The sequence below is a fragment of the Musca autumnalis genome, unplaced genomic scaffold, assembly GCF_047663935.1.
Source record: "Musca autumnalis isolate F117 unplaced genomic scaffold, ASM4766393v1 scaffold_2, whole genome shotgun sequence".
NCBI lineage: Eukaryota > Metazoa > Arthropoda > Insecta > Diptera > Muscidae > Musca > Musca autumnalis.
This window is the reverse complement of record NW_027411755.1, coordinates 246482589-246554677: the sequence shown is the minus strand read 5'-3', so window position 1 is coordinate 246554677 and position 72089 is coordinate 246482589. Positions and strand designations below refer to the sequence as shown.

Below are 72089 nucleotides of genomic sequence, written 5' to 3'. Positions count from 1 at the left end.
TCTTTAAAAAATCCACGTTTGGAGGTCTGATCGTGGGTCAAAAAATATTCTTTAAAAAATCCACGTTTGGAGGTCTGATGGTGGGTCAAAAAAATATTCTTTAAAAAATCCACGTTTGAAGGTCTGATGGTGCTTGAAAAAATATTCTTAAAAAATCCACGTTTGGAGGTCTGATGGTGGGTCAAAAAAATATTCTTTAAAAAATCCACGTTTGGAGGTCTGATGGTGGGTCAAAAAAATATTCTTTAAAAAATCCACGTTTGGAGGTCTGATGGTGGGTCAAAAAAATATTCTTTAAAAAATCCACGTTTGGAGGTCTGATGGTGGGTCAAAAAATATTCTTTAAAAAATCCACGTTTGGAGGTCTGACGGTGGGTCAAAAATCTTTAAAAAATTCACGTTCCTCGGTCATCTAGCCTTTGAAAAAAATCAAAATTAGTTTCAATTTCTTTGCAACAAAGAAAACAACATATTTACATGCCCATAAACATTCAATTTCATAAAGAACTTCCACTTTTCTTTATCTTTTTTCTCTCGAAAAATTAATGACAAAAAAGTGAACACCCAAAAAACCGGATTCTAACACTTGTTCAGGTCACCACAGAGCGCTGGCTGAATCATAGCTAGAATTACAAACAAAACAAATAAAAATTGAATCCTAAAAAAAGTAACGTACACTACACCACAACAACAACTACAACAGAGAACGCTCCGCCACTACTGATAGGAGAAAAGAACAGCCAGAACAACACGTAGAACAAACCCCCAGAACAAGTTGCACTCTCGCATGAAAACAAATACAAGTTTATTGAACTAGAAATGTCAAAATAAACGCGGGGCGGGGGCTTACATGTTTTTTTTCTGTTTACTTTCGGAGGAAGATAAAGCAAATGACAAATAAACTGAAACAAACAAATCTCAAAAAAATGATAAATTCAAACAAAAAGTAGGGAAAATAGGTCCAGTTTCACTTTTTGAATATTTTGTCAGTTATGTAAATTTTGTAGGCCACCCTCACCGCTGTATGATGTAGAATTTGGTTTCTACGAGCCTCCCTTCTTTTCATTTCTTTTGAAAACTTGTGTAGAAAGAGATTCCATATCCAGTCATGAACACAAGCCCCCATACCTGCACTTTGCCAAATATCCACACCGAATATCGAAAATGAAAACACAGTCCAAATTTATAACGAATGACTAATAAGCGTTGAGAAAAATATGTAACGGATTTTTAACTGCCAATAAAAAAACACAATCGTTGCTGTGTCTGCCGTTTGAGGTCCGGCAGATAAATCTCAAATTTGATTACTCATTTCTGTGGAATGCCAGGCAAGTTGTTGTTGCAATTGGCCAGACAAACGGCTCTTTGGGGGTATCCATAACAACGGCAGGTACAAACAACGGACAACAACAACACCACACACACGGCAAGGTGTTAATGAGTTGCAAAAATTATCAAATCTAGGCTCTGTCATCCCTGCCCACCTCACCTTCACTGAGGTATTGAATTCACTTTACTTCGACTAGCCATTTCAAGTTGTATGGCCATTAAAAATTATTTTTCTCACGCAATTTGCAAAGTTGTTACAAAAAACAACAACAAAAATAATTGAAAGATATATTAGCAACAGCTGTTGCAGTGGTGGCACAAAGTTCATCGTCAAAGATCATAAAGACAATCAGAGCAGGCAGTCAGGCGATACTAGCAATCTTCCTTGAACCACACACAAAAATTGCAATCCCCCTCTTTAGAGTGATCCGAAAACCAACAATCTGCTCTGCTCGTGTCTAGCCATCAATCAAAAGTCAAACACGCTAGGAGTTTTTTCACAGCTCAACATCTTTGATATTGGATTTTTTTCGTGCCTCTTGCAGTGTTTGCTTTGAAATCCGCACCAGCATTTGCTGGAAAAACAGTTAAATTCTATTGAGAGCTTGTTGAAAAGAAAGCGTTAGATGCTGTCAATTAGTTGGCATTCACAATGGCACAGGGTAAACGCTTGGGAAGTGCAGGAAATTTTATATTTTAAGATCAACTAAAATGGCTGGCGAACACGAAGGGAGTTTTTTGAAGAATATTTTTTCAACCACCATCAGACCTAAAAACTTGGATTTTTTAAAGAATATTTTTCACGCACCATCAGACCTCTAAACGTGAATTTTTTAAAGAATATTTTTTGACCCACCATCAGACCTCCAAACGTGGATTTCTTAAAGAATATTTTTTGACCCACCCTCAGACCTGTAAACGTGGATTTTTTAAAGAATATTTTTGACCCACCATCAGACCTCTAAACGCGGATTTTTCAAAAAATATTTTTGACCCACCATCAGACCTCTAAACGTGGATTTTTTAAAGAATATTTTTGACCCACCATCAGACCTCTAAACGTGGATTTTTTAAAGAATATTTTTGACCCACCATCAGACCTCTAAACGTGGATTTTTTAAAGAATATTTTTGACCCACCATCAGACCTCTAAACGTGGATTTTTTAAAGAATATTTTTGACCCACCATCAGACCTCTAAACGTGGATTTTTTAAAGAATATTTTTGACCCACCATCAGACCTCTAAACGTGGATTTTTTAAAGAATATTTTTGACTCACCATCAGACCTCTAAACGTGGATTTTTTAAAGAATATTTTTGACCCACCATCAGACCTCTAAACGTGGATTTTTTAAAGAATATTTTTGACCCACCATCAGACCTCTAAACGTGGATTCTTTAAAGAATATTTTTGACCCACCATCAGACCTCTAAACGTGGATTCTTTAAAGAATATTTTTGACCCACCATCAGACCTCTAAACGTGGATTCTTTAAAGAATATTTTTGACCCACCATCAGACCTCTAAACGTGGATTTTTTAAAGAATATTTTTGACCCACCATCAGACCTCTAAACGTGGATTTTTTAAAGAATATTTTTGACCCACCATCAGACCTCTAAACGTGGATTTTTTAAAGAATATTTTTGACCCACCATCAGACCTCTAAACGTGGATTTTTTAAAGAATATTTTGACCCACCATCAGACCTCTAAACGTGGATTTTTTAAAGAATATTTTTGACTCACCATCAGACCTCTAAACGTGGATTTTGCTTGAAAAAATATTCTTTCCACTTTTGAAGGTCTGAGGATGCTTGAAAAAATATTCTTTAAAAATTCACGTTTGAAGGTCTGAGGATGCTTGAAAAAATATTCTTTAAAAATCCGCGTTTGAAGGTCTGAGGATGCTTGAAAAAATATTCTTTAAAAATCCACGTTTGAAGGTCTGAGGATGCTTGAAAAAATATTCTTTAAATATCCACGTTTGAAGGTCTGAGGATGCTTGAAAAAATATTCTTTAAAAATCCACGTTTGAAGGTCTGAGGATGCTTGAAAAAATATTCTTTAAAAATCCACGTTTGAAGGTCTGAGGATGCTTGAAAAAATATTCTTTAAAAATCCACGTTTGAAGGTCTGAGGATGCTTGAAAAAATATTCTTTAAAAATCCACGTTTGAAGGTCTGAGGATGCTTGAAAAAATATTCTTTAAAAATCCACGTTTGAAGGTCTGAGGATGCTTGAAAAAATATTCTTTAAAAATCCACGTTTGAAGGTCTGAGGATGCTTGAAAAAATATTCTTTAAAAATCCACGTTTGAAGGTCTGAGGATGCTTGAAAAAATATTCTTTAAAAATCCACGTTTGAAGGTCTGAGGATGCTTGAAAAAATATTCTTTAAAAATCCACGTTTGAAGGTCTGAGGATGCCTTAAAAAATATTCTTTAAAAATCCACGTTTGAAGGTCTGAGGATGCTTGAAGAAATATTCTTTAAAAATCCAAGTTTAGAGGTCTGATGGTGATTGAAAAAATATTATTTAAAAATCCACGTTTTGAGATCAGATGGTGGGTCAAAAAATAATATTTAACAAATCCCCATTTGAAGGTCTAAAGTGGGTCGAAAAACATTATCAATGGTTCCATGATACATCTATGGTCATATTATTGCAAAAATTAATAGAAATTTTATTTTGTAGTTCGAAGCATGTAATAATGCTGCTTCCTTTCCCTGCGATATGTTTCCAACAACAATATATATGGTTATAATAAATATATATATATAGTTGCATGAACCATATACATGGTTATAAGAACCATATATATGTATGTGGTTCTATTAACCATCAATAGTTCTATAAACCATATGGTTCTATGAACCATCTATATGTTTTTGTAAACCATATATATTGTTCCATTAAATATCTATATGTTTCTGTGAACCATATATGTGGTTCTACGAACCTTCTAAGGTCCTATGAGTGCAAAATTTTTAGAAAATTCGTCGAAACATGCAATAATACTGCCGGCATCCCGTAATATTTTATATCTGTCCTTCCACTTCGGGTCACCCTACTAACTAATGGCATTGGAAAATTGCAAAATTGTTAAGTCTATGGTGGGAAAATATCAATTTTTCAATGTCTGCCACAAAACGCGGAATAAACAATACAATTTTCCTTTGAAATGTAGTTTTGTTTTTTTTTTTCGTTTGCTTTCATTCGTGGTATGATCGGCACACTGCTTTAAGCGTACTTACCCTGTAGAGTAACCAGTGGAATTCCAGCTCAAATATGGTTATAACAAGAAATGTTAGAGAGAAATGCCAATAAATTAAATAAAATTATTTCACAGATTAACAAAATTAAATCGGGATTATCTAGGCGAAGCAATTTGTGCCGAGGCCGTATAGGTCTTTCGTAGACCTCCAAAAGATCTACCATTGAGCGAAAACCTCCTAAAGCTCGTGTTTAGCTGAAAGACCATTTAAAGGTATTTTTTGGTTACCATTAATGGATAACACGCCTACTGAAGATATATTATGGAGCTATGGTGGGAATATAAAATACCTCCTAATGGTCTGGTGGATGCAACCGTGGTGCCGTGGTATGCACACCCCCCTTGCACTGAGAAGGTCTGCGGTTCGATTCCCAGGTCAGGCAACATCAAAATTTTCAACGGTGGCAAAATACTCCTCAGTAATGTTGGCGGCATTTCCTGAGTATTTCAGCCATGTAAGACTTCTCTACAAGTGGTGTCGTAAGATACGCCATTCGAACTCGGCGATAAACAGCAGGTCCCATATTATTGAGCTAATATGAATCGGGGTGCACTCATTGTCCCTTATGGGATGTAGAAGACCTCCTTACGGTCATCCATATAGATAATAGGCTTCCTAACATCAACGAATAACGAATATGCACATTAAAGATGTCTTAATTGTCTTCCAGTGATATAGAGGTCCTCCTAACGATCTTCTATGGAGAAAGAAACCCTTCACACGGTCGCTTAAAGATATAGAAGACTTCCTATAGGTCTTCTATAGACATAAAAGACCTCCTCTCGGTCTTCTATAGATATAAAAGACCTCCTAGCGGTATTTTTATATAAAGAAGACCTCATATCGGTCTTCTATATATATACAAGACTTCCTATTGGTCTTCTATAGAAGTAGAAGACCTTATCGGTCTACTGTTAAGACAGCGGACTTTCTATCGGTTTTTTTAGATAGAAGACCTTCTATCGGCCTTCTATGGAGATAGAACCCTCTTAACAGTCTTTTGTGGAGATAGAAGACCTCCTATCGGTCTTCTATCCACTCCTAAGGGTTTTCTATGGAGATATATGACTTCCTAATTGCATTAAAGCTGTAGACATTAAAAGACTCGAGGCATTTGAGATATGGGTTTACAGAAGAATACTAAACATACCCTGGACAGCTCACATATCGAACGAAGAGTTTCTCAGAAGAATGAACCGCACCCGAGAACTAACAACGGATATCAAAAAGTAAAAGACCGCATACCTAGGACACATTATGAGGAATCCCAAATATAATCAACTTCAATTAAGATACCAAGGAACGGTCCTGACCGATTTATCTTGGTGCCTCTCTCATCTCAAGTGGACACTGACCTCCCCTTGGTGTCACTTGGGGAGCTGCCTTTAACACCCGTTAAAGGTAGTCAGCTAACATGTGCCGCGCGTTCACCCATAAGAACGTTAAAAACTTGGGTTTGGGCGCCGGGTTAGTAACTCTCCCATAGAAAAAGCAGCCTACTATGAAAAAACAAAAGAAAAGAAAAACGAATCCCTCTAAAGTTGACGACCCCCGTAAACGTTTTAAGGACCATGATCTACGAATCTGCACATGGAATGTTCCCACACTTCATAGAGAAGGTGCAGTTTACGCATTGGCAGATGTACTTGAAAAGTACACGGCCGACATTACTGCCATACAGTAAATACGATTGAACGGGAAAGGCGTCACAAGAACACCTGAAGGTGATGCACTGTATTATAGCTGCCATGACACAAAGCATGAGTTTGGTTGCGAATTTGTAGTTGGTCGGAGGCTAAAACACCTGGTCTCCAGCTTCAAAGCCGTGAATGAACGACTTGCTACAATTCGAATAAAAGCTAAATTCTTCAACATCAGCTTTATTTGGGCTCATGCTTCCACTGAAGACAAGCGCACGAGAAAGATATCGGGAGAAAAAGAGAGAGGAGAAACGTCTTTTCCGCAGGGAAAAGAGGGAGATGGAAAAGCGGGAGTGTGAAAAAAAATCGAGATGTAGAGTAACCAGAATGAAGTCCGAAAATTCTACCAAAGAGTCAAGCATCAAACTGATGGCTTTGGTACAGGCACATCCTCCTGTAGAGACCAGCAAGGTAATTTGGTAACTGATACAGATATTGTGCTCAGGATATGGAAAGAACATTTTTCAAAGCTCTTGGTATCCAATAGCAGCGAAGACGACGAAGATACCACCGACCCAATCCCAGAAGATGGTATTGAATGTATACCGCCCAGCCAAGATGAGGTAGACAGCAATAAACCGGCTGAAGAATAATAAGGCAGCAGGTGCCGATGGCTTACCAGCCGAGCTGTTCAAATCCGGAGGCGACACGCTGATAAGGTGTATTAATCAGCTAGTTAGCACCATCTGGCAGGAAGAACGAGTACCCGACGATTGGAACCTGAGTATCCTGTGCCCCGTCCACAAGAAGGGAGATAAGACTGTATGCTCTAACTATAGGGGCATAAGTCTTCTCCCTATCGCCTACAAGATAGTGTCAGGGATATTGTGCGAACGACTAAAGCCCATGGTCAACGAAATAATTGGACCATACCAATGCGGCTTTAGACCTGGCAAGTCCACCATTGACCAGATATTTACCCTGCGGCAAATCCTGGAGAAGACCCAAGAGATGCAGATCGACACCTACCACATTTTTGTCGATTATAAAGCAGCCTTCGGCAGCCCACTACGTTCAAAGGTATTCCAAGCAATGTCTGAATTTGGTATCCCCCCAAAGCTGATTCGGCTTTGTAAAATGACTTTAACTGACACGAGATCCTCAGTTAAAATAGGAAAGAACCAAAAGAGGTTTCAGGCAAGGAGACAGCCTCTCGTGTGATCTCTTCAACATCCTGCTGGAAAAGGTTATACGAGAGGCAAACGTCAAAAGAAATGGCACAATCTACACCAATAGCCACATGTTACTTGCTTATGCTGATGATATAGACATCATGGGCCGATCAGTAAAAGAAGTAACTGATACCTTTATGAAGGTCGAAGGAGAATCTGCTAAAGTGGGTCTGGCGGTAATCGGTGAGAAGACCAAGTTGATAGTGTCGACGCGCAATGCGTCCGTAGAGATCGGACCAACTGTTGACGTTGGTTCCTATAATTTTGAGGTAGTAAAAGACTTCGTCTACCTCGGCACAGCCGTAAACACAACTAATGACATCAGTTTTGAAATAAAAAGAAGAATTGTATTGGCCAACAGATGCTACTTTGGCTTAAGTAAGCAGTTTAAAAACAAAGCCACATCTCGTCAAACGAAAATAACGCTTTACAAACATACTACCCGTGCTGATGTATGGTTCCGAAGCCTGGGTACTTGCGCAAGCAGATAAGGCAGTGCTTGGTGTGTTTGAGAGAAAAATTCTTCGAAAGATCTACGGGCCGATTTGCGTTGACGGTGAATATCGACGTCGTATGAACCACGAACTATATCAGCTATACAAAGACATGAATATAGTTAAACGCATGGAGATGCAACGATTGCGTTGGCTAGGCCATATCATGAGAATGAGCGATGATGAACCCGCTAAAAAGGCGTATGAATACATGCCACAAGGCGGTGCACGCAGAATCGGCAGGCCTAAGCTTCGATGGATCATACAAGTGGACGAAGAAATGAAATGGCGCGGTATTCCAAAAAGTCAAGCGAAAAAGAGAGAGGAATGGAGACCTTTTCTTAGTTCGGTCTATGGCACAAATATTCTGTAATGGGCCAACTAAGTAAGTAAGTATCTAAAGGAGACTTATAGTTAAGCTCCTGCCAATTTTCTTTATCACCCGATGATTTCATCGTTTTGATAATCCTTCTAAATGGGGAATCTGTACTTCCTGGAGATAACTGGTTTTCCGCCCTTGACTGGGAGCAGCTTCCCAATGGGATTTTATCAACTCCAATGTTTATTCTCTGTGTTTCTTGTATTTCTGCCACGTTTGTGTTTCTTGGTCCCAACTCAAAGCCGCTATCTCCGTTCGTAAAGGTGTAGTCACGTTAAAGATCCCATGGGTATCTATTTCAAGGTTGATGCGAGGGTTGACAAGAGATCCTTATGGGAGCTCCCGTTCAGAGCCAGATCCGTGTTAATCGGGAATGTGCATCCGAACCTACACTGCCAACTTAATGGGAAACATTGAACGTACTTTGAGACTTATCATGTTTTAACGGGACGGAGGCAGCTGTGGCATTAGCCTGGCAGCCATTTCTGCAAGGTTTCGCCCCAACATACTCAGGTTCCCGAATACCACAGCCGTCAGCCCAGGGTTTATCAATTCCAAATCGTAGTCCAGTAATGCCGTAATCAAGATCGTGCTGGCTTGATCTTGATTCCTTTCGGCAGGGATTTGTTTTCTTCTTAGTGTAGGTTTTGACTAGGGAAAAACAATGGAGTCGTCACCTCCTTTCCAAACCTCCCTTGAGGTGTGCCCCTATGGTGGAATACTTAATTTTGGGCGGTATTCATTCGCCCCGACACAGGGTTTCACAGAGCACCTGCACCATTTTGGTACGCTCTCCACACCTGCCAAAACTAGGGTCCGCGGGGTCATTACTCCCGTTATCCTTTTCAGAGAATACCCTTGCGGGACGGTCTTCTATAGATATAGAAGACCTCCTATCGGACTTCTATAGATATCGAAGACCTCCTAGCGGTCTTCTTTATATAAAGAAGACCTCCTATCGGTCTTCTATAGATATAGAAGACTTCCTATTGGAAAAAGAAATCCGCTTACAGCCTTCTTCCGACAGATTTTCATGCACGTAGAAGACCTCCTTATGGCATTCTTGAACATAGCAGACCTTCTACGGTCATCGGTAGGAAGATGTTGTAATGGTCATTATAGAGATAGAAAATGTCGTAACGGTTTTCAATGGAAAGAGAAAACCTGCTAACCGCCTTCTATAGAGATATGAGACCTCATTATGCTCATCGAGAAACATAAAAGACCTCCTATTGGTATTCAGTAGCTATAATAGACCTTCTGAAGATCTTCTAAAGGGATAGGAGTCCTTTAAACGGTATTATATACCGATAACAGGCCTTCTACGGATAGAAGACCACCTAAAGATTTTCTAGACTTCAATGGATAGAAGACTTACGTAAGCTATACTAAAAATAGACGATGAAATACCACCTAGAAGCGTTTCATACAGTAAAGACCTCAGAGAGTACTTCTAAAGACATAAGATCTCCTAAAGATCTTCTTAATATAGAAAACATCCTTAAAGTCTCTATAGAAAACTCTTAAATATATGATCTCCTAAAGTTATTCTCTAGATAGAATACCGCTTAAAGGTTTTTTGTAGGCAGAAAACCTCCTAAAGATCTTTTGGAGAACGAGGCCTCCTAAGGGTCTTCTGGAGATAGAAGTCCAACTAAAGCTTGTCTTTAGATCTTTAAATCAAATGACCTCTTTCCTCCCTTCCTCCATTCCTTATTCTTGAAGTTTATAAAAATTGATTGTGTAGCAGAAAAACCATTTCCTGTTCTTGTTGTTGGCGGCAGTGGCAGGAAATCCCAAATGTTTCGATTTGATCGCCGCTCATGTAAATCTCATGAAATTATTCCACTTTTCATTGAAGATTTACAACAGAATTTTCTCTTAGCAAAAAAAAAGCAAAAGATCTAATCAAAAAACAAAGCAAACCGGCTATGCAGTAAAACACAAGCTTGTTTTGTAGTAACAAGAAGCTTGTTGTGGTTGTTCCGTCCGTCCGTCCAATCAACCATTCATTCGTCTGAGTTTGAATAGCAGTAGCAGGGGCAGCAGCAGCAAAGAATGAAAGTGAAAAAGACCCACACCACCACCACCAACAACCACAATCGAAATCAACTCAACTCCCCAATATCGTAGCGGCGGCGGCAAACCAGCTGAAGCGGATAGTGCCTCAAAATTGAGGTCGCCAAAGTCCACAGAACAAGATGTATGTATGGTTGGACGGACGGACGAACGACGGACGGACACATAGAGATATCGACCATGTTCTCTGTTGGATTTATGAATATCTGAAATGTCTTTTGATTACTTCGGCTCATGTTGTTCTTGTTTCTGCTGCTGTTGTTGTAATGCCAGCTCAGATATCGACAAGTTATTTGCAAACTACACTCTGTCTATGCTAATATGCTTATAATCGCCTATTAAGAGACAGTGCTACGAATTGGAATGGAAAACAAAAAAACTATTGAAAACTAATGAAGGCCCGGGTTTTTCCTTTAAAAGATTTTTTTGGAGAGTTCAAAATGATACAAAGGACCAATACGGAAAAATTCTAGAATCTGTCACATCTATGTGTATATTGTCATTACTGTTTTGACTGTCTGTTGTCTGTTTTGATTTCCAACCACTGTGCCATTAAAAGAACAAATATAATCTCATTTTGCGGTAACGGATGCATAAAAACTGAACTTTGATTGAGTTATAACTTCAGCACGAGCATTATTCTTATCGAACGTTTTTCCAACGTTTTCTGTAATCTACAGCGAGATGTTCGCTTTTTCCTGCAACGTTGATGAAAATACGCAGTAAAAATTAACGAAACAAAGGAAATTTAAATCATTTTTCCTTTTTTACTTTGAAATATCTTATCACAAATTTCTTTGGTAATTAACGATTCATTATGAAATCTGGTCTTTCCCTTTGACTCATTGACATGCGGCTAGCAGATGACAAAGAATCTCTTCTCACGAACAACAGGCAATTTTGTTGAATAGCGTTTGGCGTGATTTCATAATTCTGCCAAAAAATAGATACAAGTGAAAGTTTTTTGGAAATTCTTTTATCTCCCTTCTTTTATAAAACTGAGGGTATTATGTTTCGTTTTTTTTTCTATTCATTGACAAATTTGTAAAAAAAAAACCAACCATTTGTTTTAATAAATCCCATCCCATATGTGAAATGAGCTGAATCAATCAATTCATGCCAGCAAATTGAAATATTGGATTTAGATTTAAATTTAACTCTTATTTACCAAATCAATGACAATGATGGTTTCGAATATTTATTGATTTCCAAATTGTTAAGATGCGTTTGAAAATTTGATCCACCTTCCAAGCTGCAATAGATGGATCGATTTTTTTTATATACAGAAGAGATCTTGGAGATCATCTGTATCTTTAAGATAATTTCTATTTATTAAAACGGCTTTTCCGAGGCTATCAGGAGGACCTTTATATTTAGGAATTATTATATTTATAGAAGACCTTTACTAGGCCCTGCGAGGCCTTCTATATAGAAGAGTGTTAGGATATTTACTTTATCTACAAAATACCTCTAGGAGTTTCAATGGTCATATAGCAAACAGTTCGAAGGCGTTTTATGCATATACGATAGTTAGAAGCCATCTATTTCTGTAGAAGTCCCTTTATGTACATACAGATGACCGTTTGAGATTATAAAGGTCTTCATTCTCCAAAGAAGAACGTAAGGAGGTTTTCTACCACTATGGAAAGCGTTAGTAGGTCTTCTTTTTCTTTTTCCTGAAAGAGGTCTTCTATCTCTACAGAAAATCATCTTTGTCTATAGAAGACCGTAGGAAGGTCTTCTACATCCATATAAGACCTCCATTGAAGATCGTTAAGATGTCTTCTACATCCATAGAAGATCAAGAAGATTAAAACAACTTCTATCGTCATAGAAGAAGATTAAAAGGCCTTCTACCGCCATAGTAGAGATTTAGAGGTCTGCAATCCCCAACGTGTCACCGTGGTGCATTGGTATGCACACCCGCCTTGCACACAGAAGGTCGTGGGTTCGATTCCCCGGCCAGGCAACATCAAACACTTTTCAACGGTGGCAAAATACCCCTCAGTAATGTTGGCGACATTTCCTGAGTATTTCAGGCATGTAACACTTCTCTACAAAAGTGGCGTCTTAGACACCCCGTTCGGACTCGGCGATAAACTGTAGGTCCCATATCATTGAGCTAATATGAATCGGGGTGAAGTAATTGATATGAAAGAAGACTCCCTTGTCCCTTATGGGATGTTTGTGGAACAATTATTAATCTCCATATCAGACCCTTAGGAGGTCTTCTATCTGCAGAGTTTAAGAGGTTTTCTATCCCCATAGAAGACCGTTAGAAAGTCTTCTGTCTCCATTGAAGACCGTTAAAAGGTTTTATATTGCCAAAGAAGGCCATTAGGAAGTTTCTATCGCCATAGAAGAAGGTTAAGAGGTCTTCTATCGCCATATTAGAACGTTTGTTTTGTTTTAGTTGAAGATTCAATCATATGATTGCTAAGTCTGGAGTTTCCCCCATTGGCTTAACTTCATCACTTTCCTCTTTGCAGAGAAAAATGTTTACAAAACGCACTGACAGCTTGCAAAATTTACTGATCGCTACCAATATCATGATTTCATCCCGGCGAAGGGAATTATCAATTGGCTTTTCAGTTTTTGAAATGATGATTTTTTTAGTGAAAACCTGAACTCTTTAAGCATCGAGTATTCTCATGTTAATGAGAATGATGCTCACTTTTCGGCTTTCCCAAAAAAACACCAGAACAAAATATTTGCAAGCTGACAGCACGATTCAACTAAGAAATCATCGATTTCTGTTAAGTTGAAATAACATCAACACAGTTACCTGTGAGTATGTCGTTGGAATTTTATTTACAAAATTCCGTTTTGCGCGTGCCTTCGCTGTTTTTTGTTTGTTTTGTTTTAGTTGAAGATTCAATCATATGATTGCTAAGTCTGCAGTTTCCCCCATTGGCTTAACTTCATCACTTTCCTCTTTGCAGAGAAAAATGTTTACAAAACGCACTGACAGCTTGCAAAATTTACTGATCGCTACCAATATCATGATTTCATCCCGGCGAAGGGAATTATCAATTGGCTTTTCAGTTTTTGAAATGATGATTTTTTTAGTGAAAACCTGAACTCTTTAAGCATTGAGTATTCTCATGTTAATGAGAATGATGCTCACTTTTCGGCTTTCCCAAAAAAACACCAGAACAAAATATTTGTATATAAAAAAAAATCATCATTTCAAAAACTGAAAAGCCAATTGATAATTCCCTTCGCCGGGATGAAATCATGATATTGGTAGCGATCAGTAAATTTTGCAAGCTGTCAGTGCGTTTTGTAAACATTTTTCTCTGCAAAGAGGAAAGTGATGAAGTTAAGCCAATGGGGGAAACTGCAGACTTAGCAATCATATGATTGAATCTTCAACTAAAACAAAACAAACAAAAAACAGCGAAGGCACGCGCAAAACGGAATTTTGTAAATAAAATTCCAACGACATACTCACAGGTAACTGTGTTGATGTTATTTCAACTTAACAGAAATCGATGATTTCTTAGTTGAATCGTGCTGTCAGCTTGCAAATATTTTGTTCTGGTGTTTTTTTGGGAAAGCCGAAAAGTGAGCATCATTCTCATTAACATGAGAATACTCGATGCTTAAAGAGTTCAGGTTTTCACTAAAAAAATCATCATTTCAAAAACTGAAAAGCCAATTGATAATTCCCTTCGCCGGGATGAAATCATGATATTGGTAGCGATCAGCAAATTTTGCAAGCTGTCAGTGCGTTTTGTAAACATTTTTCTCTGCAAAGAGGAAAGTGATGAAGTTAAGCCAATGGGGGAAACTCCAGACTTAGCAGCCATATTAGAACGTTAAGAGGTCATCTACTTCCATATAAGACCGTTATGAGGTCTCCTATCCGCATAGAAGATAGTTAAGACGTCCTCTTGTGAGGTCTTCTATCCCCATAGAAGGCCGTTAATAGATCTTCTAATCCCATAGAAGGCCATTCGCCATATTAGAAATTTAAGAGGTCATCTACTTCCATATAAGACCATTATGAGGTCTCCTATCCGCATAGAAGATAGTTAAGACGTCCTCTTGTGAGGTCTTCTATCCCCATAGAAGACCGTTAATAGATCTTCTAAACCCATAGAAGGCCATTAAGAGGTCTTCTATCTCCATTAAAGTCCGTTAAGAGGTCTTCTATCGCATTTAAGGTAGATAAGAGGTCATCTACTTCCATATAAGACCGTTATGATGTCTTCCATCCGCATATAAGATAGTTAAGAGGTCCTCTTATGTTGAATTCTATCCCCATTTTTTTTTTATGTTTTTATATTGCCATAGAAGGCCATTAGGAAGTCTTCTATCGCCATAGAAGAAGATTAAGAGGTTTCTATCGCCATATAAGAACGATAACAGGTCATCTACTTCCATATAAGACCGTTGTGAGGTCTTCTGTCTGCAGAGTTTAAGAGGTGTTTTGTCCCCATAGAAGACCGTTAGAAAGTCTTCTATCTTCATAGACGACCGTTAATATGTCTTCTATAGCCATATCTTCTACCCCATGGAAGACCGTTAAGAAGTCTTCTATCCGCATAGAAGATATTTTCTATCCGCATAGAAAATAGTTAAGAGGTCCTCTTCCACATAGAATACCATTAGGAGGATTTCTATTCTCATAGAATACCGTTAAGTGGTATTTTGTCTTCATAGAAGACAGTCCCCGTAGAAAACCGTTTAGAGGTCTTCTTTCCCCATAGTGGATCATTGAGGGGTCTTATATCTCCATAGAAGACCATTTTATCATCATAGAAGACCATTGGAAGGTCTTCTATCACCATATCGGAACTCCCAGACCGTTAGGAGGTCTTCTAACATCATTGATTACACTGGTCAACAGGACTTTTGTTTCAGCCGAAGTTGCAGTTGTTTCTAGATGAAATCGGCGAGTTATTTTCAAATCCGGTCCCGGTTTTTCTCCATCAGCTCTTGTTTCTGAGATATAGCTCAAAATCAGTTTTTACGAGTTTAACCCAGACTTTCGTTATTTTCGGATACAAACATATATTTTTTTGTGGGTTTTTCGACATTAATATATTCAGGAGATGTTGTACGCTCGATACAAATCGGTTTTGAAATAGTTATGGGGAGTATATATCAAAAAAATATAGAAAATATACTACGGACCTTGTAAAAATTGCATATTTTGAGTACTTTAAGCTGTAATTACGTCACCGGGGGAAGTCATAGGATCTTCATATGGTACTCCGGATATGCTTCGGGTGTCTACTATATAATCCAGTATTCAAATGTATAATATAAAGTTCATAGCCCCCATGATTCGGCCATAACCTAAAAATCGTCATGAAGACTGCTAAAGGGAAATAATTTACCAGTGATATCATTACCACATAAGCCATTTACTTTTCAATGGCAGTCTTCATGATGATTTTTAGGTTATGGCCGAATCATGGGGGCTATGAACTTTATATTATACATTTGAATACTGGATTATATAGTAGACACCCGAAGCATATCCGGAGTACCATATGAAGATCCTATGACTTCCCCCGATGACGTAATTACAGCTTAAAGTACTCAAAATATGCAATTTTTACAAGGTCCGTCGTATATTTTCTATATTTTTTTGATATATACTCACCATAACTATTTCAAAACCGATTTGTATCGAGCGTACAACATCTCCTTAATATATTAATGTCGAAAAACCCACAAAAAAATATTTGTTTGTATCCGAAAATAACGAAAGTCTGGGATAATCTCATAAAAACCGATTTTGAGCTATATCTCAGAAACAAGAGCTGATGGAGAAAAACCGGGACCAGATTTGAAAATAACTCGCCGATTTCATCTAGAAACAACTGCAACTTCATCTGAAACATTAAACTTTTTCAATTTTGTTGAGCAGTGTTATCGTTGGGAAGTCTTCCATCACCATAAGATAACTTTAAGAGCTCTTTTATCTCCATAGAAGACCGTTGGGAGGCCATCTACCATCATAGAACAGCGTTTGGAGATCTTGTATCACCATAGAATATTGTTCCATCACCATAAGAGACCTTTAAGAGATCTTTCATCTCCATAGAAGACCGTTTGGAGGCCATCTACCATCATAGAAGACCGTTTGGAGATCTTGTATCACCATAGAATATTTTTGCGAGGTCTTCCGTTAAGGCGTATTTTATATCCATAGAAAACCGTTAAGAAGTCTTCTATACCCATAGAAGACCGTTAAGAGGTCTTCTATACCCATAGAAAACCATTAAGAGGTCTTCTATACCCAAAAAAGACAGTAAAGAGGTCTTCCGTCCCCATAGAAAACCGTTTAGAGGTCTTCTTTCCCCATAGTGGATCGTTGAGAGGTTTTATATCTCCATAGAAGACCTTTTGGGAGGCCTTTTATCAACTTAGAAGACCACTGGGAGGTCTTCTATCACCATATCGGAACTCCCAGGCCGCTAGGAGGTTTTTTAACACCATTGATTATCGTTGGAAAGTCTTCCATCACCATAAGAGACCTTTATCTCAATAAAAGACCGTTGGGAGGTCATCTACCATCATAGAAAACCGTAAAGAGGTCTTCTATACCCATAAAAGACGGTTAAGATGTCTTTTATACCGATAGAAATCCATTAAAAGGTCTACTTTACCCATAGAAGACCATTAAGAGGACTTCTATACGCATAGAAGACCATTAGGAGGTCTTCTATAGCCATAGAAGACCATTAAGAGACCATAAAGAGGTCTTCTTTACTCATAGTAGACCATTAGGAGGTCTTCTATATCTATAGAAAACCATTAAGAGTTCTTCTATATCAATAGGAGACCGTTAGGATGTCTGCTTTCTCCGTTGAAGACTGTTAAGAGATCTTCTTCTATAACCATATAAGAAGGTTAAGAGGTCTTCTATCGCCATAGAAGGGCGTTAAGGGATCTTCTACCGCCATTGAAGACCGTTAAGAGGTTTTCTGTCGCCATAGAAGAAGGTCCTCTATTCACATATGAGACCGATAAGAGGTCTTCTATCCCCATAGAAAGCCGTTAAGAGGCTTTCTATCTCCATAAAAGGCCACTAGGAGGCTTTCTATCTCCATAAAAGGCCACTAGGAGGTCTACTATCTCCATTGAAGAACGTTAAGAGGCCTTTTTATCAACATAGAAGAACGTTATGAAATCTTCTAATCGCATAGATGACCGTTAATATGACTAGTACCCCCACAGAAGACCGTTGGGAGGTCTTCTATTCCCATAGAAAACAATTAGAAGGTATTCTCTCCAGAGTACGTAAAAATACTTTAAATAACATTTCCAATCGTTTCGTTTCGTACTTTTCATAGGAACAATACAAAACGAAACATAACCCACGTTGGCGGAGCTCGCTGTTTAGTTTCGTTTTGTTTACATTCGTGAGTACGAACAAAACGAAAAGTCCTCAACTCCACAAGAGCAGATAGAAAACGAAATAGTACTAAACACATGTGAATAAATCAAAAACGTTTGGTGGTTTATAAAATTCACTGTGGTGTGCTGATACTAACTTATAGGGGTGTTAAGCAATCATATGTGTGTGTGTGTGTGTGCCTGAGTGTGTCACTGACCATAACGCACAGCAAACGTTTGCCAACAATTTTTTTTGTTTGGGTGGTGAATGAAGCAACTCTGCAAAGCATAGTCGAAGTACATTTCAGCAATCGTACGATTTTCATCTTTTTACATTGAAAAATTTGTGGTTTTGTTTTGGTTGTGAGAATGAAACGATTCAGAGAAGCTGAAAAGTTTGTGGCTTTGTGTGATTGGTAAGGGAATCGTTTTGTTTGTTTACGTTCATTGCTTCTCTCCGTTGGGAGATCGTGTATCTCTATAAAAGGCAGTTATGAGGTCTTGTAACTTTATAGAAGACAGTTGGGAGGTTTCTCCCTTCATAGGGAGGTCTTGTATCCGTTGGGAGGTCTTCTATCACCAAAGAATCCCATTAGGAGGTCTTGTATCTGCATAGAAGACCGTTAGAAGATGTTCTGTCTGCATAGAAGACAATTCATATTCCATAATAATAGAAACACGATTGGAGGTCTTATATTTCCATAGAAGATCCTTAAGAGCACTTTTATTCCCATAGAAGAACGTAAATAGGTCTTCTATCCACATAGAAAACCGTTGGGAATTCTTGTATCCCCATAGAAGCACGTTGGGAGGTCTTCTATCATCATAGAGGACCGCTTGGAGATCTTCCATACCCATAGAAGACCATTAGGAGATCTTCTATCTGCACGGAAGACTGTTAAGAAGTTTTCTGTCGCCATTGAAGACGGTTGAGAGGTCTTTTATCTCCATGTATGACCTTAAGTATGTCTTCTTTCTCCATCTTCTTCTTAGTTGGCAAAACCGTTATCCGGATATAAGCGATCATACAAAAATTTATAAATATGTTGAAGTAGCACCCTCGTTTAGCCGTAGACTTAGGGCCGTGTATTTTGTACTTTGTTCATATTGTATGATTTTCAGGGAAAATTTGCTTAAGTGGTTTACCGAAGCCTTCTGAAGGGTTTATAGTTTCAGCCGCTCCTCCTGGAGTTCAGTTCAGAGTTGCTGCCGCTTTAATTAAAGGCAGACGCAGCTAGTTAGCTGCGTCTGCCTTTAATCGTCCTCGAGACGTATTTAATTTCCGTCTTATCACCCATATCTGGGAAGCATTCCCCTATCTGCCACCTGGGGACTAACTGGGTTACAAGTTCCCCGAGGCCTTAGAAAACTGCAATGAGGTAATTTATCCCTCTAGACGACCTTTAGAAGGTATTCTATTTCTATAGAAAAACATTTACTGGATTTTTTATGAGCATAGAAGGATGATAGGAGGTATTCTATCTATATAGAATACTTTAAGGAGGCATTTTATATCCCTAGTAGACCTTTTGGAGGTCTTCGTTCTCTGTAGGAACTTGTTATGAGGACTTGAATGTCTGTAGAAAAACTTTAGAAGGCTTTCAATATTTATAGAATTGTGAGGAGGTCATATTTGTCTAAAGAAGACTTATATTGCCATTGAAGCTCTTAGAAGGAAAAGCATTTGGGGCCAAATACATACTAGGGATAGGTAAGTCGACTTTCGGTTAATCGATTAATCGTCCTTTTGCAGTCAAAAATCTAAAAATCGTAGTCGACTTTTGTCTGGAGGGAAAATAGCATACTCGATTATCTCGTGATCGATTGTGGAGTTTGCCCATAGATTGTGGACATGGCGGTTTTACAGTTTCAAATGAAAACTCGAAAATCGACGATTAGTCCATTATAATCGATTTTCTGCGGTTATGAAAAAGTTCGAAAGTCGAGTTTTAAGACAACTGAAACAATCGCAAGACCGAAAAATCGCATTTTTAGTTTTAGACTAAAATCGAAAAGTCGAAAAATCGATTATTGCTTTTCATTACCTAAAGCTGGGTACACATTGTCAGTTTTGAATCACAGCTTTGTTGATGCTTGCTAGTATGACCGTTCATTTTTGTCATTCATCATGCAACCACAAAATGTTTCGTGGTTGCTGGACGGTTTGACAGTTATCGATAATTGCGAAATATCGACATTCAAAACTGACAATGTGTACCCAGCTTAATTCTAATTCATACGGTCTGTTGTGAGTCGGGTCACGTGTTGAAATCAACAACCACATAAAGAATGTGTAAGTGATGCCAAGTTTGTTATTGAAGTTTGAAGTGGTTAAGAAGTCTTCTATCTCCATAGAAATGCTGCATATCCCTCTATAGGACAGTTTAAACTTCTTTTGTAAACATAGAGGGGCATCAGGAGAACTTCTATCTATTGATTGGATGTCTATTGATTGCATTAGAATATCTTAAATTAATACAACACCGTTAGAGGTCTTCTATGTATAGAAGCCTTTAGGAAGTACTTCATCTACAGAAGGCCTTTGCCAACATATAAAAATCGCTTTTGGGAATCGTTTGGAGGAATGCTGATGGGACGTCTGTCTACAGAAGAATGTTTTCTATGTCTTTAGATGTTTTTCAGATGGTCTTCTGCTTTGAAAAGACCAATCAAGATTTGCATTCCATTAGGGTCCCTTGGAATGTCTAATCTCCAGAGAAGATTTAAGGTCATAAATTATGCACCTTTCACACTCTAAATTAAGTTGTCCATTAAATTCAATAGTACTCCTTGCCATTATTTGTATTGGGCTTCTAACAGAGTTTGCGATAATTTCCGCAACAAATCATACCGTTTAGCAAAATTCTATGTGTGTGGTTGTCATCGCTGGGACAACAGGATGTCGTTGTAAACAAAAGGACATTCTTGCTCAGCATGCTATGCCACCTAAACGTTATTTTACCTGAAAGAAAAACTATATGACACCTTTCTTCGGTTTCCTGCTGCCAATCTATGATTGATTTTGTTTTTATGAAAAATTATCTATGGTAAGTTACACGATTGTGGTTGAGCATAACGGTGAGGAAACTGTTATCTATGTTAAACTGGTCAAATTACAAAACAACAACAACAAAATGAAGCAACGGCGAAATGTTCTTACAAAATATTCTGCCGTTTTAATTTTGTTGTTGAGGTATTCAATTGAAAAGAAAGACAATTATCAATCATTTCTTTTTTGGCTGGGGTTTCGGTTACAGCTTGTGTGTTTTTAAAGAAATGCCGCCAATAATGATGCTAACCCAGACCGATTTGGGCCCTTTTCCATGTAACTATAAAGCATATGTATTTGTGGAGCTGACAAGTATTATCTTTTTGAGTTAACCCTTTGATAAACTGTGGGAGCTTGGGTATTTTTTGTAGCCCACGTCTATGTATAGAAGACGACTGTATGTTATCTACCTACGTATCTATCTAAACCTTCCATTAGAAGTTCAGGGCACAACTTATATTCGATCGGCATGAACTCTGACTAGCCTTTCAAACTAATTCTTATGGTAAGGTTAGGTTTTAGGATGCGTAGCTGCTGTGATGGCAGCCACTCCACTCGGAGACCTTGGGTTCGATTGTGATCATCCTGAATGTTGAAACGGATTATAGATGTGGTTGTGATATGTGATGGTAGTTGTGGATTGATGAAGATTGTGAGTGATGTGGTTGTAGATGCGTAGAATCCAATGGTTCAGGTGTGGTGGTGATGTGAAGGTGATGACGGGTGAGATGTAATGATGTATAGGTGATGTCTGTAGATTGGATGTAATTTTCAGATGCAACTGTAAGAGTAGAACAGCAATCGGCACACAACAAAAACAATTGCTGCAAACACTGTTGTCAGTGCATGGTTTTTCAATTAGTGAGTGGAGAGAGAAGCTCTCTTTGCTTGCTCGCGAGTAAAGGGCTGCGGAATTCTGGAGTAGAAAGTGGTTGTAGATGAGAGTGTAGATGTGGTAGTTATACAGATATAGATGTAGTGAAGATTGAGTTGTGAAGATTGAAGATAGTTGTAGCTGGGATGTGGTTGACAATGCTATTGTGTAGAGATGGTGCTTGTCCTGTTCTCAGCACGTTGGATCCATTTCAGGCCTTTTGCCATGTGTAGTAGATCCGACGGCTCTGTTTTGCAAAATGCTGTTAAAAATTGGATGGTGTGCACACCATGGTGCATTGTCTTCTAGAAAGGTGCATAGGACAACGACATAATAGGTGCTCGATCGTCTCTATTTCTTCCTCATCCTTGCACAGCCTGCAGTCAGCCGTGTGGACTTCTTCCCATTTGCTCGTCATGGATCCTATTCTGCAGTGACCCGTAATGATCCCAACTGCTAGTTTAAGGTCTGATTTCCTCATTGAGAGCAGTGGGCTGTTCTTGACTTGGACGGGATTGGCCAGATTGCCCTTGATGTGCTGCAGTTTGGCGTGTTTTGCCAATGTTGGCAGAATTTTCCCCGACAGTTTTGCTTTATTGTTTTCCTGAAGTGGCACAGTGGTGGCTTGATGGAGTAGTCGATTTTAATGGATTGTGACTCCGATCCGCAGCGTGCCAGTTCGTCGGCTGCTCGTTTCCTTCGATGTTGCAATGCCCTGGGACCCAACGCAAGGTGACGATTGATTTTAGTGGCTCCAAAGCGTGTTTGCAGTCTAGAACAGTCGCGGACTTGATATAGTGGGACTTGAGTGATTTTAGGGCCGCTTGACTGTCGACGTAGATAGTCACCGATCCAACTATTCCCCCTCTCATGTTGTTTATCAGTTCCGCGGCCTTTCTGATCGCAAAAACTTCGGCTTGGAAGACCCTACAATATGCGTTCAGCTTGTATGATTGTCGTAGACCAAGGGATTTGCTATAGACGCCTGCTCCTGTGCCTGTTTCCATCTTAGAGCCATCAGTATAGATCTATATACCGTCTAGAGGTTGGCTGATGTGTATCCATTCATCCCTGTGGGGTATGTGCACCTTCGTTGCCTCGAAGCACATTTGTTGTGATATATAATCACTAATGTTCCCCGAGGCCGAAAAAATGCTTATTATACCCTACCAATTAGAACGCTATTTTTAAATTTTAAATAAAACACAGATATTAAAATCGTAAATCGTAAAACTTTATTATATCGTAAAGTAAATGAGGTTATGTATGGAACAAGATATCGTGCAGATGGCCGCCGCGGCTTTGCTGGAAGACACGCGATCTTTTAATGAAATTTTCAATGGCCGTTTTGCATAAATGCTGTGGTATTTCATTAATGTAGCCATCAACATCATCAACTTCAAAAAACCCCAAAGAAAAAAATCTAAAGGTGTTAAATCGCACAATCTAGGCGGCCAATTCTGGTCTCCAAAATACGAAATAACACGAACGGGAAATGACTGATGCAGCAATTGAATTGTTTCTCTGGCTGTATGACATGTGGCGCCGTCTTGTTGAAACCACATGCCCTCCACATTCATTTCTTCAATTCTAGGCAAGAAAAAACGGGTTATCATTTCACGATACCGAACACCATTGACTGTTTGCGCTTAACCTGCCTCATTTTCAAAGAAAAAAAGGTCCAACGCCCAGCCCAAAAACCACACAACACAGTCACACGTTTAGGGATGCATTTGCTTCTCGTGAATCACTCGAGTATTTTCCTTACCCCAAATGCGACAATTCTGCCTGTTGACGAAGTCATCAAGATGGAAATTGGTCTCGTCACTGTAGATGATTTGATCGGCAAAATCGGCATTTTCATGTTGTCTCTCCAATACCCAATTAAAGAACTCCCTTCGCTGTCCATGGTCCATGCTGGCTTCAGTTCCTGACTCAATTGAACTTTGTATGCATGAAGATGCAAATCTTTCATCAAAATTCGCTGCATAGTGGATTTGGAGACAGCAATTTGCTGAGCTCGGTGTAGAATTGAGGTGGATGGCGTTTGAGCGACATCATCACGTACAGCTGCGATATTTTCCGTCGATAGAACTGGTCAAAGGCGCGTTGTTGTCTTTACATCACCAGCAGACCCAGTTTCGGCAAATTTATCCATTAATCTCTTTACAGTTGACAACATTATTGTGACCCCAAATTGATCGCAATTGCGAACTGTAGCCGCAAAACTTTCACCATTTTGGTAAAACAATTTCACAATGAGAATACGTTGTTCATTCGTGTAGCGCTCCATTTTTACTAACCTCGTACCTTCTACTAGCAAACAATAACAATTGTTCAAATGTCAAACAATGACAATCCGAATGGCGTCAAATTTGAAAATAAAATACTCTGTTAATTAACAATCCCAAGCATAAAGACTAGCAGCCGAAGAACTTGAGATTTAAGAACGCGAATTTGATGGTCAGTTAAAGGATATATCGTCCTCCAAAAAGTTTCTGGGCCCGGTCCTTATATTTAGTGTGAAAAACAAGCGGAGAATGGCGTCCATTTGCGATTATAGGCAATAAGTGCTGCAACAATGTTGTGCAGTAAGAAAATATTCAGCAAAAGAGATCTCGTCATATTCCTATCGAAGAATCCGATATTGAAAAAATTGCGATTATAACACCAATAGGTTTGTTTGAGTTTCCCAGAATGAGCTCGGTTTATGAACAGCGCTTTTATTTAGCGCTCTTCAACGAGGTTGCTGTTAATGCTATTTTAAACGCATCGCATGAGGAAGAACACACTATGAACACTTAAAACAGTTATTTCAACGTTTCGCAAAAGCTCCTAAAAGGAATGTCAGAAGGCCTTCTTATGAAAGGCCACAAAGTATTCTTATGTAGGGCCGGAAGGTCTTCTTATGGAAGGCTATAAAATCAGAAGGGCTTCATACAGAAGAGCATAAGGCCAAAATGTTTTTTTAGTTCACAAAATCTCTTCTTAAAGATGGCCAGAAGATTTTATAGGCAGCCAGAAGGTATTCTTATGGAAGGCCCGAAGGTCATCTTATGGAAAAGAAAGAGTTTTAAAAAGGTTTTTTGTGGATGATTTTATGGAAGGTCTTCCTAAAGAAGGCCAGAAAGTCCTCTTAGACAATGTCAATAGGCCTTCTCATAGCAGGCTTCAAGGTCTTAGAATAGCAGGTTTCCAGGTCTTCTTTAGGAATGCCAGAAAGTCTTCTCATTGAAGGTGAGAAGGTCTTCTTATGGAATACCAGAAAATCTTCTTATGGAAAGCCAGAAGGTATTCATTCGGAATGTCTGAAAGCTTTTTTATAGAAGGCCATAAGGTCTTCTTATGGAAGATCAAATTTTAGAAGAAGATCTAATAAAAGGTCAGAAGGTCTTCTTAGAGCTGGCCAGGGGGTCTAACTATGTATGGCCTGAAGGCTAAAGTTCTTCTAATAGAAGGTCAGATGGTATTCGCATGGAACGCAAGAAGGTCTTATAGAATACCGGACCAGTAGGTCTTCTTATAGAAGGTCAGAAGGACTTTTAATAGAAGGCCTGAAGGTCTTTCTATGCAAGGTCATAAAGTCTTCTTGTAGAAGGCAAAAAGGTCTGCTTATAGAAGTTCAGAAAGTCTTCTTCTTGTAGGAGACTAGAAGCTATTCTTGTCGAAGACCAGAAGGTCTTCCCATATAAGGTCAGAAGACCATTTTTGTAGAAGACCGGAAGGTCTTTCTATATGAGGCCAGAAGTTCTTCTTATGGTAAGTCAGAAGGGTTTCTTATAGAGGACCCAAGACCGTTTTATAGATGGTCAGAAGGTCTTCTTATAGAAGTCCAGAAGGTTTTCTTTTTGAAGGCCAGAAGTTTTTCTTATAGAAGGCCGGAAAGCCTTCTAATAGAAGGCTAGAAGGTCTTCTTGTAGAAGGCCAGAAGGTCTTAATATCGAAGTTCAGAAGGTTTTTTATTAAAGGCCAGAAGATTTTTTTTATATAAGGCAAGAAGTTTTTCTCATAAATGGTTAAAAAGTCTTCTTATAATAGGTTAGAAGGTCTTATTATAGAACCAGAAAGTCATCTTATAGAAGATAAGATGACCAGATGGTCCTCTTATAGAAGGCTAGACGGTCTTCTGATGGAAGGCCTTCCTATAGAAGGTAAGAAAGTTGCTCAACAAGAGACCCGAAGGTCTTCTTATAGATCGTCGGAAAGTCTTCTTATAGTAGGCCAGAAGGTCTTCTTATAGAAGGCCTGAAAGTTTTCTTATAAAATGCCCGAAGGTTTCTTAGAAGGTCCGAAGATCTTCTTATAGAACTCCAGAAAGTTTACTTACAGACCAGGTCTTCCTGTAAAAGACCAGAGACCTACATGTAGACGGCCGGAAGGTCTTATTATAGTAGTCCTCTTGAGGGTCTTCTATAGATAGAAGACTCCTAAAGGACTTCTATAGATAGAGAACTTCATAGAAGACTTCTTAAAGGCCTGTTTTTGATGGAGAACGTCATAAAAGGCTTCTGTAAATAGAAGACATCCTATAGATAGAAGACTTCATAAAACCCTTCTATAGATAGAAGACCTCCTAAAGGTATTCTAAAGACAAAAGATCTCTTAAAGGTCTTTTATAGGTAGAAAACCTCCCAAAGATCTTCTATAGGTAGAAGACCTCCTAAAGGCCTTCTATAGACAGAAGTCTTCCTAAGATCTTCAAAAAACAGAATGCCTTCTATAGGCCCTCAATATATAGTCGACCTTCTAAAGGTCATCCGTAACAAGAAGACTTCCTAAAGGTCCTCTGTAGAATGAAGACTTCTTATAGGTCTTCTGAATATATATAGCAGACCTTCTAAAAATCTGCTGTAGATAGAAGACCTGATTAAAGTCTTCAATAGATAGAATACTTCTTAACAGTCATCTGCAGATAGAAGACCTCCTAAAAGTCTTCTTAAAGGTCCCCTTAAAGGTCTGCTACAGATAAAAGACTTCATAAGAATTTTCTTAGGTAGAAGGCATCTTCTGTAGATTAAATACCTCGTAAGAATCTCATACAGATAGAATACCTACTTCAAAATTCTTCGCAGTTGTTTACCTACAGATATGATATCCTTGGAAAAAATCTTTCTACGGTTATGACAGAAAAGTTCTAAAAACCCCGCTCAAGTGGTTTTCTTGTAATATATTGTTACTGGGTTTAGGTTTAACTAATCTTCGTGTAGAAGTTGTTTTATTCCCCGATGCGGTGTGTACCAAATAAAACAGGGTTCGTTTTAGATTACGTTTCTACAATGCTTTATTGACTATATTACACTTATCCACAATTGACTCTATTTACTAAGCACACAGCTTAATTTCAGTAGTTCGCAAGTAGATTTACATCTGACTTTAATTACTAAGCACACAGCTTACCTTTTCTATTACACAGTTTTCCCTTTGTCCTTCTTTAACCGACTGTTTAGTTTGATGTCTCAAACACAACTCACTCACAGCACCTCAATTCCTCTGTATTTATGGCCAATCGCTTCTCATTGCCGATTCTTCCAGACGGAAGATCTGGTAACGTCTGGAAACGAACTGTGCAACAAACGCACAGCACATACATACACGGGCGAGATTGACAAATACAAGAGAATCGAGAAAACAGCAATGACGTCACATGATGATGATATTAAGCATAATGGATTTTAGACTGTGGTGATTGGATCTTTCAGGGGAATAATAGCTTCAGGTAACTTCCACGGAGTGTTTATAATTGATCTTTATAACAGTTCCAGCTAAGCAAAACTTAAAATGACGTTATTTAATTTGTAAAGCTGTAACTTTTCCACATTTTTTAGAGAAAACCTTGAATTTCCTGAAGACCTGTGGAAGACAACTAAAACCTACCAGCGTCCCATAACCATATACCACGCCATTACCAACATGACCCATCTGAGGGTTAACAAAAGAGTAAAACAATTTCTTCTCGTCTCGTATGTTTTGTGAATGGGCCTACTTCAGATTCTTTTTCACTTCATCAATTTCCACTGCATAACTTCTTCAGTTGTTGTTGCTGTTGTTTGTTGTTGGTCAAGTATAATCATTAATTTAATAATATTTCATTAAATGGTTGTTTGTTGTTGTCGTTGCTTCTTTACCAAACGCTCAAAGAATGCCGCTATGTAGTCGGGTTGGCTTGGGAGACATGTCCGCTAAGTGATGAATTATTGTATATCAATAGCCAGAGACATGGCACGCAGAACGAGTTTGTTTTTTGTTCAAATTTATGTGAAATTAATAGTTTAAACATTTTCCATAGAAGTTAATAATAATAACAAACAAATGGAAACATTTGTTATTAATTAAAATATGCATGGAAATTCCAAAATACGAGTGGCGTTTAGTTGGTTAAATTAAGTTAGGCGGTACGTCTCAGAGAGAAGTGGATTTTCTATCATCAGCATAGACTTTTAATGAAATAGGGGTGGTGGACCTAAATGAACAAAAAATAACATTTTCATGTGGGTTAAGCATGCAAACAGTAGGCCCTATTATGCCCCTGCAAGATCCAATCACCACAGTCTAAAATCTATCATATCATCATGTGACGTCATTGCTGTTTTGCTCGATTCTCTTGTAATTGCCAATCTAGCCAGTCTGTGCATGTGTTGTTCGCCTAGTACGAGTGTGCGTCTGTGTATTTCTTGTTCAGTTGGTTTCCAGACGTTACCAGATCTTCCGTCTGGAAGAATCGGCAATGTAAAGCGATTGAACATAAATACAGGGGGATTGAGGTACTGTGAGTGAGTTGTATTTGAGACGTCAAACTGAACAGTGGGTTAAAGAAGAAAAAATGGAAAGCTGTGTGATTAATAGAAACGGAAAGCTGTGTGCTTAGTAATTAAAGTCACATGTAAATCTACTCGCGAACTAAAAACCGCAGCTAGTAAAGAAGTAAAAGAAAGCTGTGTTCTACTAGAATTAAGCTGTGTGCCTAGTAATTAAAGTCAGATGTAAATCTACTCGCGAACTAAAAACGTCAGCTAGTAAAAAAGTAAAGGAAAGCTGTGTTCTACTAGAAATAAGCTGTGTGCTTAGTAAATAGCTAAAGTATTGTAGAAACGTAATCTTAAACCAACCCTGTTTTATTTGGTACAAATCATATTGGGGAATATAGCAACGTCTACACGGAGTTTAGTTAAACCTAAATCCAGTAACAATATATTACAAAAATACCACTTGAGCGGGGTTTGTTAGAACTTTTCTGTCATAACTGTAGAAAGATTTTTTCCAAGGATATCATATATGTAGGTAAATAACTGCGAAGAATTTTGAGCAGGAGATCTTGTTTGTATAAAAGACCTTTAGAAGGTCTTCTATCTGTAGGAGATTTTTATGAGGTCTTCTATCTACAGAAGAAGCCTTCTACCTAAGAAAACCCTTATGAAGTCTTCTATCTATAGCAGACCTTTAAAATGACCTTTAAGAAGACCTTTCTTCTATCTACAGATGACTGTTAAGAAGTCCTCTATCTATTGAAGACCTTTATCAGGTCTTCTGTCTATAGCAGATTTTTATAAGGTCTGCTATATATCTACAGAAGACCTATATGAAGTCTTCATTCTACAGACCTACAGACCTTTAGGAGGTTTTCTTGTTACCGATGACCTTTAGAAGGTCGACTATATATTGAAGTCCTATAGGAGGCATTCTGTTTTTTTGAAGATCTTAGGAGGTATTCTGTCTATAGAAGGCACTTAGGGGGTTTCCACCTATAGAAGATCTTTGTGAGGTATTCTGCCTATAGAAGACCTTTAAGAAAACTTCTGTCTTTAGAATACCTTTAGGAGGTATTCTAAAGACAAGATGTCTTCTATTTACAGAAGCCTTTTATGACGTCTTTTATAAAAAACAGGCCTTTATGCCTTCTATGAAGTTCTCTATCTATAGAAGTCCTTTAGTAGTCTTCTATCTATAGAATACCCTCAAGAGGACTTCTAAAATAAGAACTTACGGCCGTCTACAGGTAGAACTCTGGTCTTCTACAGGAAGGCCTGGTCTGTAAGAAAACTGTCTGGAGTTCTTTAAGAAGATCTTCTGAACTTCAGAGAAAACCTTCGGGCCTTCTATAAGAATACCTTCTGGCCTACTATAAGAAGACTTTCCGACCATCTATAAGAAGACTTTCTATAAGAAGACCTTCGGGTCTCTTGTTAGACACCTTTCTTACCTTATATAGGAAGGCCTTCCATAAGAAATCTGTCTATCCCTCTATAAGAGGACCATCTGGTCTTCTTATCTTCTATAAGATGACTTTCTGGTTTCTGGAGTTCTTTAAAAAGATCTTCTGACCTTCTAAGAAATCTTCGGGCCCTCTATAAGAAAACTTTCAGGTCTTCTATAAGAAGACCTTCTGGCCTACTATAAGAAGACTTTCCGACCATCTATAAGAAGACGACTTTCTGGTTCTATAATAAGACCTTCTGGCCTACTATAAGAAGACTTTCTAACCATTTATAAGAAGATCTTCTTGCCTTATATAAGAAGATGCTCAGGCCTTTAATAAGAAACCCTTCTAAACTTCGATAATAAGACCTTCTGGCCTTTTACACGAAGACCTTCTGGCCTTCTATTAGAAGACTTTGCGGCCTTCTATAAGAAAACCTTTTGGTTTTTAAAAAGAAAACCTTCTGGATTTCTATAAGAAGACCTTCTATAAAACGGTCTTGGGTCCTCTATAAGAAACGCTTCTGACTTACCATAAGAAAAACTTCTGGCCTCCTATAGAAAGACCTTCCGGTCTTCTACAAAAATGACCTTCTGACCTCATATGGGAAGACCTTTCTGGTCTTCGACAACAATTCCTTTTGGTCTTCTACAAGAATAAGACTTTCTGACCTTCTATAAGAAGACCTTCTGGCCTTCTACAAGAATACTTTATGACCTTGCATAGGAAGACCTTCAGGCCTTCTATAAAAAAGTCTTTTGACCTTCTATAAGAAGACCTACTGGTCTGACATTCTATAAGACTTTTTTGCGTTCCATGCGAGGACCTTCTGACCTGCTATTAGAAGACCTTCCGTCCGCAAAAAGAACCTCTGACTTTCCATAAATAACCCTCTTTCCTTCTATAAGAAGGCTATCTCGCTTTCTATTAAAATACCATTTGACCTTCCATAAGAAGAACTTTAGCTTTCATACATAGTTAGACCCTCTGGGCTTCTATAAGAAACCTTCTGGCCATATATTAGAACTCCTTCTGGCCTTCTAAAATCCTTCTGACCTTCTGTACGAAGACCTACTGGTCTGACATTCTATACGACTTTCATGCGTCCCATGCGAATACCTTCTGATATTCTATAAGAAGACCATCAAACTTTCCATAAGAAGACCTTCCGTCCGCCAAAAGACAACCATCTGGCCTTCCACCTTCTGCTCTTCCACAAGAAGAACCTCTGACCTTCCATAAATAACCCTCTTTCCTTCTATAAGAAGACCTTCTCGCTTTCTATAAAAATACCATCTGACCTTCCATAAGAAGGACATTAGCCTTCAGGCCATACATAGTTAGAACCTGTGGAACTCTATAAGAATACTTTCTGGCCTTTTATTAGATCTTCTTTCACAATCTGATTTTCCATAAGAAGACCTTAAGGCCTCGACACATAAGAAGCATGGCATTCTTGCTTAAGTCATATCTGGTGAATGACTAAAGACCAAATTCAACCTAATTCAAATTCGACTCTGCAATCTTTTTATTAGGTCGAACTTGGTCTTTAGTCTTTTATCAGATATGACTTCAGCAAGAAAACATTTCTCCACTGAGCCGGATTCCCATTGATATGTGCGTTTGCGAAAGTCATCCCGGCTTTCCGATTCTTTTCAGATATAAACGTTTTTTTATGACTTCCTGGCATGCAGACTAGCTGCCACAGCTCGCCTACGCACAGATATTGATTGAGCTTATATCCAATGATAGCTCTCTCACTAATTCAGTTGAACTCTTCAATGGGTGTTTTTTTATTTCTCTCACAATTTGTTGATCAGTACGGACTGAATTTTTTTGCGGCCTTCCTCCGTGATGGACTGTCAATACTGATCCAGTTACATAAAAACGACTTATAATATGAGAAATCACAGATTTATTTATGGAATATTTCTCCGAAATCATTTTCTGTGATAAATTATTTTCATAGTCACTGATAATTTGTACTGTATTTGTTTCTGGCCATATGTATACTTTTTTGGTAGTACATACTTAAAAATCTAAAACTGACACGTGCTTTTGTAATAAAAACTTCTTAAAAATGATTTATGACAAGCAAAATGGGTGTATAAAACAAAACGCGATAATTATAACGGTAAAAACAACTAAAATTGCAGTGAATATCTATCTGTCCGTACAGAAGAGTTTCTTCAGTTTTGTCCAAGCCGAAATTGGGTCAATTGCATTTACCATAGATTATTTTTTATTATTTTGCATTTATGTTTTTTGCTTTTTAAAAGCGAATGATGAGTCTAATATAAAAAGGGAAAAAAAGTTCACGTTATCTTTATTTATAAAAAGTCACAGCCCATTTATTCACTTTAAAATTTCATTTGCTTTAGTTTTGTCCACCAGTGTATATCCTGAAACTTTATTTTCAGCATAGCATTTCATCTTACGAAGAAATATAAGTTCCTTCTTTTAAAATACTCTTCTAAATCTTCTTCTGAATCCATGATCCGTTCAGGTATACTCTTTATCAGCTTTTCGTACATATTAGAATATGGATGATGTCACATACTTGAGGAAAAATGTTAGCACCGATATGTCTATCAATTCTTGTTCACAGGCAGTGATTTTCTACATCATTCCATCCTATTTTGTAAATTTAGAATAAAATTGAAGAAATACCTTAATCTAATCTACATATAACCCCCCCATGTAAACCACTTTAACTAGACCACCCTCCTTATGAATACCCAAACTATTCATTAAGCCTTTATAGGTGGTGGGGGCGCCTAATCATTAATCTTGTCCAAGCATTCTAACGTTACGACGACGACGATATCAACAAATTCTTCAGAAGCCTTTGTGGATTTGTTCGTTCGTCTTACACGACTTGCTACAAATTGTGTGGCAACTTGCATTGAACTCAATCGAATTGCTTAAGGTGGCCAAGATAAGATTTATGCTGGTGGTTATTGATTCTTCATAACTCTTCTTTCACACAGTTCTTAGGAAAATAATTTTCCAACAGGGCGGACGGGTGATACTCTCGTATTTGTGTGTGGTTTAAAGAAAGCAAAGGTGAGATTATTCTGGTTTTGATTAGTAAGTAAAACAATCTGGAACAAAGAATGCATTTTGTTCTAATTAGGGCCAAAGGGAATGGAGGGGGACGCAGGTCTAATTTGTGAATCATGCATTTTAACACGTTCATAAATGAAGCAACAACGGATGGGTCATTGACAATGTAATGAAGTGTGGTTTATCAAATCGATTTTTTTTCTTTCTTTTTGATTTGTGTTACATTTTAAAAAATTTGTAAATACATGCATATGTACATATTTGTTGTATTCATTTAAGACGTTAAGTCGAAACAAGTTTGAGAACCTTTACCATATCGAAAAGTTTGAATTAAATTGGGGATCTGTTAAAAATTTTGCCAAAAAAGGGTAATTGACGAACTTTTTCTGCAATATTAGTATAACAATTGTTCCACAAACATCCCAGATGGGACTTGGGATGGAGACTTCTCTCATTCACTGAGTGCACCCCAATTCATATTAGCTCACTGATATGGGACCTTCTGTTTTTTTGCCGAGTCCGAACGGCGTGACACTACTTGTAGAGAGGTTTTACAAGGCTGAGATACTCAGGAAATGTCGCCACACATAAGCCAGCCAAAACCAAGGACTTGTAGGAAAGATAGAGGAATCTCCTGAAAAATTACGGCTAAACCGACCTTAATTTTTTTGAAATTGGTTACCGAGTCCTTAATGACTTTCAGAAGATACATAATATGCACTTACATTCCAAAAAAATCATAAGGTTAAAACTTCTCGTAGCCTTGTAACACATCACAAACCATCGGCTAATTAACGCAACCAATAATCTAGTTCAAGTTTCGCCTTGATGTACCATCAAAACTTGATGGTAATCAGAAACTTGGTAAAATGGAGTTAGTTTTGAATGCCTAATCCCGAAAATCTTTATTTATGCCGTTTTTATAATGAAATATAACCTTACTTACTTACTTACGTACTTACTTACGTACTTACTTACTTACTTCCATACTTACTTCCTTACTTACATACTTACTTACTTACTTACTTACATACTTACTTACTTACCTACTTACTTACTTGCATACATATTTACTTACTTACTTATTTACTTACCTACTTACTTACTTACATACATACTTACGTACTTACTTACTTACTTACTTACTTCCATACATACTTCCTTACGTACCTACTTACTTACATACTTACTTACTTACCTACTTACTTACTTGCTTACTTGCATACTTGCATACATACTTACTTACTTATTTACTTACTAACTAACTTATCTACTTACTTACTTAGCTGCCCCATTACAGAACATTTGTTCCATAGACCGAACTAAGAAAAGATCTCCAATTCTCTCTGTTTAGTGCTTCGCTTTCTAAAATACCGCGCCTTGTCATCTCTTCATCCACTTGTTTGCGCACCTCCAAGCGGTCCGTATTTATACGCCTTTTTAGCGGGTTCATCATCGCTCATTCTTATTATATGGCCTAGCCAACGTAATCGCTGCATCTCGATACGTTTATCTATACTAATGTCGTTGTATAGCAGATACAGCTCGTGGTTCATGCGACGTCGATATTCACCGTCAACGCAGATTGCTCCGTAGATTTTTCGAAGATTTTTTTCTCAAACACACCAAGCACTGCCTTATCTGCTTGCGCAAGTACCCAGGCTTCTGAACCATACATCAGCGGGAGTGTCTTGTAAAGCGTTATGTTTGTTTGACCAGTTGTGGCTTTTTTTAATGTGCTTACTTAAACCAAAGTAGCATCTGTTGGCCAATATAATTCTTCTTTTTTCTTTCACAACTGATGTCGTTTGTTCTGTTTACGGAGGTGCGAGGTATACGAAGTCTTTTACTACCTCAAAATTATAGGAACTAACTTCAACAGTTGGTCCGATCTCAATGGACGCATTGCGCGTCGACACCAACTTGGTCTTCTCGCCGTTTACCGCCAGACCCACTAAGCAGATTCTCCTTCGACCTTCATAAAGGTATCGGTTACTTCTTTTACTGATCGTCCTCTATATCATCAGCATAAGCAAGTAACATGTGGATATTGGTGTAGATTGTGCCACTTCTATTGACGTTTGCCTCTCGAACAACCTTTTCCAGCAGGATGTTGAAGAGATCACATGAGAGGCTGTCTCCTTGTCTGAAACCTCTGTTGGTACAAAACTCCTCGGAGAGGTTCTTTTCTATTTTAACTGAAGATCTTGTGTCAGTTAAAGTCATTTTACAAAGCCGAATGAGCTTTGCGGGTATACCAAATTCAGACATAGCTTGGAGTACCTTTGAACGTAGCAGGCTTTCGAAGGCTGCTTTATAATCGACAAAAAGGTGTCGATCTCTTGGGTCTTCTCCAGGATTTGCCGCAGGGTAAATATCTGATCAATGGTGGACGTGCCAGGTCTAAAGTCGCATTGGTATGGTCCAATTATGTCGTTGACCATAGGCTTTAGTCGTTTGCACAATGTCCCTGACGCTATCTTGTAGGCAATAGGGAGTAGGCTTATGCCCCCATAGTTAGAGCATACATTCTAATCTCCTTTCTTATGGACGGGACACAGAATGCTCAGGTTCCAATCGTCGGGTACTCGTTCTTCCTGCCAGATGGTGCTAACTAGCTGATGCCGACACCTTATCAGCGTATCGCCTCCGGTTTTGAACAGCTCGGCTGGTAAGCCATCGGCTCCTGCTGCCTTATTATTCTTCAGCCGATTTATTGCTGTCTTTACCTCATCTTAGCTGGGCGGTATACATTCAATACCATATTCTGGGATTGGGTCTATGGTATCTTCGTCGGCTTCGCTGCTGTTGGATACCAACAATTTTGAAACACTTTCTTTTCATATCCTGAGCACACTATCTGTATCAGTTACCAAATTACGTTGCTGGTCTCTACAGGAGAATGTGCCTGTTCCAAAGCCATAAGTATGATGCTTGACTCTTTGGTAGAATTTTTGGACTTCATTCTGGTTCCTGTACATCTCGTTTTATTCACACTTCCGCTTTTCCATCTCTCTCTTTTTCCTGCGGAAAAGACGTTTCTCCTCTCTCCTTTTCTCTCGATATCTCTCTCTTGTGCGCTACGCGTTGCTACGTATTGTAAAGTAGCTCTATATGCCGCATTTTTCTCTTCGGTAGCAGCACGACACTCCTGATCATACCATGGATCCCTTGGTGGAGGTCTCTGGTATCCAAGTATGGATTTTGCGGCTGCTTGCATGGAGTGGGCAATACTTTGCCATTGCGCTGATATTTTATCGGGATGAGGAGTGCTTTGATTAAGCAATTGGGCTAGTTGAGTGGAATATGCTGTGGCTATCTGCTGTGATTGCAGCTTACCGATGTCTAGCTTTCGTGTTGTGTCTGTTCGCACTTTGTTTGCTACGTTTAACCGGGTGCGTACCTTTGCTGCAACAAGGTAGTGGTCCGAGTCTATGTTTGCTCCTCGGAACGAACGCACGTCCAACACGCTCGATGAGTGTCTTCCATCTATCACAACGTGACCAATTTGATTCCTTGCTTTCTGATCTGGAGACAGCCAGGTGCCCTTCAGGATGTCGAGATGTTGAATCTGGTGCTACTAACTACCATGGTTTTTGCCGCTGCGAACTCTATCAGTCTCATACCATTGTCAGATGTTTCACTGTGGGGACTGAATTTTCCGACTGTTGGGCCAAAGATTTTTTCCTTTCCAATTTTGGCATTAAAATCGCCTAGAATAATTTTAATGTCATGGGCAGGACAACGGTCATATGTTTCTTCTAAGCGCTCATAAAATATAACTTTGGTCAGTTCGTCCTTGTCTTCAGTGGGAGCATGAGTGCAAATAAAGCTGATGTTGAAGAATTTTGCTTTTATTCGAATTGTAGCAAGTCTTTCATTCACTGGGGTGAAGCTACAGACCAGGGGCCTAATTACAACATTCAATTCGATCGAGTATTTGCTCGCGAATGAAAAAACTACAAATCCGCAACCAAACTCCTGCTTTGTGTCATGGTACAGTGCGTCACCTTTAGGTGTTGTTGTGACGCCTTTCCCATTCCATCGTATTTCCTGTATGGCAGCAACGTCGGCCTTGTACTTTTCAAGTACATCTGCCAATGCGTAAACTGCACCTTCTCTTATAGAGTGCGAACATTCCAGGTGCAGATTCGCAGATCATGGCCCTTAAAAGGTTTGCGGGGGTCGTCAACTTTTCAGGGATTTGTTTTTCTTTTCTTTTGTTTTTTCATAGTAGGCTGCTTTTTCTAGGGGAGGGTTACTAAACCGATGCCCAAAACCAAGCTTTTAACGTTCTTATGGGTGAACGCGCGGCACGTTTTAGCTCACTACCTTTAACAGGTGTTAAAAGCAGCTAAAGGCCAAGATAAATCCTGGACTTTGCATTGTAAAGACGGACAGGACCGTTCCTTGGTATCTTTCATCCCCTACGTCACCCATTTATCGGAATTGTAAGCAAATAAAAATTTCCAGTTATCGATAATTGTCGGTAATTCTGTCGTTAACTAGTTACAGAATCGGACTACATGTCTACAAAAAATACTTCCCGGGACATTCTGTGTTAGCAACGAATTGGGGTAACGTAAGGTGACTTCCCATGTCAACCACGGGATAATTGGCAATTCTCTAAGCCGTGTCTTTTTCGTAGAAGAGGGCGCAAATAAACCTTCTTTTGAAAACATGGTGCATTTCAAATATTTGGCGTTTTTCTTAAGTAAAACGACCGGTCGACACAGTTTGAATAGCCAGTCTTGTTTTAGTGGAGCACTTTTAGAATGAGGAGAGAATGAAACATGAAACGGCCGAGAGATGTGGAGGAACAAACACACAAGTATGCATGGACAATCAGAAGTGGCAATAAACACGTTAAAATGATTGTCAACTGTTGTTGTTGCGCTGTTGGCCAGCTCTTGAATTTGCTTTCGCTGGTAACGACCAAACTAACGAAACAACTTTTTCTTAACAAAGCCATAATGTTTGTTGTTGTTGTATTGTCTTTTTGAACACTAAGAGAGTTTGTTTCAACCACGCGTCGTGCCTTTTGGCCAAAACAAAACACACACAACATTAAACAAAATGGCATGGTATTGATAAGCTGGGTTTTGTGGCGATGATGTTGACGCTGTATGCAGTCAACCTTCACAAGGCCGTTTTAAGCCGGATTTTTTGTGTTATGTTTGATGGCTGGATGAAGCCAAAAAGGCAGATGCTTTTTTTCCGTACAGCAGCATAGGTACATATAACCAAAAAAAACTACGACAAAATTTAAAACAAGACATGGTAGAGAAAAAAATATCAACTTGATGGCAACTGCTATGGTGGTGGATACCGGATGCCAAAGAAGATGTAGGATGTAATAAAATTTATTTTACTTTTCATTTTTGCAAAATTAAAAACACAAAAAGTAGGTTGTTTGGAATGTGGTTTTGCCTAGCCACTCACTTAACTCACTGCAAGTCAAATTGCTGCTGTATAAGCCACCATTTGGGTAGATGGATTTCTGACAAGCCAACATTGAAATGACCACAGACAAATTGTCAGCCATATGTTCTGCATATCTCATTAAAATCCAATTTCCAAAAAAAAAAAATCGACAACAAAGTGAAATGTGTTGTCCAAAACATGACATTTAATGATCCTCGTAGCAGGATCACAAAAAAGGATCATTATTTGGCTTTGTACAAATATAGAAATTTTCTTATCATGTTAACACAAAAAACATGATAATTAAAAATGGCTAGTCATCATTATAAGAACACACATGAATGCATATGCGTTCGCCTTTATATGGATAAGATGGCTTTGTTTGTAGGTTATTTGGCTTAAATGCCAAATAACAGCTGTTATTTCTTTCCAAAATTTAATTTAGGCCACCATTTTTATCGAATTAATTTATGGAACGAACATAAAAGCGAAATAAAGTCGCTCTTCCATAGTTGTTTATTCCCTCTCTCCCTCTCACACTGTGAAACATCTGTGAAGCAGTGATGTCAATGTTTTACAAGTAAAAGAACTTACGCGTTTTTATCACTTAGCAATAAGTGACATTAATTTCACTTTGTGGAGGATATATAATGAATCATATAAAATAAGTCTACTATAGAAAGTATTTAGAAGAAAAAAACTTACCACAATCATTTTATTGCAGCAACGCACAGAGGGGAAATATGTGTTAAAAGTTGATCAAAAGCCCTAGAAAGCTCATTTATAGTCGGATTGATATAACATTTTGCACAAAGCATATCATCTGTACAAGGATTAATCCTATAGAAAATAATGAAAATCGGTCCAGATTTGGATGCAGCTTCCATATATATTCGCATCTGATATGAGATAAAAATGCACCAAAATCACTGAAATTTGACACATGCAACCTGAACTAGCCTAAAAAACATTGAGCCAATTTTCAAACAAATCGGTACAGATGTATACATATATAGTCCCATATACATATATTTCATTCCAAATTTTATTTTCTGAAATTTACTTAAATTAAATTTTTCTTAATTCACATGGGAAAAGCCGCGAATGTTTCTGAATAATGCAAACATATTTGATAGATAGTGGTTTAGTCAGATAAATAAGAGCCCCGGTTATAAGGCGGAACAAAATTTAGTGTGAGTAAACCTTGCAATTCCATAAAAAAATATTTCCTATTTTAGTTAAGAAAAATTAGATTTTTTCGGAATGGCGCAAATATGCGCAATTTTTTATTTTTTATTTGAGACTCAAGCGCATAAAACATTAGAAGAAACTATGGTCGGGAAACGACGGGGAAATAGACTTTTTCACTATTGAAATTGTAGTAATCTTAAAAATTATCATAAAAAAATTTCATAAAGAGGATATGTATCACCATTATTAAAGAGCAAAGATGTAAAATCAATCTGAAAATTTTAAATGCTAATCTTGTTCGGAGACTGTACAAAAACAATAAATCTTGAAAAATTTTAATTTTCGCGAAAATAATGTCATTTTAATGTTCACCTAATTTCTTAGTTTTCGAAAATTTACTTTTTGTTTTCAGTATGGCTGAGTTCAATCGACTGCTGCATTGGATTCGTTAATCTTACAAAGTCGAGGATGGTTATAGCAAATGTAGAAAAGAGTCTGGTTGCCGTTTATCAACATTTTTTTTTCATAAAAAAACGATTTTCATATTTTGAGTTTTGAGCAACTTTAGGCCTATGTTTCCCCTCTGTGCAACGCCTGAAAAAGTAAAATTGAAAAATATTAACCAAAAATTTAAAGGGGATTACAAATAAAAAATATTCACGTATATAATGTAAGATGATCTAAAAAGTTTGTTTCTAACATCGCAGTAATGCTGGTAGACCCACCTTTATATGTATATACAAAATACTTTTTTGAGGTAAAATATTTTGTGTTGTTATAGATTTTTGTCAATATCTAGAAGACCATTAAGTCTTTCGCAGCGTTTCTTACAGATATTGGATACTAAACTATCCACAAACATACTACACATAAATATTCGATTTTTTAACCACTAATTTGATGGTTTCAAACGAATTCATTGAAATTTTTTCCATTTTCTAAAGAGGAAAAATACTTAATTGACTCACTGTATGTACCAAGCTGAATTAATCTGGCAATGTATCTTCGTCATTGCAAATCTTGTAATCAAGATTCAGGTCGCAATTTTGATCGGTGCATCACGATAATATTCATAGAACGGAATAGAAACAACTTTTTTTTAGATTTCTTTCTTAATTTTTTTGGCATTGGGCGATTTTGCCGGCTTAACCTTCTTTATGAGGATTTATTTGACATATAATACACAATGGAATTGTCTCCGAAACATGGACCCTATTTATATGCTCAGACATAGTATCTCCAGTTTGATAGTATCTCACTAATTTTGTCTTTGAAGAGTTTAGCAATAAATAATTTCACAAATTCTGGATATTTCCTACTTTTTATCTTTTTGTTGAAAATGCAGGGTAAAACATAAGCTGCCGCTGATTTTCTTATTAGCAACATCTTTATTATTATATTCCTTTAAATCTCATTGGAGCATAGAGCGTTAACAATAACCGTTTTTCATCTCACTCGGTTTGGAGCTATATACCTAAGTTGATCCCAGGTCAATCAGATAGATAGCATTTCGGTTTCTGTGGATCGTGTGTAGGTTTTCTTTCGTCTTCCAACCCTTCTTCCTTCTTGACTGAACGCGTAGAGCATGTATTGCGATATTGTTGTCTTCACGGCATAGAACATGTTCAATCCAATGGCATTTAGGCAGATATGAATTGCAGCATGGAAGATTTGATATTGGATTCCAATATTCGGAGCTTTGTTACTACTGTTGTTCGTTGTTGGTCTTCATAATCATGTATTTGGTTTTTGCGGAATTTGCCTGTGCCTCTCAGGTTATCTGGAATTTGTGACAGATTGTGATAGGTCTCTGGTTCCGTCTGACCGTAGGCAAGTGTAATCCGCCTAGTCCAAATAATTTAAAAATTTGCGCGATAGTAGCTTTATTTTATAAGGTTTATAAGCTTCGGCGGAATGCATACGGTTATGCTGTCGAAAAGTAGACGTAGAACTGAATTAAGGTCATGTTTATATTATAGCCTTTTGCAGGGTTAACCTTCTTAATGAGGATTTATTTGACGTACACGCAAAGGAATTGACATCTGAAACCCAGTGGGTTTGTTAAATCCGGTTATATAAACGTACTTTAAATTCAACACTCTATTGAACTGAGTGTTAAATTTATATGGTCCGCACATGGCCAGCCACTTCGGAAACCGGCTTAAGCGGAGTTTATGGAATCCTCCAGGTGATCTTTGATACGATTGACGATAATTTTGGCAATTATTTTCGCTATTGTCAGCAGCACACAAATACCACGCCAATTTCCACAAGTCTCCCTTTTGAGCAGTTTTTAATATTATGTATATTACGGTTTTGGTGGTCCTGTACGGGAGTCGCCAATGCTCTTGCGTTTGTCTCTTCTGACTGAGCGCTGCACTACTTTATGGAGGGATCGAATGTTGCGGGCTTCATGTTTGTTCCATGTTTCGTCCGTCATCCATATGTGTCGGCCTTTTGTCTGGGGACCCAAAGTATATTTTGTGCATTTCATATGTCTCTGGTTATTTTCCAATTTTCTGCAGAGGTCGATTTATGTTGAACATTATTTCTCCATGTTACTTTCATTCCTGTCTGACACCATTCGATATGCTGATTTCGTCGGTGAGTTTGCCGTTACCCTGCGTTTACACATGACAGAACAGTTGAGTACATGTATTGATTGTCAAAAACCCAAAACTTGCCTCTGTGACGTAGGCGTACAGACAACTGCAAAAACAGTTGTAGAATTATGAATGAAAATCTTCGATTTCTTTTTATTTTCCTTTCACATATTTTGTTTTTGTTCGTGTTCTTTTGTTTTCAATACATTTCAATTTCTATCTCACTTATTTTTGCAAAAAATGTCAACATTTTGTTAACCCGGCTGTCTGTGAAAAACTGATGGACAGCTGGGAGACAACCGACAAATATATGTATGTGTTAGTAAATCAGAGTTGTATTTGCAGACAGTCTGTCTTGTGTAAACGCCTAGTTAACATCAATACATCTGGTCTGGTTCCAATACAAATTTTTTATACAGTGAGTTTCTTTCCCATCTGTGAGATTGATACAAGTACATCAATAAGTTTATGACGCTCGACAGTATCAAAAGCTTTGGCATAATCTATGAAACATATAAAAACACATCACCCATACCTTCTTTGAAACCAAATTGTGACTTGCCCATATGGAGTTCACATTTTGCATAAATTCTTCTATGAATAATTCTTAGGAAAATTTTTAAGACGTGGTTCATTAGACTTATAAGTCTGTATTCATCGCATGTCTTTGCATTTTTCTTCTTCGGCATGGTTATAAAAATTGATTTTAGCCAGCCTTGTGGGTATTGACCGGTGTTATATTCATATATAACATGGCACAATCATACAGGTACCCGCATCAGCCCAGCTGATGTACTGGGAGCTGTCAAAAAAGTTGTTGTAATTGAAAACACAAAAATAAAAAACAAAAATTTAAAAGAAAAATTGTGAATTTTTGACGGATTTTTGTAATAATGTGTTTATTAATAACTGTCTAACAAAATTTTGTTGAAAAAATTGTGTGAATCGCTTTATTTTTGAAAAACATTTTTGACATTTCACAGTACTGAACTCGTTTTTGTTGTAGTTGTCGGCTGATGCATCTACCTGGTAATTGTTAGAGTTGCGTCGTTCATGAACGAACCGGTTCAAAGGAACGATTCCGTGAAAAGAACGAACGGATCCGTATCCAGCTCATTATTTTATATCGTTCCTTAGATCCCAAGATCCCCGATGGACGAGTCATTGCTGCTTACAAAATTAGCAGCAATGGTTTTGCAGCCAAACTCTAAAAAAACGCTGCGTTAGCGCAAGCAGCACAAATATCCACACAAAACAAACAATGATTAAAGAGCTACTCTCTCTCAGTAACTCACCTTATTCAGTAGCACATCTCGGTCATATCTTTCATTCATCTGGTTCTTTCATATCAAAACCACCACCACTACGTTCAGAAACAAAACCACCCCCCTTAGCACACAATGTGTCATTCGTGAACGAACATTTTCAAAACAACGATTCGGTGAAAAGAACGACGGAGTCATATGTAGCAGAGAACGAACGACTTCAAAAGAAAATAATACAGTCAAATGTATTGTTGAACGAAAAAGAGCCAACGAACGAACTAAACGACCCGGATCTTTTTGGTGAACGGAATGAAAAAGATCGATCCGCTCAATGAACGAGATTGCCCAACACTAGTAATTGTGCCATGTATATAATTAAAAAGAGTAACTAATATTTCTCCATTTTGTCCATCTGTTAATTTAAGAATTTCGAAAGGAATTTCATCACAACCAACAGCTTTTCTGTCCGTAAGAGAAGCAATTGCGTATTCGATTTCACATTTGTTTATTTGTGTTCCTTACAAGGCCCCAATAAGCAACATTGACAACACTTGTGAGTCGCAACACTCTCTCTTCATTACCAAAACAAAAAGCAGATTCATTCTCCAAAATTGTTGTTGTTGTGGAAAAAACCAAAACAAAGATTTTCCGTCTCTTTTCAAAATGCATTCTTGACTAAAGCTATCTCTATCCCTCTCATTGATGGAATGGCAACAAAAAACAAATGTGAACATATGCTCTGAAGAAAATTGTTAAAGTGCACTGCATGGTGGTGGATTTACTTTCTGATGAGACAAAATACGACATAAAAGATACTTTTTGTATGATGTGTGCTGATGATGGTGGATGATTTCCCATTCCATGGCAAGCCAAAATATCTTTCGCAAGTAGAAAAAACCCACACCAAGCAACACAGTCAAAGTCATTTGCGCATTTTGTAGCTACTCTCCCTCACACACGCTCTCTCTTTCTCTTGTTTCAACTTTGTTATCAGCACAAGACCTACTCAGTACCAAGAAGTATGGAGTTTCACAATTTTATTAAATTCAGTTGCTTACGAACAAGCGGCATGAACGGTACGCGTTTTTAATAACCATTGAGGTTTATATGGAAAATATAATTTATTAAAAAAACAAATATTAAACCAAAAAAACTTAGAACGAAAATCAAAGAGAAACAAATAATATGAGAATTTGTGAAATGCTAAAAGGTGAAAATTTAGTTATGCAAATTTTTGTGGAAATAAAACTAGAAATTTGATTTGAATAAAAAATAGTTGCAAAAATATTGAAAACTGAAAACAAATTTGAATAAAATAATAAACAATATCTTGGATTATTTTGTGAAATTGTTTACCAAATATCAGAACCTCTCACCCACAAATTTGGATTATTTTTTTTCTGATCGCATTTTGTTAAACGGATATCTATCACCATGGTGCGCAGTTTGGCCCAGTGGACGAAAACGTTAAGTTTTCCTTCACGTCTTTCGCCCAATCGCAATTCAAAAGATTGTTCTACCTTGAACACAACTAGTCCAGTGCCACCACCCACTCCACCAAGGAATAAAAATTCAAATTGTGCTACCTCCAGATCAACATCATCGACAGTATCATCAGCCTCTGGCACCTCAACTTCGTCGAATAATAACAACAACAACATGCCCATCACGGAATTGGAACAAATTGTAAGTTTTTTTTAAGATTTAAAGAATTGGTCAATTTGGGGTTTTTTAGGTTATATTGAAAATTTTTTTGGGGGAATTTGGCAGATTGAGAATTTGCCGTAAAAGACGGTTTTGTTATTTCACAACATTGGATAATAGTGAGCCTTTGAGGGAGTCATTGTAGGGAAGTAGGAATGGGAAATTCACAAATATTAAAAAATGGAAATTTAAAAAATCGCAATTTAAAAGGTATTTAAATTACTGTGAAAGCCTATTTTTTGCAAGGGTCTAAGGGGCCTTCATCTGTCCACTTGTAAGTGGGCTATGTTATGCGTTAAAGTGCGAAACCAATTCTCTTTTTCAAATTTGTGTACGAAGTTATCTTTTTCATGGCGTTGTGTGGGAGAAAATCATAAAATTTTGCAACATAATGCTAGATTTAGGAGGTTAACTCTGAAATATTTAAGATTCTTCTATTGTAGGACGCTGTATCCGGGATTTTAGTTACCTTTATGTAGTCAGAACTTCTTATAGGAATGAAAATCATTCAATTCTGTAGCCCTCGTGATTCTGAAAGATTGAAGATGAATCTACCGTGGGAAGTCGTATTTTGGTAGTGTTTTATGAAAGAAAATTGGTAAACCAAAAATATGCTTAGATAGATATTCCTCTGGAAGGTTGAAGATATTTATATTGCAGGACACAAGTGCTGGATCCGTCATTTAAATTATTTTTATGTGGGGTCAGTACTTTTCATATTCAATTTATGTGAAAGAAAATCATTCAACTGCTGTAGCCCTCGGGATTCTGAAGATTGAAGATGATTCTATTGTGGGAAATCGTCTCTTTGATAGCGTTTAATGAAAGAAAATCATTCAATTTGGTAGGCCAAAGATATGCTTAGATAGATACTACTCTTGAAGACTGGATATGTTTCTATTGCAGGACACAAGTGCTGGATTCGACATTTTAATTATATTTATTTGGTCAGTACTTCCTTTATTCGAGTTATGTGAAAGAAAATCATTCAATTGCCGTAGCCCTCGGGCTTCTGAAGATTGTAGATTTTTCGTTCCATTGTGGGATCATTTAATTTGGTAGGCCAAATATAAACTTAGATAATTCTCTGGAAGATTAAATATGTTACTGTTGTAACATTTATGTATATGATCAGTTCTGCTTATATTCAAGTTATATGAAAGAAAATCATTCAAATGTTGTAGACCTCGTGATTCTGGAAATTGGATATATTTCTATTGTAGACCGCAGTGCTGGATGTTGCATCTTATTTACATTTATGTATGTGGTCAGTTCTGATCATATTCAAATAATATGAAAGAAAATCTTTTAAATGTTGTAGCCCTCATGATTCTGGAAAATTGGATATGTTTCTATTACAGGACGCAAGTGCTGGATCCGACATTTTAATTATATTTATTTGGTCAGTACTTCCTTTATTCGAGTTATGTGAAAGAAAATTATTCAACTGTCGTAGCCCTCGGGATTCTGAAGATTGTAGATTTTTCTACCCATTGTGGGATCATTTAATTTGGTAGGCCAAAGATATACTTAGATAGATAATTCTCTGGAAGATTAAATATGTTACTATTGTAACATTTATTTATATGATCAGTTCTGCTTACATTCAAGTTATATGAAAGAAAATCATTCAAATGTTGTAGCCCTTGTGATTCTGGAAAATTGGATATGTTTCTATTGTAGGCCACAGTGCTGGATGTTGCATCTTATTTACATTTATTGTGGTCAGTTCTGCTAATATTCAAGTAGTATGAAAGAAAATCATTTAAATAGGTTTTCATTTTCTTTTCTCCAAGTGTATGTGGATTTCTTTAATGTTCAATTATTTTTATTATAAATTTAATTAGGCTCATTATGTGTGTAACCGGCTATTGCATGCAATGATGTACCACAACCAACATTCCATACCTCTAATTAACATATGGACTGACTGAAATGATGGCAGAGTCACATAAATTTCTTCTTTCTATGCTGTCTGCTGTCATTATTATTGCATTGCCTTAACTCTTTGATTTTGTTATAATGATAAAGAAAGAGTCTAATTAAAAAATCTTTTATTTTATATATCCCGCCACACACAACATACGAATGTACGTTACGCTCCATAATCACAATAACAATTGGTTATTTCAAATCAGAGTTAGAGAGTGGAAGGGGGAGGAGGCGGCGGCGGGATGTGTGCTAAAGCCAACAACTTTTACTTTAATTGAAAATTAACTGAGGCGAAACTAAATATTTTCTATGTGATGTGGCCAAAAAAACTAAATACTTTATTTTGTGACTGACAATCGGACGATGAAACATACCAGCGTAACAATTATAACACCTGGAAAATGCTGAAAACTTTCCATAATCAGGAAATTGCAATGCTTGGTTAATTCTCTGGCCAAATGACAGAGACGGAACAGTTGAACAAATAACTTTTATTTTGAACAAATGTAGGCCATCACTTTTTTTTTGTCGTATTATTGGAGGTCATTTGATAAGAGAATATATCACACAAAACGTTACAAAATGTTTATTATTCAAACACCCACCAACCGTTGTGGTCTTATCAATTCGAATACGTGTGGTACCGTATTTCCCAATAAGCAAATCGCTAATGTGTCAATTCAATCCATCACTGATTAGAGCATTTCAAATGTTTGGAGTGAGGAGCGATTAAAGAACTTCTATCTGAAGATCATCCAAAATTAGCATTAGCTATCTTCAAGGCACAAATGTTTTCTTTGATTTTGTAGTACGAAGATATGCTTAGATAGAAGACAATGCTCTGGAAGGTTGAGGAGGTGTACCTTCATTTATGCGGTCAAAGATTCAAGTTATATGACAGAAAATCATTCAATCTTTGGTAGCCCTCGTGATTCTCGAATATTGAAGATGTTTGTTTTGCGGGAAGCCATCTGTTTTATGGCGTTTTGCGAAAGGAAGTCATTCAATTTTATATTTTGAAGATATGCTTAGGTAGATATTCCTCTGGAAGAATGAATTTACTCCTATACTGGGAGTGCCAGTGCTGGTTCCGGCACCTTAATTACATTTATGTGCTCATGAAGATATATGAAAGAAAATCATTCAAGTTTGGTAGCCCTCGTGATTCTGGAATATTGAAGATGTTTCCCTTATGGAAAACTATCTTTATGATAGCTTTTTATGAATGAAAATCATTCAATTTTGTAGTTCGAGGATATGTTTAGGTATATATTCCTCTCGATGATTGAAAATAGTTCAATTGCAGGACGCAAGTTCTGCATCCTGCATCTTAATTACAGTTATGTGGTCAAAACTTCTTTTATTTAAGTTATATGAAAGAAAATCATTTAAGTTTGGTAGCCCTCGTGATTCTGGAATATTGAAGATGTATCTTTTATGGAAATTTATTTTTGTGATAGCATTTTATGTATGAGAATCATTCAATTTTGTAGCTCGAAGATATGTTTAGGTAGATATTCCTCTGGATGTTTGCAAATAGTTCTATTGCAGGACGCAAGTTCTGGATCCTGCATATAGTTACAGTTATGTGGTCAAAACTTCTTATATTTCAGTTATATGAAAGAAAATCATTCAAGTTTGGTAGCCCTCATGATTCTGGAATATTGAAGATGTTTCTTTTATGGAAAGCTATCTTTATGATACCGTATTATGAAAAAAATAGATAGATACCTATTCCTGTGGATGATTGAAGATGTTTCTAGTGGAGGACGCAAGTTCTGGATTCTGCATATTAATTCAATTATGTGATCAGTATCTCTAATATTCCAGTTATATTAAATATTTCGAGCCCCCGTAATACTGAAATTGAAAATATTGTTGTGATTATTGTTGACCTGTTGGCCAGAAGCCAAAACAAAACCACCAAAAAAGTTGAAAATAGTTTATAGATTAAAGAGGTATACCTTTATAAGTGTCCACTTTTGCATAAGATGTATTAGAGCCAAATGTCCATTAATTATATTCTTACATTCAGTTATATGAAAGAAAATCATTCAATTTGTGCAACCTTCGTTATTCTGAAATTAAAAAAAAATTATAAACGGTATAAGAAAGGAGAAGGAAGAGCAAATAGAGTTTTAGGTTGTAAAAAAATTATAGAAGACCTATTTCCTACCCGCTCTAAAGTCCTCGTCACATAAGCGGCTAGCATATTCGTAAATGAACAAAAGGAAAATGATAACATAGTAAACATATGTTACCATTTTCCTTTTGTTCATTTACCGAATATGCCAGCCGATGACTTAAGCCAGCCAGAAATCCTCTTATGTGACGAGGCCTTAAGGAAAACCTTCACTATTAATCAATCAAGCCAAAAATGAGAATGTGTTCTCCAGAAAAGGAAGACGGAAACCCTTTCAAGTGTCTTTATTGGGTCCACAATATGAAGACCCTTATTAAGCTCGATATTGATTAAAGCCTTCTAATTTTTTAAAGTGGGAAATGAAAGACACTCCGACTATATGTGGAAAAGTTAGCATTAGTTGTAAAATTTTGTTCATACATTTGAAAAATATTCATTCAAAGAAAGATTTTCCCTCTCAAGTTACCAAGAAGTGGAACCCGGATCGCCGCCAAGTCAAGGATTAACAGCTACTGTTAACTCGTCAAAATTATGCCGCCACTCTTTATGTGGTATGTAAGCTTTAAGCAGCTATTTGGAATGCCTAACATCTAGTTGTGAGCGCCAATGTGTGGTGAAGACTAGCATTAAAGAATGTTTCCAAGTTAGTTGTAAAACCTGATTTCTATGACAAACTGCACTAATACCACACAACCAATTCCAAACGCTGAGAAACTCATAGACGACTTAGTTAGACTTTGACTAAAAAAAGCATAAAAAACATAGAAAATTGCATAATATTTTGTTTGTTAAGTAAAGACAACAACAACAACAAAAAACCATGCCGCCTATCAACTCTGGCATTTCAAAGAACAACAATCACTTTGGTCATGTCGTGATCTAACACAGCCTCCTCCCAAACATAATTGTTAATGGATGGATGGCTGGGTGGCTAGCACCTGCATAAAGAAGGGAAACTGTGCATTCAAGTGGCCAACTAAAATAGGTTCCCATGACTTTAATTTTTGATTTACAAAATTCCATCCTTTTTTTTGGAGAAACATGTGTAGAGCATATTCCTGTTTACTGCATTACACCCTCATGTGTCAACCAGGGCTTCCTCTATACATTGCTACCAAGGAGATGAAAAACATGTTTATGTGTTCTGCTTTTTTGTGAAGATGATTTTTATGTTTTTTTTCTACACTGCACATCCTGTCTATGCTGCTGCTGAGCCTCCTGTGTATGCTTCATGCTTGAACTAGTCTGAACGGAAATAAGTGTTAAGAGTCTGGTCTCGTTTGTTGCATTTTATGTCTTGTGAATCCTCTGCTGGTTCATATTTTCCCACAGTTTTTATGTGTGTTAGAAAAAATGCCGACCCATAGTAGAGTATCGGTTGCAACATGTGTCCTCCATGTGTCATAAAAGAGTAACAAGAACAGTATGAACAAAATCCGCTACTGTCTCCGTTTAGTTTTTTTGTTTCAGCGAAATCACTCAAGCAAAAAAGTTTGCAATACGTTTTTTTAAAATGCTTATAATTAAGCCACCCATTGTAGTAATTGTCCACCGAAGGTCATAACAATTAGAGATATAAAAAGCTAGATTATATGCTAATCCAGCCATGAGTGTGTCCGGTTTTTTTCTATCTATTCAAATTGCTTTTAAAGTGGATACAAAGTACAGAGGTTTTTCATTGTAGCTGTTGGTGGTTGGTGGAAAATTATTGTAAATGAAATGAAAAAATGTTGTTATCGTTATTCAAATGGAACAATAGGTCATATTTTTACTATTGCTTGTCAATTTAATTGATGAAATTATTACAGTGGGGGGATTGTTATTTGAAGTAAAATATAAAGTCCATTTCCGTGCCTTACATTTACTGCTTCACTCTCTAACCTAGGCACTATGTGGTCAATACTTCTTATATTGAAGTTATATGAAAGAAAATCATTCAATTTTGTAAACCTCGTAATTCTAAAACTGGAAAAAAAAATAAAATCTTAAGATCTTCGGAATCTTCATTCGGTGTATTGAAACAAAAATCATTTCCCTCGATTTTTTAGTACAAATATAGGCTTACCCCCATTATTATAAGTCTTCTTTTGTTATAGTTTGGATTTACCGAACAGATTTATAGCGTTCCGGTTAAGTTAAAAGCGATGAATGAATTTCAAGGAGGAGCATTTGGCCATTAACTTTCAATGTGAAAATTATATTTTTTTGCCTCCAAATTAGTTTATTTTGCATTTTCAAATCCATCAGATAGTAAAAGAACACATGTAATAAATGACCCTTATAGTACGTTTATATATAACGGGATTTAACAAACCCACTGGGTTTCAAATGTCAATTCCATTGCTTATATTTCAAATAAATCCTCATAAAGAAGGTTAACCCTGCAAAAGGCTATCATATAAACATGGCCTTAGATAGTTAATTCCCTGGAAGATTTAAGAGGTATTCCCATCAAAGGTGTACACATTTGTCAGGCACAAGTTCTGGATCCTATTTCCTAATTAGATTTGTGTATGTTGTCAGTACTTCGTGTATTCAAGTTATATGAAAGAAAGTCATTCAATTGTGGTAGCCCTCGTGATTCTGGAAGATTGAGGATGTTTCTATTGTGGAAAGCCATCTTTTTGATAGCGTTTTATGGAAGAAAATCATTCAAATTGAATATGTTTCTAATGTAGGACGCAAGGGCTTGATCCTGCCCCTTAATTACATTTACGTGGTCAGTACTTCTTATATTCAAGTTAAGTGAAAGAAAATCGTTCAATTTTGCGGTGCTTAGGCAGATAATGCTGTGGAGGATAGAACGCATGTGCATGAAGATGTTTCTGTTGTGTGACGTTATCTTTATGATAGTTCGAAGACATGACTAGTGAGACACTCCTCTGAAAGATTGCAAATGTTTCTATTGTAGGATGCGAGTACTGGATCCCGCATCTTAATAACATTTATGTGATCGGTACTTCTTATATTCATGGCATATGAAAGAAAATCATTAAATTTTATAGCCCTCATGATTCTGAAAGATTCTACTGTGGGAAGACATCTTTTCGGTAGCGTTTTATGAAAGAAAATCATTCAATTTTGTAGTTCGAGGATATGCTTAGATAGATATACCCCTGAAAGATTGAAAATGTTTCTATTGTAGGAGGCAAGTGCTGGATCCTGTGGTCAGTTCTTGTTATATGAAAGAAAATCGTTCAATTGTTGTAGTCCTCGTGGTTCTGGAAGGTTGAAGATGCTTCTTTTCTGGGAACCTTTTGTTTATAGAGTTTTATGAAAGAGGAGAATTATCCGATTATGTGGTAGAACGTAAGTGCTGGATCATGTATATATAGTGGATGGCCATCTTTATGATAGTGTTTTATACTGCTGACCTCTACTTCATTCCATATTTTAGGATCTTATTTTATGTAGCCCCCTGATAGGTCAGATAAATTATCCCATTCCATTTATTTTAAACCTCACACATAGTAAACATTTTAAAATTATTTCAACCATAAAATGAAGCTACACATTATACAGTTATAGATATTAATACCAAATCCTCCTCCCCATTTCGAATCACCATGGAATAGATAGTTTATAGCTTCTTCTTTTCGTTTATTTTATTCCAAGAAATCATTGACCGTAGAGTAAAATCAATTATCGGATATCCATTTCAAACAATAGACACATGCTGCAGTTCCCAGCCGCCGCCGACAATGTTAAGTAGCAAGGTAAATGAGAAAAATATAGCGCAGTGTAGCGAGAGATACAAATGCCAATGGAAAAAACATGTGTTGAGGAAAATTTTTAACAGCAATACGAAAAAAAAGAAAACGAGTGACTTGCACTTGCTGCTGCTGCTAAAAGGAATGGCGGCGACACGTTCAATGAATTCATTTTGTGTGTATTTCAGCCGCTATATACCGCTAGATAGGACAGGCTAAATGCATCCAATGTGGAATTATAGAAAATTATATAAGAGCTAAACATTAACAGCAGTAGTGGTAGTTGTGATAAACATGTGGATGATGATCCTCATCAGATCATCGTCATCATTATCATGTTTTACTGTTTGTTGTTGTACATACATAATGAGGACACCAACAATTACTAGAGCTAGTGTGTGATATTGTTTGGTTTTTGTTGTTGGCACATTGTAAAGCAGCAATGGTGTTGATTGTTTTGTTGTTTGTTTGATTTTCCCAGTTTTTCTATTTTTTTTTTTTTTTTTGTTCAGTGAAAATTCTTGGAGTTTTTTTCTTCTTTCAACAACAATAGACCAGACCATGGAGTAGAGTACCATAGCATTCATGTTTATTTGTCATCATCACAACAATCACCACCATCATGATCATCATCGTCATCATTATGTATGCATATGGTGTGTTTACACTAATACAACAATTTTCTGTTTAAGTTTTAAAAGTAAAAAATAAAATCATCAACACTAAAACAAACGAGAATCGAAAAGACCAATGACATACAACAATGATATGGAATTTTCAAAAACAAAAAAAAGATAGATAACAATGTTATGTGAATGTTACTGACCGTAGAGAGACGACAAGTTAGTTCCATAACTCCACTGTTGAGTTTTTGTAGCCTCAGAGACGTCTGCATATCACTATGACTATTATTTTTTCTATATAATTTGTCTATTTCGTTCATTTCCTTCTCTCATTAGATAATGAAAATGTAAGAATAAAACGATTATTTCATATTTTGTAACGGGATGGAAAATTGTGTTGCTAATTGTAGGATTTTGGGGTTATTAGACATTTTAAATGCGATTTAAATGTTCCTTCGACTTGCTTTATATAATCTTTTTGATGCAATATCTAACTAAGGTATCTAATGATTAAAACGCTTTTCCAGTCTTCTTTATAAAAAAATATTCACAAGTTATTCTCTTTTTAAAATAACTTTATGAATACATATAAAATACTTTCTCTCTATAGATTATATTTATGAAGAATTATACCTGTAGTGTCCTTTGTTAGAAGCCTTTGGGATGCGATTCTTGGATCCTGTATCCTAATTACATTTATGTGATCGGTACTTATGTATATTCAAGTTATATGAAAGAAAATCATTCAATTTTGTAGACCTCGTAATTCTGGAAGATTGAGGATATTTCTATTGTGGGAAGCCATATTTTTGATAGCGAAAATATGTTTAGAAAGATATTCCTCTGGAAGTCTAAAGATGTGTCTATTATAGGACGCAACTGGTGAATCCTGTTTCTTAATTACATGTTTGTGGTCAGTACTTTTTATATCCAAGTTATGTGAAAGAAAATCATTCAATTTTGTGGCCCTCGTGATTCTGAAATTTAAGAAAATAAACATGTAGTTAATCATATTTTTAAACGTGTATTATAAATAATTATTTGAAGGAAACCAATGTAACAAAAAGTTGAAGTTGACGAATGGTGTAAGAAAATAATTCTATGTTCTTTTTCCGAAACATTCAGGTAATATCTCCTTTGGAAGACTTTTATGAGACATCCTATATACAGATCGCCTTTAAGAAGAATTCTATGACACCTTATTTCTTCAGAAGTCTTTGCGATAAGTCCTTTTACATCCCAATACACAATTATAGCTTCTTTTAAACACCACAAACAATTCTCCAGATACTCTATAATTTTAACTCCAACTAAAGATGACTAAAAAACATCTTATCACATTTTCTTGAAAGAAAAAGAAATTAAATTCATGATAATACCGTTTGCTGGTGCTGCTGCTGGCCATAACCCGCATTTTTTGGCATTTCAATCTACCTACAATTTGTTGTTGTTTTTGTTGCACGAATTTAAAACACTAACTGTGAATGCATTTTTTGTTGTTCTTGTCTTCCACAAATTGCAGCTGTCGTCGTTCGGCGAGACCAAATATACCACACACAGAAACACGTCCACTCTCTCTTGGGGGAACATAAAAAAATCACCTGCTTCTTCTCAGAGAATAAAGAAATAAAAGATAGTTCAATGCAACAACAACAACCAACTAAAATGTACTGCAACAATTGTTAGGTTTTGTTAGTACCACTGCTATTAATGATCGAGTTAACATAGCTAACACAACCAGCCATCCATCCAACTAACAGACGGACAGACAGCCACATAACCTCAATGGAATACAAAATGCATAGGATTCCTTGCTTTAAAAAGATGTTTAAAGTAAATAAGGCATGGTTGGATGGTTGTCTGTTGCTGTCTAAATGATTTTTGGCCTAGGTAGCGGAATTTTCCATACCTGAGAACTAAGTGTTTCTCTTGTCAATCACGTCCATGATAGAACAGAAGATTTGACAAACAAAAGCGGTCCACAATTTGCAATGCTAGTTATTGTTGTTTTTAATGCTTCATTGACTTCCTTTACCAGCTGTTTTTTATCTTCTTTTGTTATTATGGGTTCGCCTTTAAATCAGGGACGAGCTTCTTTGCTTAGATCGTATAGTGAGGGCGCCCACTGAGTTGTTTTTGCATTTGCTTCTCTCTCTCACGTACAGTGTAAATGAAGGAAAACAAACAAAAACATAATTTGGTTGTTGCTTTTTTCACTCATACGTTCATACATGTCTTCGCTTTGGTTGTATTTCTGTGGTCGTCGCTGCTTTAAATCGATAATCATTTATTTCAATTGTTGCAGAATATTTTTATAATGTTTTCTTATTCTCTTTGCTTTGCTGCTTTTCAAAGAAATCACCTTTAAATTTTTTGAGAAGATCAGCTGTTTTTTTTTCTGTAAGGTAAAACTTGTTTTTGTCTTTATCTTGTTGTTGTGGTCTTTGTTTATGAAATGTGGGGAATGACAAGTGAGAACAAACTTTGTTTTTCATCATATGAAAAAACCTGTTTCCCCTAATGAATGTTTTGATGAGGAGAGCTTAACTTAATAGAGCAATGAGTGATGTCAATTTAGCGGTTTTTCAGTGGACAGCTTTTAGGAAATCGACAAGAAAGGCTTTGTTGTAAAGCAAAAAAAAAACCTAAAAATTCTAAAAGATAAATACAATTAAGAATAATGATTCAAAAAATATAAAAATAAACGCAAAATTGTAATTGAAATAGAAATAGAAAACATTATTGACAGGATTTTGAAAGAAAATCATTAAACTTTATAACAAGTCATTGAAAACTCAATGCGGCCATTTACTCAGAACTTAGGCATATCCGTGGGTTCCATGTGCAAGAACCCTTATGAAAGAAAATAATTCAATTTCTGTGGTACCACCACTTCTTGGTGAAATTAAAGAATATACAAGCGGATTTTTGGGATACTAACACAGCCATTTCTTTATTAGGAATCCATTCAGGGCCAAATAATTATTAACTATTTCCTCAATTTCTTCCCTTTGCGACAGTTATGAAAGAAAATCATTCAATTGGGTAACCAAAAATTCAACAGAAATTAAATTTGGAAGAAAAATCACAAGCTTAGCAGCACCGCATATCATTCATTACCTTTTAGTTTTCATTAAAAATATCAGCTGTTTATTTTGAGGCCGGCCGGATGTTGTATATGATGAGCAACATGAATAATCATGTTTTTTTGGTGATATTACCCACAAGAAAACAAGAAGCTTAACAGTCTCCCCAAAAGGAATGTTAAGCTTACACAATAAAATCAAGATATTACAAAAGAAGCAGCTAACAAATTCTGGCATATAGAAGAAACAAAAAAAGAAACCCAGAAAACATAGCCATAAAATGATTAACGTGGGAATGCGTCCAACTAAAAGTTGGCCACAATTTAATTCACTAAAACATGTTAATAATTACAGCTATTAAATTAAGAATACATGATTTTCATTAGACCAATAATAATTATTTGAATCAATATAAGAAATAAACTCAAATCATAGTTAGCGGGTAGTGGTATTGGGTTACCAAATGAAAATTCCAAATAATGATTACCAATTATAAGGAATTTAACACTTTTTGATTAACAAAAGCTAAAGAAGACCATACTTCTTGGGAATGAAAGAAGAGTCATTGTTCGATAGAATTGAGACCACGTGCATGCATACATTGGAAGCTCGTGTCTTTAACCTCCTCCAATAACCAATATGGATGAGGGGAGATAGCAAAGATATCAGCCACGAGTCGCCCCACCAAAAACTTGCTATCTGTTGCTGCCACTTATCACATCACAGACCCATGCTAAGCTTTGTAAAACAAAAAAAAAAAAACAAACACAAAATTTCTTAAATAAACAATTTATTTATTTCTTAAATTTCCACAAATAACAAAAACTTACAACACACAAACACACCAGTCTACAAAGAGACACATGTTTATTTGTTCGTCCAGGGGGATAACACCGCCACAGCAAGAGGAATTTTAATTTACAAATGCATTTTAAAGGCAGAACATAACTGTATGGAATTTCTGGAAAAAAAGAAGAAGAAGCGCGCCAACACCATATTGTTGTGTCTAATTAGTTGGCTGTGCCAACCAGGCCTAGCCGGACTAATCATTCCCTCAAATGCTATTGCTCTTTTGGTTTTGTTTTTATGTTTAGCCAGCAACTAGACCCATGCTAAGTTGCAGAGGTAAATAAATGTATGGCTTCTTTTGTGGGGAATATTTTTTTGGCTTGTTTTTTTTCGGCCACTTGGGATTTGGTAATAAACAAGTCATTAAAGTCATCTCTATTTTTTAAATTTCCTAATAATCTTAATGAGTTTTTCAAGAGTTTGGGGAATTTTGTTTTTGCAACAATTTGTGTGGGTTGTTAATGGTCAAATATTAAAAATTGTAAATTAATTTAGTTCTTATTAAGTTGTCATTTTGAAGAGGAAATCAAATAAAAATAACAGAATAGGAGCGTCTGAAAAGTAATACCCCGTTTATATATAACCGGATTTAACAAACCGACTGGGTTTTAAATGTCAATTCCATTGCTTATATTTCAAACAAATCCTCTCAAAGAAGGTTAACCCTGCAAAAAGCTCTAATATAAACAGCATATTATAGGGAATCAAGTTGTTTTATTTTTAGTTTTATGTTTTATTATGATTTACAGCCTGTTTCACTATGTCGAACGAAAATGAAAACCAAGGCATATTCATATAAGGTAAATGCATGAATTACAACAACTAATAAATTTACAAAAACAACATTGTTGTTATTGAAAATTAATTGTCAAAAATAAATATTGAATAATAGGGTCGTTGCAAAAATTTGTTCAGGAAAAACATAAATACATTTTGAAAATCCTCTAAAATAGAACAAATTTGAATCAAAATGTAAATATAAAGCATACAGAACTGTCGTAGGTCATTGTTATTACACGTTTACGGTGAAAAGAAGAATTTTATGTTCGCAAATTTCGAAGTTTCAAATTTCGTGAGTAGACCCTATTACATTTTGAAAACTAAATTTATAAAAAAGTAAGAATACAGCTGATTGTCACTTCTACCTTGTATAAATATGCCTTGATGAAAACTAAAGAAAAACAACTTAACTCGTGTATGATTTTCGAAGCAAAAACAAAGTCAATATTACCACGAAAAGCAAAGTTTAGGTGTTTTTCGTTCGCATTTATTTTCTTTCGACATAGTGAAACAGGCCCTAAAGGCCTGGGTACATAAGCTGACTCGCCTGGTTGCCTTGCTTGCTTCTGATAAAAGAACAAAAAAGAAAAGGGGAACCCAGTTCGAAATTTGCCCGGCCTCCTTTATTCTTTTATATTTACATATTATGTCAAAAATGCAGCAGGAAAGCAAGGCAACCAGGCAAAGCAGCTTATGTACTCAGCTCTTTAATTTAGGTCCTACTATGTTTTCAAGTCTTGAAGAATAATGCAGTTTGCTTGTAGCCTCAATAAGTGAGCAAATAAGCCTGGTAACAAGGTTTTGAAAATAAATAAAAAATAAAAACTGGCGAAGGCTTTAAAGTGCCCTGACTCGATCCTATTACTGTATTAAAACCATCTGTGGAGCATCCAATGTTTTGCCGACGTGACGAGACAAATAAATAGGTAGTATTTTTCAAGAGGAAATAAAGTAGTAATAACTAAGCAGGATGGTCTTAACTAATAATAGGCTATATAGGGGAATCAAGCCCATTTTCATGAATTTTGTACTACCAGAAGTTGGCGAAGGTTTTGTAAAGGGCCCCGGGTGATAGTTACAAATAATGAGTAACTTTTGGGACTTAAGACAATTTGAAAGAATTTCTTGGCACTCAAAATTTGCTGAAGGCTATAAAGAAGGCCCTATTATTGTATTAAAACCATCTACGTAACTTCCAGTTAGTTGCCCACATGGCAAAATAAATTCTACTTCTGATAAAGTGAATACAATGGGGATTTATGTTGGTACACTGCCTCTTATCTACCTCTTTGTTCAAATTGTCCCCCTTAATTTCCTTTCTCTAAGTACTCAATTCGGATATTTGTTCGTCAACATTTGTTTCAAAAGAGACCTCCTTCCTTCTCACTTTTGATTTCGGATACGGTCTTGATTTTAGGTACGGTTTGCTCTTGGGCGTTCAGATTTAATGAGGTGGTGGATTTCATATTTAGGATGGTGTTGACTAAGCTCACAATATTGTTCCTGCGAAACGTAATTTTTATCCGGAGTTCTATATTTTCATAGTTCAACTTGAGCTGGTGGAAGCCACGGTTGGATTTTGTGTACGTAAGTTCTTATGCAGGTGGTTGTTAGCAGGACGATTTTTATGTAAGATTTTTTGAAAGAAAATCATTCAATTTTGTTGCTACCTTCGATTTCGTGTGACCAGTTAGTCTACGGTTATTGCCATATACAAGTCAGACACATAAGAAGCATGGCATTCTTACTTAAGTCATATCTGGTAAATGACTAAAGACCAAGTTCGACCTAATTCAAATGTGGTTCTGACATTTCTTTATTCCTTTCCGCGAAATGACTTCAGTCAGAAAGCCAGGCGCTTATGTGTCGAGGACTTTAGTTATCCTTTTTCATATATGAGTATTTTGAAAGAAAATCATTCAAATTTGGTACTACCCCGCTTCCTTAAAAATTTCGGAAGTATTGCACTGCTACTCATTTCCTATTAGTGGGGTTCCTTAAGGAGTATAAAATATTTTGAAAGAAAATCATTCAAATGTCGTACTACCACCGAAAGCTCAAAATTTCGCAAGCTTTTTACTGCCGCTCTTTTGATACTGGTGAGTTTTCTTATGGAAGAAAATCATTAAATCCTGGTAGTTTAATACTAGTGAGGTTCCTTATGGAGTATAAAAGCAAATATGTCCCATTTTATCGATCTGGCTCAGTATTCGGTTTCAATGCTTCATTCCAGACTAAACGGGGACATCCAATGGTGAAGCATTGGCTGGTTAAACATTCTGCTTGTCAATATTTCAAGATTTCTATGGTTATATACAGGCATTGGCTACCTTCTGATGTTTGTTTGTTTCATCCTGCAAAGATTAAAATTTATTATTTTGGGAATTTTGATAAATTTTAATGTAAATTTCACTTACAAATAACAATTTCATGCATGGACATGAAGACAATAGGCGTTTTCGATAACCCAATAATTTGTACAAATTCGTACAAATTTTTACTGAATGCTGTTCGATAACAAAATTATCCAGCAAAAGAGAGCGAATTTGGAGAGTTTTGTGACTGAGAACTTGCTAATTTTTGCTGGGAAAATTTGTCCCGCAAACATTTGCAAGTCTGATCAGCTGACTTTTAATCAGCTGTTCAATGTAAACAATTCGAAATGTTAACATTAGTTGTGTCTTTTTACTTTTTCAGTAATAATTATTCAGCAACTTCTTTTCAGAGAGTAAGGGAGATTTTTCTCTTTGATACGAAAATAGAGAAAAAAGTAAAAAGACAGCATTTAGTAAACTTTAGCAAGGTAACAGTTGATAACCAAAATAAAAACATTGGCGCCAATGCATGAACGAAAAAATAACTCCAAAGCAAAGAAAAAGTTCTTCAATTTTAAGCAAAATAAATAAAAAATTATGAATATATTAATAAAGTAATCAATAAATAATCCTGAATCGTAATATTTACTGTATTTTTCCACAAAAATAAGATAAACATTGAGCAGCTGACCATTAGCAGATGATTAAAAAACAGCTGATCGAACTTGCTAAATGTTGCTGGGAAAAATTCTTTCAGCAACTTTTAGCAATTTCTCAGCAAACAACTGTCAAAATTGTTCTCTCACTTCGCTCTCTTTTACTGAACTTTTGTGTAAAAAGACAGCATTTAGTAACATTTCGTAATAATTATTACAAATTATCACGTAAAAAGACACAGCTATTTTTAACAACATTTAACATGTTTTAACCAAGAAAATTTCACAATTGCACATTTTTTTAGATTCTAAAGCGTTGTGGATAGGATTAAAGCATTAAATAAGTAAACTGCAATTTTAAAATTTATGTTTTTGTTCCGTTTGGTTTAAAATATCAAAAGAAACAAAAAAAATTTTCATAAATTTTCGGAAACAGCTGATTTTCTTGCAAGTTTTTGCAAAATGCTGTTCGATAATTTTCTGCAATTTTTCTTGCTTGAGAGAGTAAAATTCACTGAGAGAGGTTGCTATAACTGACTGAGTAATTATTGCTGGGAAAGTTATCGTACACACCTAATATGTTTGTCATTGAAATTAATAACGTTTTAATTATATTTTAACGCGATATGATCCCATATGGCCCTTTCTGAAAACCGGAACAAATAAAAAAATCCATTAAGCAACATTTTTAAATGTTAATTAAAAGTGAACTTTTAGCCTCCGGGCACAGTTTGCATTTGAGGGCTACTTTTTCGATGACAATAATGTAAAAAATATTAATTTGTTTTAATTGTGTGGCAAAAACGGAGGCATAAGTTGAATTATATTTTTGTGGCCGCGGAACAGCATTGTAAGGCAAAATTAAAATTGGTCCTACCCCTCCCATTGGATAATTTCACATCACTTATTTTAAAAAGGGAGCAACGCTCTTGTTTTTTTTTTTTCATTCCTTGAAGATATGGCGAACCAAATGCAAGGGGTTTATAATGGAGGGCATATGCATGTTTAGTGTGTGTAAGAAGTTTTTGTGGTATGCAATCAAAATCATAAAATGCTTGACTTTTTAATCAAACCGGATGTTGACAAGCTGCCAAGCAACACATTCATTAATTTTTGTAAGGTTCTTTAGGCTTTTTATGCAAGAAATGGAAAAGGGGTCTTTTGTAATAAAGAAAAATTAAATAAATATTGAAAGAACAATAAAACAAACTGCCCAAGTTTAAATTTTTATGTTAAGGAGGGACGGACTTTACAAAATGCTTTCCTCGTTTTTATGGAATTTTGTTTTTCTCCCTTCTCTCTCCCCTCTCTCTCTCTTCTAAGCGTTGAAAATTTAATTATTGATTTTATTTCCGTTTGGTTGTTGTTGCTAGTTTGTCATGCTTCATGTGAATAAAAAAAAGTACCGTTGATTTGTTTTCCCTGGCGCCCATTCAACCAAATACACACCACATTAGAATTGAAGAAGAAAAACCTGTAAGAGAGTAGAACGAAAAATTGTTGTATTTTGAATGAAAAATAAGAAAACAAAAATTTTATAATTTTAGTAAATACTTACAGACCTTAGAGTTGAGATCATCGCTTCGAAATCAAAAGGTAGGCGGCGGCGGACGGCGGTTTGTTTTTCTTGAAATTTGATGTAAACACAACTTCCAAATAGTTTTTTTTTGTTCTTCTTGCTTAAGGGGCAGGCAAATTAGTAGGGATTTGTTGTTGTTAAAAGGAGTAATCATAACATATTTGTTGTGGAAAGGGTAAAGTCAGCTTTACATTTGTTTTTGTAAAGGGTAAAATACCTTTGACTTTGTTATTGTTTATTAAAAGGCTAAAGACATGTTGTTATTTTGTTTTGTTGAGACTTAAAAATCATATTGTATCTCATTTGTATAAAATTCCTTGTATCTTAGTTGGTTTTAATCATTAAGCCCTTAAATCTTCCGCTGACAACATCATCATCCACCACCACCATAATCATCTAAAATGAATTCATTTTTCCATTTAATAACAAAAAACTGTCGTAAATTTAAGGTTCTCTAAAATAAGTTCTCACCATAAATCACATTGTATTCTAACCATGTTTTCTTATGTTCTTTCTGCTTACAGATTTACCCTGGTCCTGATCCAAAACAAGCCATAATGGGTTCTTTGGTCTTTTGCATACATCACAAACAGGGCTGCACTTGGTCGGATGAATTACGCAAACTAAAAGTAAGTTGAAAATTAAGAAAAAAAACATAAAACATAAATTAAAACATTAACTTGGTGTTTAGGCAAAAGGTCGTAATACCTGTTCTGGCGGCGGCTTCCTCTATTTTAATAACTGTTAGTTACCTTTTTTTATGAACACTTGGTTGTGGGTTTTATGTTTCCATGTCGCTTGTTTTGTGATGGCATTTTTTTTTGTTAATGTCATAAAAAAGACAACACAACTTCCTTATAGCGGCGGTTTCCAAGAATCAAAGCACAACTTGAAGAAGAAACTTTTGAAAGTTGGAACAGAAGTTTTTGCTAAGAAGAGGAGGAGGAAGTTCAAAAGAATGGATTATGAACAACACAAACATCTCAGAGGTGACAACTGAGACTTATCTCGTATCAAATAATGCGCCCGAATTTATATTAGCTCAAGGATGTGAGACCTACTTTTCATAGCTGAGGCCGAATGGCGTGTCTTCAAACACCTCTTGTAGAGAATACTCAGGAAATGTCGCCAACATTACGTTGAGGAGTAGGTCAAGGGTGTCAGACCTACTTTTTATAGCTGAGACCAAATGGCGTGTCTTCTAACGCCTCTTGTAGAGAAGTTTCACATGACTGAATACTGAGGAAATGTCGCCAACATTACCTTGAGGTGTAGTTCAAGGATATGAGACCTACTTTTTATAGCTGAGACGTATCTTCAGAAAACGTATCTTCAGAAACCTCTGGAAGTGAAGTTTTATACAAAATACTCAGGAAATATCGCCAACATTACGTTGAAGAGTAGTTCAAGGATATGGGACCTAATTTTTACTACTGAGACCAAATGGCGTTCCATCAAACACATCTTTTAGAGAAGTTTTACATGGCTGAATACTCAGGAAATGTCGCCGACATTAGGTTGAGGGGCAGGTTCATGGTCATGAGACCTACGTTTTATAGCTGAGGCCGAATGGCGTGCCTTCAAACACCTCTGGTAGAGAGGCTTTACATGGCTGAATATTTTTGCCACCGTTGAAAATGTGACATTTTCCTGCCTGGGAATGGGACCCGAGCATTCAATGTGGGTGGGAGTGCTTGACCACGGTTGCACCCTTGTATTAGAGTAGATTAATATTTTGAAATCTAAAATAAATATTTTACCAAACAAACTAACCCCCAATTTCTCTCTCTCTCTCTCCCTACTTTCAGGCCCATTTGAATGTCTGCAAACACGATGCCACCCAATGCCCCAACAAATGTGGAGCCCAAATACCCCGTATCATGATGACCGATCACTTGCAGTACACCTGCACGATGCGCCGTACCAAATGTGAATTTTGCCAAAGTGAATTTTCTGGTGCTGGATTGGAGGAACATGCCGGTACCTGTGGCCAGGAACCCATTTACTGTGAAGCCAAATGTGGCCAGAGGGTGTTGCGTGGACGCATGACTCTGCACAAATCCAAAGATTGCACCAAACGTTTGAGACGTTGTTTACATTGTAATCGTGAATTTTCGGCCGACACCTTGGCTTTGCATGTCAATCAATGTCCCCGGGCTCCAACTGTTTGTCCTCAACGTTGTGATGTGGGACCCATTGCTAGGGCTGATTTGGAATCGCATCTCCGGGATGAATGTAAGGCATTGGCCATTGCCTGCTCCTTCAAGGAGGCCGGTTGCCGTTTCAAGGGTCCTCGGCATCTTTTGGAGGCCCATTTGGAGGCAAATGCTGCTGCTCATTTGTCATTGATGGTGGCCCTTTCAGCACGCCAAGGACAACAGATACAAATGCTCAAATCTGCTGTATCCAAACTTTCCATTAATTTCACCGGTACTTTGTTGTGGAAAATTACCGACTGGTCTGCCAAAATGGCTGAGGCCAAGGGTAAAGATGGCCTGGAATTGGTTTCACCACCATTCTACACCTCTCAATACGGCTACAAATTGCAAGCTTCAATGTTCTTAAACGGCAATGGTCCGGGCGAAAATACCCATGTCTCTGTCTACATCAAGGTTTTGCCCGGTGAATATGATGCCCTACTCAAATGGCCATTCTCCCACTCCATTACCTTTACCCTGTTCGAGCAAGGTGCCCAATCGGGTCAGGGTGGTGTTGCAGAGTCGTTTGTGCCCGATCCAACATGGGAAAATTTCCAACGTCCCTCAAATGAACCCGATCAATTGGGTTTCGGTTTCCCCAGATTTATTTCCCACGATTTGCTCTACAAAAGGCCCTTCATCAAAGATGATACGGTGTTCTTGAGAGTCAAAGTGGATCCAAGTAAAATTGTGGCCGTTTAAAATAAAAAAAAATATTTTACTAATTTTAAGGTTATGTTTATATAAATACTGTGTATTTAATGTAGTAATTTAAGTCCCCCAAATTTAATGTAAATAGTAGCCTCTAAGTAAAACTACAACAACAAGAACAACATTTAGGCATAAGCCATAATTATTAAGCAAAACACCAAAAATTCTGAACAAACAAAATAGATTTACAGCTTCGCCAAAGTAATCCCCGGAGGTTACTTCATTTAGGCGATAGCGGGAAAATAATATCACCCTCATCATCCAAACACACACAAAAATTTTTAGTCAACTCGAATAGTTATTGTTTAGTTATAAGGAAACCCCCCAAAACGAAAAAGAAGCGCAGTATGTAAACAAAAAGAACAACAACTCTATATTTTTAAGAAAGAAATCAACAAAGATTTACAAAGGTCAAATCCTAATACTGAAGAAATTAGAGTTTTAAAAAACCTTAAAAAATGTGCTGGAATTAAACCAAAGGATAAACACCACAAATTGTCTTGTTATCGATAAAACGATAACAGACAGCAAAACATCATCATCATCATAACAAAGTTTGTGTCTTAAGTCTTTCGTGTTTTTCTCTTCATAGAGAAAAATGTTGTTTCAAAAGATGATTTTTATAGACTCGAATATATATGCAAATGATATGTCACAAACACTAACACAAATATAACATACATACACATATACCTGTAGTAAAACAAACACACACACATAAAATGACAACTCTGGTAGTTTGTATCTGATGTTTAAACAGTTTTTTTAAGTTATTATATCCATAGAGAGAAATATAATAGCATTAATTGTCATTTATCATCCATGCTGCAGCATCTGACAGAGATGTTAGAAATCAAATTATATGCGACTTTTATAGTCACATAATTTTTCTTTAACTATCTCTGCTTTTGGCTGCATGTTTTTTCATTATTATTTTTTTAACTTTATTTTTATTTTTTATTTTGTGGTCATTATCGAATGTTAATTTTGTTTTCTTTTTTTTTCTTTCTCTAAACTAAAAATGAAGATAAAATAGTCATAGCTATGTAACGCACAATGAATGTATATTTTTATTAATATACTTACACATTTTTATACTATAAAATAAAATGTCGTATTATATACATATGTATTCTTCTTTTCGAAATCATATAATTCAAACGAATCGCATAAAATGATACTAATTTTAAGTCAACAAAATACCAACAACAAACAAACCTGTTAACATTACAATGTAGATACTCTTTTGATATCTGAACGAATGAAATGAAGACTTTTTTGTAAAGAAAAAAAAAATAACCATGAGTTTTATTTAGAAAAAGGGGAATGGGATACATTTTTGCAAAGGTGGCGTCAATATTATTAAACGACTCCATTGAAAATCATTAAAATTTGATATTGGAACTATGATACCCATGGACCAACCTTTGCCTACGTCCTTGGAAAGATATTTTGAGTGGATACAGAAACCAATTCCGATCGAATGTGGAATTGATTCCGTATTTAGCTTCTTTAGAAACCGAAAAACGAAATTTTTTCGGAATGAAACCACTTTTGGTTTCTCAAGTGGAATTGTATTTTTCGCAAACATGTCACTTTAAAACACTTAAAAATAATAAAAATAGTGTTTTATTAACAAAATCACATTTAATTTAATTTTTTTACTATTTTATTTTAAAAATGTTCACATTTTCATCATATCTCAATCCACGAAACCAATTATTAACAAAGTATTGCCATATCATTTTTTCGTTGTAAATTTGTAGAAACTAAACAATCTGGCATTACTAATGATAAATTAAAGCAATGATAAGTCCGTGTTTAGACGCACGGGAAAGTAAATACAGTTTTTAGGCAATAGGGGGTAGGAAAGAGTATTGAGAAGCTCTTTCCTCTCCGCTCTCTCCCAAAAACTCAATTTACTTTCCCGAGAAATTTGTGTGTCTAAACACAGACTAAAAGAAAACAAAAGAAGAAATTACTGAAATAAGGTATGGCTGACTTCCGTATTGTCAGTTGCTTTGTATACGTGCCTGAAACTAGGGGTTCTTAAATCGAGTTCCATACTAGAGTAATTTTATGAAATTGCAGTAGTGGGGAAATCGATTTAAGAACCCCTAGTTTCATACACGAATACAAAGCAACTGACAATACGGACGACAGCCTATTTTTCAATGTTATGTTGATTCTTTGCTCATCAATTACAGAAACAATAGAAAAATTGAAAATCCAATAAAACTAACTTTCTTTTCGTACAAAAAAAAAACCAATAATATTTTCACAATTTCCACATCTACAGTGTTTTCAAATCATATGTTTTTGCTTTGTTTCTTTTGATTACTCTAATGTTGCCATATTTATAGTAAATAATAAGATTTTCTGAATTCACCAAATCGATCGAAATCTAAAGAGGCTAAAGCAAAAACGATCGAAATGAAATTACGGAATTAAAACAATTCCGATCGGATTCTGTGACATGTCTGAAATTACCATTTCTTTCAGAAGGGGTCTATAGAAGCACCATTCCTTTCAGAAGGGATCTATACAAGCACCCTTTCTTTCTGACAGGGTCTATAGAACCACACACAAATTGTTATACCCTCCATCATAGTATGGGGGTATATTAAGTTTGTCACTACGTTTGTAACTACTCGAAATAATCATTGTAGACCCCACAAAGTATATATATTCTTGATCAGCGTGCAATTCTACATCGATATAGACCAAAGAATTGGTTGTAACTTCGTATTTTGTGTTTCCAGAGGCTAAAGGTAAGGTCACATTAGGCAAATATTTGCTCCAGCGACCGGCATTGTGCGCTTACTGAGATCGAGTGGTGTTAATAATACATTGAATTTATGCTAACTTGCTCTCAGTAAGCGCACAATGCCGGTCGCTGGAGCAAATATTTGCCTAATGTAACTCTACCTTAAGAAACATTTCTACCATAAAATGTTTATATAGGTCCACGTGTTGATATAGCCCCCATAATACGATATCTCCCGATTTTCGATATTTTGAATGTTTTAGCCTCATTATCACACCGAGATGACTGAAATTTGGTATTTAGTATTCTTTAGGCGTATAAAACTTTCCCCCAGAAATTTGTAGGTATAGGTCCATGAACGGTACCTTCCGAATTTCGGTATTTTGAAGGTTGTGGCCACATTAATCTACCGAAATGGCTGAAATTTGTGGTGGAGGGTATAAAAAGTTCGGCCCGACCGAACTTAACGCTTTTCTTACTTGTTAGTCAACACAAATAGTTATTGTTTAGTTATAAGGAAACACGAAAAAGAAGCGCAGTATGTTCTCAAAGTTCTATAGACCCTTCCTGAAAGACCCTTTCTTTCAGAAAGGTTCAATAGAAGTACCCTTTCTTTCAGAAAGAGTCTATAGAGGCAACATTTCTTTCAGAAAGGGCCTATAGAAGCACTCTTTCTTTCAGAAAGAGTCTATAGGGGCAACCTTTCTTTCAGAGTCTATAGAAGCACCCCTTCTTTCAAAAAGGGCCTATAGAAGCACCCTTTCTTTCAGAAAGAGTCTATAGAGGCAACCTTTCTATCACAAAGGGTCTATAAAAGATCCCTTTCTTTCAGAAAGGTCTATAGAAGCACCCTTTCTTTCAGAAAGGTCTATAGAAGCACCCTTTCTTTCAGAAAGGTCTATAGAAGCACCCTTTCTTTCAGAAAGAGTCTATAGATGCAACCTTTCTTTCAGAAAGGGTCCAAAGAAGCACTCTTTCTTTCAGATGGGGTCTATAGAAGCACCCTTTCTTTCAGAAAGTGTCTATAGAAGAAGCATCTTTCTTTCAGAAAGGTTCTATAGAAGCACATTTTCTTTAACAAAGGCTCTATAGAAGCACACGTTATTTCAGAAGGGCTCTATAAAAGCAAACTTTCTTTCAGAAAGGGTCTATAGAACCACCCTTTCTTTCAGAAAGGATCCATAGAACCATCCTCCAGATTTCAAGCGAGAAATATGCAGATATCCGCTACTAAACCAACGGCCACTCTGTTCGACACGTGGACGGCAGAGGCGAGAAAATAGTTGAATATCATGAATATCATATCATTTTTATACCATCGTAAGATTTAGTTATGTCTTTAGTTCTTTTAAAATACTTCTTCACCACGTCATTTCGGTCGACCTGGCCTCCGTCTTACTTGGGGATTCCATTCTAGAGCCATTCTTGCGATACTCTCCTCGTTCTTTCTGAGGCTGTGGCCAATCCAATTCCACTTTCGTCTGCATTTGTCGCACCATGGGTCTATTTTTGTGTTGTTTTCTTAACGACATTTGTAACAAAAGTTGTTAAAATTTGTTTACAGAATACCAAGGTAGTTAATTGTTGGTCTGTTCCGATAAAATAAAGGAAAAAATGTTATCGTAGTAAAAAATATTAGCTTCTTGCAGGTTCTGGAACAGAGCATGTATTGTTAAAATGAGTTTCTCGGAAAAATAACATTATCGACAGTCGTTAAGATTGAAAAGTTGTTAAAATTTATTTTGTTTTTGTAACAACTACAAAACAAAAATGAAATTGTTGTAAAATACACAATGAGTTAAAATTGTAAAAAAGTTAAAGAATAGGTACCCAGGCTAGGGTTTTGACTGCCATGGCAACGTTTTTATATTGTGTTGATTCGGCGAGTTTTTCTCTTTGATAGGTTGCCATGTCTCGTTTGTTATCCATGTCTTTCGTTTTTCTTTTTCTTTGATTCTGATTTCTTCATCGGCTATATCCTTTAGGGTTTTGTGGGTGTCTTCCCATGATCTGGGATTTGGCGTGATGCTTTCTCTTATCAGGTTGACTACCCTATTTTTTTTAGATATATCCTTCAGTTTATATACATCAAATCATTTGTTCTTGTTACTTTTCGGTAGTTCTTTTTTAGTTTTAGTCTAACTTTGCCACCACAAACTCGTGGTCACTTCCATATCTGCTCCTCTTTTTGAGCGAATGTCATTCAAGGATCCTCTCCATTTTCTTCGGATACAAATATGATCTAGTTGGTTTTTTGAACTACCATTGGGAGATGTCCATGTGTACTTGTGGATTTCTTTATGTGGAAATATGGAACCTCCAATCACCATGTCAAGCATTGGACAGAGATCTATCAACCTTTCTCCATTGTCGTTTTTATAGCCGTTCTTTGTTTACACATAATATGGGGCCTGTATTATAAACACAATGTTATGCTTTCGTTGCAATACTTGCTCGGGTGTTATCGCGAGATCCATTCTAATCACTTTATGGTGGATGGGACCCCCCACCAGGTATGTCAGCAGGGATATTCATGATCTAGGCAGAGAGGCCCGTGAGCTGCAACGACAAACTATTCGATATGACAATTGTGTATAATCTTCACGAGGAAACCAGGATGCTGTCAGAAAAGCCACATAATGTGTTGCTGAATAGACAGTTCCAGCTAGCACCACCCCACTCATTACGTTTTGATGAAAGATCTACCACCTAGACGCTTCCGTCAGGACTTCAGGTGATATCCAACGTGAAGACATCCAAAAAATCAATTCATTGGATGTCAACTGACAATCGATTACGAACTCTCTGAATACCGTGCTTTAACAGGCAGACTCCAAAGCCATAAATGCCTACAGATGCAACCAACATCCTCCAGCAATTTCGGATAGTGTGTTGCACTCCAAGGCAAACACGTTCCATATTGGCACAACTTAGATCCGGTTACAGTATCATTTTAAATATATTTTGAAGCTGAAAACATTATTTCGTCGCGAATACAAAACATAAAGCGGTTAAGAAGGAAACAAGTCAGATTTTTGAAGGAATGTGGCTCAAATGTGTATCTTTTGGATGACTACGGATGCCATTAAGAAGCATTTCTTAAGATGTTTTTTTATAGATTGTGTGATGAAAATGTAATAAAAGTGATAAAACCATCATTAATCTTTTTTAAAAGCGCAGTTGTATTTTTTTAATTAAAAGATGGGATCATATTTTGGGTTGTGGCGCTCTGTATGGAAATTCAGAACAGGGTTAAAAAAGCTAGTTTCGCCATATAATGAATGAGCTTTGATATTTGACATGACTTAAGCCCCTTCAGTGATCGTGGATACACGTTATCGTCATTTGAGTTTATATATTCACATATTCAATTCACGCCCACATTAAATGAAATTTCTCAAAGCGGAGAGTATGAAAAGTTCGAAAATCCAAACTTATACGCCATTTTTAGTATTCTGATTGTTAGTGATGTTGAGTTTAAATCAATAAGATTATCACAGAACAAACTAGTTTATAGTAATACTATTCACGTGTTGGCCTCAATGCCAAATTAAAGCCAACGAAAGCCTCTTAAAAAGATAGTG

The 72089-nt window shown here is 36.6% G+C and overlaps 1 protein-coding gene and 2 long non-coding RNA genes across 4 annotated transcripts; 1 reads left to right on the top strand and 2 right to left on the bottom strand.

Moving 5' to 3' along the window:
* The first annotated feature begins 44461 nt into the window (after positions 1–44461).
* Positions 44462–66098, top strand: Traf4 (TNF receptor associated factor 4). Its single transcript, XM_073971315.1, has 3 exons — positions 44462–45138; positions 63354–63458; positions 64638–66098. The coding sequence occupies exons 1-3, from the start codon at positions 44887–44889 to the stop codon at positions 65727–65729; spliced, it is 1449 nt and encodes a 482-aa protein (XP_073827416.1). The 5' UTR covers positions 44462–44886; the 3' UTR covers positions 65730–66098.
* LOC141395452 (uncharacterized) lies at positions 50380–61482 on the bottom strand. 2 transcript variants are annotated; one of them, XR_012410643.1, is made up of 3 exons: positions 60697–61482; positions 51695–60633; positions 50380–51312 (listed from the first exon to the last, which is right to left on the bottom strand). It is a non-coding gene; the product is annotated as an uncharacterized lncRNA (long non-coding RNA). The 2 variants fall into 2 exon arrangements; XR_012410642.1 differs by lacking the exon at positions 50380–51312 and having other exon boundaries at positions 53873–54884; positions 54944–60633.
* LOC141395453 (uncharacterized) lies at positions 61849–63452 on the bottom strand. Its single transcript, XR_012410644.1, has 3 exons — positions 63301–63452; positions 62809–63225; positions 61849–62724 (listed from the first exon to the last, which is right to left on the bottom strand). It is a non-coding gene; the product is annotated as an uncharacterized lncRNA (long non-coding RNA).
* Positions 66099–72089: the final 5991 nt, after the last annotated feature.

Excerpts from the sequence above, each read along its gene's own strand:
- Traf4 (XM_073971315.1), top strand. The coding sequence starts at position 44,887 with ATGGTGCGCAGTTTGGCCCAGTGGACGAAAACGTTAAGTTTTCCTTCA. Across the intron at positions 45,139-63,353 it reads TCACGGAATTGGAACAAATT|ATTTACCCTGGTCCTGATCC; the intron begins GTAAGTTTTTTT and ends TTCTGCTTACAG. Across the intron at positions 63,459-64,637 it reads ATGAATTACGCAAACTAAAA|GCCCATTTGAATGTCTGCAA; the intron begins GTAAGTTGAAAA and ends CCCTACTTTCAG.